We start from the raw sequence: 72,089 nt of genomic DNA, 5'->3' as shown, positions 1-72,089 counted from the left end.
GACAAGGAGGGTTAGCATCAAGAACATAAATTAAATTAGCAAAAAATATATGCCAGAGAAATTCCAAGAATAATCCAAAACCCATAACCTTCTCTCACTTCCCAAAGGGAACTAGGAAGAATCAATAGGGTTGATGGGTAGAATAAGATAGCTAGTCTCCCCCAGTTCCTTGCATTCAAAATCCTATAAAAATGGAAAATTTCCAGTAAAAAAACTGCGGCGACTGATTGAAAATTTACAGATAGGAGCATTGTCGAGACAATAAAAATGAAGAAAGATGAGGCAAAACTCTAAAAAGTGGAGCTTACCCAATTGTTAGATCCTCAAAAAAACAAGCCCTCTCACCATTGCCAACTCTAAGCCTCACTTGATGATAAAATAAATGAGATATGTAAGAAATTAATTTCCAAGGGCTCACATGGCTAAATTTAAAACCCAGCTTTAGCATCCCACCTGTTCTGCTGTAGATGATACTCAGGTTTACAGATCCCTCTCACTTTCATGTTTTCAAATCATATCCCGCACTGACAAGATGATTCCTTGCACTATCACCTGTCCTGGACATCAAAATATCTTTTATCAATGAGATAAAATAAATTTGATATGTAAGAAATTAATTTCCAATGGCTCACATGGCTAAATTTAAAACCCAGCGTTAGCATCCCACCCTCCTTGTTGAAGATGATACTCAGGTTTACAAATCCCTCTCTCTTTATGTTTACAAATCATATCCCTGCTAACAAGATGATCCCTTGCACTATCACCTGCCCTGGACTTCAAAATACCTTTCATCAATTTCTCCAACTTATGAGCAACTTGCATTGGAATATTGAAAAGAGGCGAGTAATATGGGATAGAAGCAAGATGAACATAATAAAAGTAACTGAAATCACCCCACACTTCCACCCCGTTTTCTTCTCTCTTTCTAAAAAAAAAGGTGAAAATGAATCCCTCCTCCCCATCCAAATTCTTTGAGAATTTTTGAACTAGCATGTCCGTAAACAAAAGAAGGGTGGGAGAGCAATAGCTAAATAAATGGCCAACTCTAGATGCCACAACACAAGCACAGCTGCCCTAGCAGTGAGAGAAAGTGTATTGGAATATTAAAAAGAGACAAGGAATACAGGACAGAAGCAAGATGAGCCTAAATGAAAGTAACTCGCCCTCCCCCATCCCAAAAACGAAAGGCTATAAAGTGCATGCCTCCACAGACTTTCCCAACTAGTCTGTCCCAAAACAAAACAATGGTGGGAGAGGAATAGCTGAATAAATGAGGCCAAGTCAGGACACCACACAGAAGCAGAGAGACTTGCTCAAAGTTTGGTTGCACAATCATTGGATAATAAATTTTAGAAAATAAAAAGATGATATGAATGTAAAATATTCGGAGTTCTAATGGTAAAGTTATGAAGATATTAAGCTACACAAAGGCTTATAGTAGAGAGAGAGAGAGAGAAACTCAAGAGACCACAGACAACCACAACTGCCTTATCTTTGTGTTTTTGTGGAGAGAGAGAGATGGGCTTTTCTTATTTCTAGTGACTTGCTCATTGTGTGGTTGCCCAACCATTGGATAATAAATTTAGAAAATAAAAAACAAAAACATGCGAGAGATTTCAGTTTTGTAAATAGTAAAGTTAAAAAGACAATATCAAACTACATCAAGGCTTCCTGTGGTATTTATTCAGCTAAAGTTTGTTAACAGACCTTGCATGCATATACAACGGAGAGAATCATGTATGAAATGAATGCACATCCTAGATTTCTTATTCTTAGCATTCTTCATATGAATGCAATTAACAATACGAAGAAACCTTGTCAATATTACTACTAATATTTTATGTTAAGATTATACAAATATTAATTCGACACATGTTCCAAATTTTGGGCTGATTGTAATTGGAACTCATGAATGATCAAGATTTTTTTTTTAGTTGGAAAAGAAATTTCAGTATTAGGGAAAAATTATGAGGGAGAATAGGAAATCTCTTGAAAAAAATCTGGTTCAAACCAGAAAAAAAAAAAAAAAAACACTTAAACAACAAAAATCAGGCCAACCAGTTCCTCCAACCACTATTTAAATCCTGAAATCTAGCTTCCTTAAAAATTCCAAACCCGACACACCATAAAGAAGCCAAAAGCTGAATCTTTCCCCACATCAATGACAAATTTAACTTCTCTTCGAAAAGTTCCGTTGCGTTACATCAACCATAAACCCAAAATACTGCAAACTTGCTATACTTCCACAGAGCTGCCCTGTCCTTCCTTCCAAGGCGAGATGACAAACAGGTCTTCCACTGAAAGGGGGACAAACCCAATTCTCTTCAATAATACCAAACGATTTGTTCCGTATCTTCCATGCAAAAATCACAATGCAAATAAAAAAAAAAAATGGGAAGCTGTTTCAGAATTTGTATAACAGAGCATGCAAACATCTGGAGAGAGAGCCGTCAAAGGTCCCCTAATCTGCACAAAGTTATTGTTATTAATTTTGTGAAGCACAACCAACCAAGTACACTTTTATTTTTAGGGGAACTTTAACCTTCCAAAAAATATGATAAAGAGGAAAAGAGTTTGACTAGGTCAAGAATTCATATAGAATGATTTACAAGAAAGCACCTTCAATTGATCAAGACACCAAGAACAAACATCCCTTCCCCAAGATAGGTTGCAATTGTTCAATATGGATAACAAGGAGGACAACTCCACCATCTCCCTATCGTTTAGAGGTCTCCTCAGATGGAGATTCCAAGAGACTGGAGGGCTACTCGCATTGTCAACAAAAAAAGAAATAATTCTATTAGCCTTGGAGCATAGTCTAAAAAGACAAGGAAAAGACGTGGAAAAATAAACATTCCTGAGTCATGGGTCTTTCCAAAAATGAATCTAGGAACCTCTCTCCACCTCAAGTTTAGTGAGGGGTGGAATGAGAGTAAATCTGAATGAATGATCAAGAAATTAGTACAGTATTGTATATGTTGATGTGAAATTAGTACAGTATTGTATATGTTCATGTTACATGTATGTATAAAAGGACCCCCATGTTGGAAATAGATAAAAAATATTTTAATTAAGGTAATGATATTGCCACATTAAAATTTGTTACTACAAAAGCATTGTCTTATATAATGTGTTCATTACGGCACGTCCATGTGCCAGTTTGGAGGGAACAATTTGGAAAAAACGCAAAGAATTTCAAATGGTAATATACCTGTACAAAGCAAGAAACACTACTAATGTACCAATTTTTTTATTGAGATAATTTTACAAATAATATGGGCAAAACATCAGCTGCCCTTTTGTATTGTGTAGGGGTAGGAATGCGGACTTCTATATTTTTGATAGAAAAGTATCTATCCAGACCAGAAAAAAGATTTTAAGTGGTGGATGAGACATGCTCCCAAAAAATTCAAATATGAAGTAGACAAAATTAAAAAATTGAAAACTAGTATCAACCCAGGAAAGCAGCCCACTGCTTCCGAATGTCCATAACACCACTCCCTTGAAATTGGAGGACACAGCCGGGTATTGCAACTCCCTGAAGAAGTAAAATCAGAAATATTGGACTCAAATAACTGTTGGTAAACCACTTTTACTCATATAATTTATCAATGCTGTGACCTTATCAAAAGACCTGTCATAGGCCAAAGACAATGCAAATGATGTCCTATTATCAGACCAAAAGGAGGTGAAATGAGCAGATTACAAAATCGGAAATTTTGGACTTGATACTCATATTATTTCTTGATGCCAAGACCCTATCAAAAGACCTGTCATGGGCCAAGGACAATGCAAATGACATCCCATTATCAGACCAAAAGGAGGTGTAATGAGCAGATTACAAATCAGAAGCATCATTGTTTGTACCCCACGGTACCATGCAATACCTCTGATGACATCCCTGTTAACCAATGTACTTGAAACATTCTAGACAAGAATAAATAGAGAAGTAGATAACACTACAGGTCTTCCAACAGCAAGATGAAAACCAAGCTCTAGATTGTCCTGAAAAAAAAAAAAGAAAGAAAGAAATAATGGAAGAGGAACAACCCAACATCTTGTCCTTCTAGAAGCAAGACTTTTCACGACCAAAAGCTTTTGTAGAAAACTCTCAACTCAGTTCATCATAAACTATTTCAATTTCTTACTAGAAGAGAACCCCTTTTCCTAGCATCCTCACACAGCCTCATTGATCACCCAAATGCATCCAAAATTTCCTCCCACTTATTGGCCACCAAAATAGCATTCTAATTCTGTTTGCCTCCAAAACAATGTGCTTTGAGTACTAAAAATAGTATTTTTTCAGTATTACCAAAGCCTGAGTCCCCCCACAAAAAAATAAAGAAAAATCTTGTACCCACTAATGACCAAGTTAATATGCTTGGAATCCTTGTCCTTAATATAAGGATCGTTCTCAGGCACTAAATTAATAGAAGAATTAATTTTTACAAGTCACTCCATTAACTGGGGAAAGAAACCTTGAAGAGCCAACCTTCATTACATCAAGCTTCACTACATCCCAATACATTGAAAGGAGACATGTTACAACCATCAGACCTTGGCAGTGGCGGAGCCTCAACTCTGTCCATCCCAAATGCTTCTATCCTAACGTCTTCCTCCTTAGAAGGCCTCTCTAGCCACAAAATTTTATCTGTTGAAATTTGACAATGAATTCAAACCCTCAATCGTGGGGCTATGAACCTTGTTGTAGAGCAGACCCATTTTATGTATAGGCAATGGATAGGGATGAATTTTCTAGAGTTTTGCATTTTACAAGTTCTCAGCAAGTTTGAATGTGTGTTCATATTCCACAGTTGACTGGCGATATACATGAGGAGGTGGAGACCCATAACCACGTGCTGGACAGAATGGTATGTAGATGACCTCTTCTTCATGATGGTTGTCTTCTTTACTTGAGTTTCATGAATCTTGTTTGTTGTTTAGGGCAATGACATGGATGCATCGAGGGGAATCTTGTCCGGAACAATGGATCGTTTCAAGATGGTACGCAGACCAGATAACTTTATTTTTCCCCTGAACTATCCTTCTTTGTTTACTTCCCCAGCTGTCTGTCTAGTTACTCTCTTCTCTCTTGATTTTTGAGTTTGTTTCACAGCTGGGAATGATAACCTACCTTTTTCTTTGCGTCGCCGTCAGGTATTCGAGACGAAGTCAAGCCAGAAAATGTTTACTCTCGTTGCATCATTTGTTGTCATTTTCCTAGTCATATACTATCTCACTAGGTAATCAATATGTTGTCAATTTCATACAAAACTGCTAGATTTTTGTCAAAACTGGGAAGACACTTCATTTTGGGACTGTAATTTACAATGGTTCCTGACTGGTGCAAGCTGTAAGATAATGGGGCATGTGAGTTGTGTAAAGGTATTTCAGTGTTTGGACGCCTGAAATGGGTAGCAACATGTTTGCGCTCCTCATTTAAAACCAATCAAATATTGAAATGTTTCTTCCTTGTCATTCTCTCTAGTTCCGTTGCTTTATGTTTGCGCACATGCTTAGCAGAGAAGCCAAATCAAGCCATGCTAACATTTTCCAAATGAACTCTCGTTCATTTTGTAGTTAATGTCCGGACTCTGTTTATTTTTATTTTTTTTGCCATGGGAAGGGAGAAATCAAGCCAAATCAAGCGCACACAGTTTCTTTCAAATAAATATTAGCTTAATGTTTGGTACATTGGATTAGAATGAAGTAAAAGTGGTGGAACGAAATGAAAAATTATATGGTGCATCCATTATTGCCCGCTGAACAAATTTGTTGCCATTGAAAAGGAAGAACATTGAGGCTCTGTTCATATCAAGAAATCATTTCTATCTTTTGGTTTCTAGCTTTTCGTTGTCATCTCGTTTTCGAGACTTGTAAAAAGAGGTTGGAACTAGAGGGTGGGGTTTAATTGTACAGAACAACTTCCGTTTTCAGTTCTAAATTTTCAAATATTTATAAAAATGTTATCTTGTTTTTTGAAATTTCAAAATCAACATATGGAATCAAAAATTTAGAGAGCATATTTTAACGTTTTTATACAAATTTAGATAATTAGAAAAGAAGGGGATCTTTTTTTAAGTATTTAAAATTATAAATGAAAATTAATAAATTTATTTTGTTGTTATTATTATTATTATTATTTTACTTTTCGGATTTTTAATACAAAATGAAAAAAAAAAAAATGCACATATTTTTTCGTTATTTTTTACAACCTAAAAATGAAAAATAAAAGTAATTTTTTTTATTGTTAAATGGGTCCTAAATATTATTATAGAGAATATTAAAATGTTTTGAATAAAAAAAAAAGCATTTTAGCATGATATGGCTGCCCCTCTGGCATTCTCGGAGTCAGTAATTTCAGTCAAATTAAGAATATGTTTATTAATTTCTAGATTTGGAATTCCTATACATATATTTTGGAAAATTAGAAATCAATGTATGATCTTGTAATATTTAACAATATAAAAATAAAAATATTTTTTCACAACCAAGCAAATCCTTTTTCTTTTCTTTTTTTTTACCTTTTTAATTCAATTAAAAAAAATTCAAAAATAAACTGGATTTTTATAATTATTTAGAAAATTAAGAATGAAAGTACATTTTTCTCCCCACAGTTAAAGGGGCCTAAAATTTTTCCATAGAAGAATATGATTAATACTTTAAAATATATATATACATGTGCAAAATAGGTCCAATGAAAGAGTTAGAATAAAATTGTAGCAATTCATAACATTATAATATTAATTATAAATCAAACACTTGCTGTCTACCCCTTCTTTATTTTTTTGGTAATATCTCCTTATTTGATCGAACTTATTGCCGAAATTAAATTTTATTTAGTAGATAATATGTTTTGTGTATATGATTTAGTTAACCTAAACAATTGAAATATTGGTATTAATTAATCATTTTCATAATAATCTTTCTTTTGGTTTAAGAGACGTTCTCCTCTTTCTGTTGTTACTAGTCACATTTGTCTCTCAATTTGATAGTAGAGGTGAAAGCCGCATAAGTACGATAACAAATTGCTTTACTTTTTCAAACTTTCTTAATAAAATTAGTATGTTCAACATTTTTTGAAAAAAGTAATCTAATTTATTCATTTTTGACAATGATGTAAAATCTAATCAATAGATAACCCAAAATTCATATTCGTACCAAGCCTATATCGTGTTTATAAAGGAAAACAAGCCTATTAAGTAATTGGTTTAAAGTTGTATGGCTTATAATATGTTCTAATGAAGAAAATTAGTAGGTATTTTCAGTTGTATAGTTTGCATGAAAACCATAACGAGGATTGAATATTTAAATTATTAAAAATAGAATATGAGTAAAACTTTTAAATTATAAATTATAGTAATAACTATAGGATCTTAATGTTGATGTCAATATGGTTGTGTGATATAGCGGAAACTATTTTCAAGAACCTCATTATAAGTACTTTTAACCTCTATAAAATAGAACATCATAAATAGATGCAACGCGTTGATGTATTATATAACATAAAAAAAACACTTAGTAATTACCTCCCCCCCTCCCTCCCTACCTCTCTCTCATCGCTGAAGCATTTTTTTGTTCTTTTTTTTTTTTTTGTTTTTTTTGTTTGTTTGTTTTTTTGTTTTTTTTTTTTTTTTTTATGAAAAAGGGCGACACCTTTATTTATTTATTAATATACTCTCACTTTTGGCGGAAAAATACTGTGGTTATAAGATAAAACAAACAAACCAAACTAGGACAAACAAAACTAAACATAACTAACAAAGGAGATAAAAACAAAAAACAACCAAAATCAAAATAAAATACACCAAACGAAACTTTAAAGTTGAACTAACAACGAACTGAAATGAGATCCCACTTATCCATTTGAAAGATATCTTTCAGATAATGTGGTAGAAGGTGTTGTTCTTTATAGATTAAATTGTTTCACATTTCTCTTTCTTTAGTAAGAAAATTAGGCGCATTATTGTCTTCCCTATATTGATGCATCACCATGACATTCACTCTTTCTAACTCTGCCACGAGCTCCTCCCAAAATTCCCAAAGATACCACAAAGTACATCTAACTTTCTGAAACTAATCAACTACAATTCGCGAGTCACTTTCAATAATCATATTAACATAATGCAAACGTTTGCACAAATGAATTTCTTCCCTGATTGCTTTTAATTCCACACTATTATTCATACCATTGCCAAAATAATTTTAAAAAATCACTTTTACCATGTCATGGAAATCCCGAATAATTCCTCCACCTCCTGAAGTACCCGGATTGCCCCTACAACTCCCATCACAATTAAGTTTTATCCACTCTACTAGAGGTTTAACCCACGAAATGATTTTTCCAGGCCTGTCGCAAACTCCCTGATGCTTAATTTAAAACTCATTCAAAATCTTAATGTCAGACTTCTTCAATTTTTGAAAAGAATTGGTGCTCTCAGCAATAAAACTAACCTAGAATCGAACTCTTCTCCACATCTGATCTACACTTTGATAAATTCCTTCCATTCTCGCTTTACATCTTCGATTCTAGAGGCACCACGTAATCAAACATGAAATCAAGATTCAGCCCGATTAAAATATCTTTAATAGACAATTTTTGAGCATAGTGTAACCAATTTGCCATTTTATTTTTCCAGAAAAGAGATCGTTAGAAAGGAATCCCCAATGCCACACTAGCCCGACACCAAACCTCTGAAGTCACCTCACCTAAAGAAAGAATATGATTAATGTTTTCCTGACTTCTCTGAACGCTTCAATCACAAGACGAAACCATTGATATTCCTTTGACCTGAATTCTATCATCTACAGAAAAACATCTACACCAGACTCTCCATAAATACATTAAGATTCTTGTAGGCAATAAAGAATGCAAAACCAGTCATTCCACAAAAAAAATTATCACTTCTGCTCCTCACTGCCTCCCAAGCCTTTTTTGTAGAAAAATTACCATTCGGAACATGCTTCCAGAAAAAAATATCCTACCTACTTTTACCTGCCGGCACCTGGTGCAAAATTTCCCTTGTTTTATCAGCACCAAGCAATTCTCATACTAAATCAAAGTTTCAATTATTATTTAACCAGCAATCCTTTCATCAATATGTTGAATATCACCATCAATATTTTCCATTGACGAACATCACCAATAAGTTGTACCATTGAATTTCACTAATGATCACCATGGGTGAACACTTTTTTTGAACTTCAACATCAATAACCATCGTTGCACACAAAATACCATATCGATCACGCAAAAATACCATATGAATCATTGTTTTCTTCGACTAAAACCCATTAACCTAATACCCATAATCATATCCGGAGTCCTAACTTCAATCACACCCTAAATAAGATCCTTTAATTATCAGTTGATTCATTGTTGGACTTGCTTATTGAATCTTAGACTTTGCCAACTTAATTACTTGACTTTAGAACAATTTCTATGCAATGCTGAGAAATATGTACTTTCTTGGGAGAAGATGACAACTTTGATTAACTAGTATGACGATCTTTTTATGGTTGATTAAAGCAAATGGGAAAGCATTTCAATTTGAGATCTTTGGAGTCTCAAGTATGCAATGAATTGCAAATAAAACTAGAAGAAGATCGCCTCTCCTACCACTAGAGGTAAACAAACTTAATTGGATTCATGAACAATTTTGTTTGTGCATTTTTTTTGTTCCTCCATAAAATATGAAGTAGAGGGCTTAACAAATGGCCATATAGCATTTGGAAGACCTTGAGAGAATAGACACATTCATTAATACCTTCACCCCATATATGCAAGGTCGTCTAGGCAAAACAAGCCAAACATCACCAAGCAACTAAGAATTTACTTAAGAAACTAAAAATGGTGATTCGTGATCGACCAAGTAACAAGTGGAAATTGAAGAAGAACAAAAGAATAATTGGAACACTAGATACAGACCCTAGAAAAAATGCATGCACAAAAGGGGAGGGATCAAGGAATTTTCACATTAGCCATCATCGTGTGAAAGGCAATACATATCCTAAATTTTAAGAATGTATGATGGATCTGATGAGCAATAGAAGGGTTGACCACTAGCCACACACATACCTATATCACCTATAAGGTTCTTGAAAACTCATAAACATATACTTTTCCCATGATAATGAAGACAAGACTTTGGCAAACTTAATTCCAAATCTAAGGAAAGGAGTAAGTATACTATGAAGTCATTAAGCTGACCTTAGAAAGGAAGGTGAATAAAGTCAATCATAACATACACCAACATTAAAAATAAGGGATTTATTTATGTTAAGGGAGTCTTTCAAGCATTTGATATATTAGACTACTAAATTTTAGGGCAACTATTTTGACATGGAAATGGGTATAAATAACTCGATGAGAATTTTTAAGGACGTTCAACTCAACATTTTAAACAACTTAGTGCTAATACAATCGACCTTAATGCCACTTTATCTCTCTCTCTCTCTCTCTCTCTCTCTCTCTCTCTACTAGTTCTTTGTCTCCTGTAATATAAGTTTGATCAAATCTGTGACGCCCCGAACCCGATAGGGTCTAGGGTGTTATTTTCTATTATTATTATACAGCCGAAGTAAAAAAAAGATCAAATACACTTATACCAGAGTACTAAAAACCTCCTCACAACAATATCTCCAATATCAAAATTCATCCTTAAAAATTCCAAGACATTAAAAACGTAACCAATTTAATATTTACCCTAAATAACTCTTTCTAATCCCACTCGCACTTACACTACGTTACTCTAATTTTCGGTATACTCCTCAAGATATTTGTAATGCATGATAATAATTGGGGTGAGACGACGCTCAGTAAGTAAAAGAAATTAAATCAATGTGTAGCTAAAATAAGCTTTATTGTATCATAAATTTGTAATAAATATTATTTAAAACCGTAGCTTCAAATATGTATTTAAAAATATATATATGCATACTTTTCTTTCAAAATCATCATTTAAGCCTATTAAATGACCCTATTCACATAAATATATAAATATGTATTAAAAAACTTCTTTTGGCCTATTAATTGTAAGCCTTGTTCTCATATATATATATATATATATATACTTTCTCTTATAATTGCTCTGTAAACATCTTTCTTTACTCTGATACCACAATTGAAGCTTTCCCTTCAGGGCTTACGCCCATGGCAACAATGGGTACCTATCAAAGCACTCGCTGCGATTTGGGGGTGACTGTCCCAAACCAACAAGCTCTTGGGCGGAGAGCCCTACTTCGCCACAATTATTCATAAGCGAGAGTTCCCGGAGATTGGGACCTTGCGCCCCTTTGCTCTAATACCAACATATTTTAATTTTAAAAATTTCCCTTAGGTCTATTAACTGTAAGTCATGTTTACCCCATGACTGGATTATGCGGTCTGAAAACTGAACTTAATTGATTAGCTGACCAAACTAAATCAATATCATCATTAAGTGTGATTTTCGCTATCAAGTCTTGGTCCGAACCATATGTGTACTTAGGAGAAATCCACTGTCATATAAAATAACTCTGTAATATCATAAAATTGCTCATTTATTTAATATAAAATAAAATAAGCTCATGTCACACAATTTGTATGCTAAAAATATTTATTTTGAGTATAAAATAATAATGCTGAAAAATTATCCGAGAAATTAGAGCATTTTTTAACCAAAAATAAACTCAAGTATATTTAAAAAAACTGATATAATCAAATACACGTACAAATAAACTCAAGAATAATTTTATAAAAAAAACTAACATAATCAAATTTACTTACCCTGATGCCTCTAATACGATTTAAAGATGAATTCCTAAAATGAGTTGGGAAAGAGTGGAAGAGTGAGAATTTTAAGTTTAAAATTCTCCATCCATCACTAAATCTTTTTCCTCACTTTTATTTCATTTCTTTCTTTGAAATTTTTTATCAAAAATGAACTGAAAACTCTCTTATTTATAGGGAATTGAAGGAAGAGTATTTTTGTAATTTCATAAATTACTTAAGGATTAAGAAAAGAAATAAAATAAAATAAAATAAAAAATAAAAAATAAAGGAGAGAGAGAGAGAGAGAGAGAGAGAGAGAGAGAGAGAGAGAGAGAGAGAGAGAGAGAGACGTATGAAAGGGGAGGGGGATCCTTGCGGTCAATCTGATCTCAATCTCAAATTGACAAGGATGTTTTAAACATCCTTATCATCCAATGTATATACTATATTATATTATATTATTATATGTATACTATTTATGTTTTTATTTATTTAATCAATTAATAATTTTATTTTATTTTAAAATATTATTATTATTATTATTATTATTATTATTATTATTATTATTATATTTGTATATATACTTTTGGGGTCATTACAAAATCCTTTACTCGCCTCTTCTTGTATGATTTTCTTTCTAATCCTATATTCACAAGGTATCAATTGTACAAAAGGACTACTTTCCACACCTTTTGCAAGGGCATAACAACCCCAATATCGCACTAATCTTAACAATTACTTCCATATTCCACATTTGAAAGGCGTTTTCAAGCAAAATAGGTAAACAAAATTCTTGCTAACAAAATCAAAGTATCCATGGGTTGAAAGGTTCATATTTTCAAATAGTTTTGCTAAAGCAAAAGATAAAACCCTGACATTGTAGATCATGACAATCACACCTACAATCAAGAGAAAAAAGAAAAAATTCAGGAAACCCTTAGCGACCTTCAATACCTTCTAAGCATGCACCACTATATGATCCCTTGGTCCTTTTATAGATTTCCACTAAAGGATTAATTAACTCATATTGATGTTGAATGACTCTTGATGTTATTATAGGGTTACCCCTTCACAATGTCCAATCCCCACCATAGTGGCCACTACTAAATGATATTCATTTCTTTGGGCATGTCTTTTAAGATTCCTCTCCAACTCTAGGACAAGGGTTCATTCCCCCACCCCCACCCCCCGGGCGCAAAGATGTCCTCTATTCTAGAGGCTTTAAAGACATTTTCAGGTTTTGGAGTACATTTTTTGAATGTGCATTTCTCTCATAGTATCTCTTTTGTTTCTCAAATGCTTGGAATGAGGTTTCTTTAGGCCGTTTTTCTATGTTTTTCTATACCTTGAATGCTTGGACTGAGGTCGCCTTTAGGCCTTTTAAGGGTATTTCCTGGCGTCATCCCATCATGCATTGACAATAGTGAAGGCTTGCTTATCAAAGGCATTACCCCAAATATTACCATCTTAAAGAGATGACTTTCATTTTTAATCGGCATTTCCCAAGGTTGCCACCTTCTATCTTAATGATAACTTGTCAAGGTTAGTTTTAACATTTAGTGCTTGCCAAATAGATCCATTGGACTTTTTGAACTTCATTTATATATATATCAAATAGGCCTATTTGTCTTTTTGTACTTGGGCATTCTGCTAAGTGGACTTTTTCAACTTTTTGTACTTGATCATTCTGCCAAGTTAGCCATTTGGTCTTTTGTAGCTAACTAGTTAGGTGCATGTGCTATGCATGTGAAGCAAATTTTAGATGTTACAAAAAACTACTTGTTACCACTTATTATGCACTGAACATGTTTCTTAAAATCAATTAATTCTAAAATACATTATTAGCATGAATTATAAAATTTTAAAGTATGTACCATGTATATATTTATAAACTTGTAAAAAGTTCAGAAATTTGTATCTATAATTATAAACAAATTATGTGCTATGTAGAGATGAAAAAGAAATTCATAATTTAAAATGTAATATTCAATTTCATATTTAAATCAATGATTGCAATTTAAAGTAAAAATAAATTTTTTGCGCTTCTACAATGTTTTATTGCCAATAGCCAGATCACTGCCAAGAAAAAGAAAAACCTCTTTTATAACAAATTAATTGAAAAAATATACCACAATATAATGCTCAGACCAATTCATGACAATTATGTGCAAAAAAAGGTGGGGGGGGGGGGGGGTGGGTGCACAAAAAACAAATTGTTGACTTTTTAAGTTTGTCTCCTATTTTGATTATGACAAATCACAGTATCACATCTGTGTGCTAAATGCATGAACATGCTTACTTTTCTAAGCACATATGATATATGAGAAATGGAAGCCGAAAAGTACTCAAATGCGCGCATCATTCAGCACAATCCATAGAATAGTCAATGAGTAGAGCATGAAGCATTTGTTTGTTTTAAGTTGTATTTTTTATATTTATCATTCGGGTCTATAATAATAACTTATATGGTCTGTAATAATCTGCATGTCATGTATAATAGGTATTTATGCTCAAGATACCTTAGTCCGACCATAGACAGACTTCGGTCAACCTTCGGTCAACCAACGCCAAGTTTTTAGGCTTAATTGAAAAACCTAGACCGTAGACTGACCTAGGTCCTTGCACTAGCACTTAGGAAAATCTCCCTAAACTCACATGTCATCACGGGTGTATTTCAATTAAAATTTGGACCTTAACTTAAAATTGTATGGGTTTCGGGTGACCAAACCAGGCAAGGTAAAATGCCTCAATCAACCAAACGTCAGGAAAGTCAAAATTATTGACTTGACTTCAGGTGACCGAACTAAAAAGAACTTAGTGTTCTCGGTCGGCTGAACTCATATTGAGGACTTTTACAACAACCCGGGCGCCTAAACTCCACGATCATTTTGACCTTGGGCGATCAAATTGAGAAGTTCGGCAGATCGAACTTAGGACCGAGTGATCGAACCTCGAGCAGTTTGGAAATCGCCTTGGTTTAGCCACTCAAAGTTCACACTGGGTACCCGAACATGGAAAAATCACTTTTTCTCATGTGTTTGTTCGGGTGACCGAACCTATTGCTCGGTCGACCAAAACTCTTGGGTTGGCCTAATTTTTACTGTTATTAATTGGGGTAAAACAGGATTAATTTTATTAAACACATTTAAAATAAATTTAATAATTCCCCTGGTGTCTCCAACGGTCATAATTTGTGGTATGTCTATAAATATGAGCTCATTTGCAAGATTAAGAGGTGATTAGTGATTTATTAGCAAATATTTTTTTCTAAATTTTTTGAGAGCTTCTCTTCATACCCAAAGCTAAATACTCAATTTTTATCATTCCTTTGCAAAACCTATTTGAGTGAGAGTATTCAGAACCATCCTACATTGCTTACTAAAGCTTAAACTCTCATTACTTTGATTGCTTGATTGATTTTTATTGAGAGTTTAGCCAAAAGTCTTCCCCCGATTTAATTAATAAATCATTGTGTGGGGAAACTTTTTAGCTTGTGAGTCTTTGCATTTGTATTGCAAGACTCTTGAGCTTGTCTTGTACTTTATATAAAATATTTTTTGACAAGCTTGGTTTGCAAATATCTCGTGTGCTTGAGCTTTGAAAATTAATTTTTGAGATATTTGTTTGTGATTTCAAAATCTTTGAAACTATATTTGTGGTATGGGAATTTTGAGCACCACTAGAGCTCTTCTACTTTGATTGCTTGATTTATATAACAAGATAGAGAAATTAAGGGAATTTAATCATACAATAATGGAATAAAGAGGTGCAAAAGATGAAGATAAAGAGGTTGAAGACAATCAAATGACTATTTGCATTTAGGTTTTGGAACATGGAAGGAATTTTTATTTTGAATGAATGAATATGAAAGGTAAATTTGGAATTTTAATTTTTGTCACATTGGAACAACCAAAATTTCTTCTTTATGCTTTTAGAAGTAGTTTAATATGCCAAATGGACCTATTTGGTGCTTTATTTTTATTTTTATTTTTTTTTTCATTTTACTAGGTTTTCTTGACATGGGCCTACTTGAATTTATACCTGGTCATTGTGCTATGATTCTTTAGGTGGGTGTGTTTGGCCTTTGTACTTTTGTACTTCATGCAAAGGCCTAATCTTTGCAACCTTATGCAAAGGCCCTTTAGGACTAGGCCTCCTTCTTAGTATTTAATGCACATGAGTTGCTAAAAGAGAAAAAAAGCATTCTCATGAAGGATACTATATAGGGTGCGTATTTTCTTGTCTGCGACAAGACTTTTACCTTTATATATAGGTGTTTAGCGCTTAAAGGTAATGCAATTAAACTTAAATGCATTAGTCATACCTTAACTTCTTTGCCAAATTGGAAGAGAAACAAAAAATTGTGGTCATAATAGAACAAATGGCGCTAAAAACTTAATTTAAGCATTTCATCAAGCAAATGGTGTACTTACACGTGCAAGTATGATGTGTAAGAGGTATGCTATCAACATAAGGCTTAACAAGCCATGTTGCTCCCTCTCCCTTCATGAATCAAATTTAAAAATTTAGTGGCTTCTCAAAATATGATTTTTTTTTTATTTTTTTATTTTTTTCCTAGGCTCTCGACTTCCTTGGGCATTGGAGTTGAGGTACTCATCATCGTTTCTTTTGGAATCTTGGCTTCTTGGGAATTAGAGACAAAGTGCTCCTCAATTTCTTTTACTTTATTTTATTTTATTTTACTTAGGGTTGTAGTAATAGAGGGTTGACCATGATGCTCCCTACTTCCTTTTTTCTTTCTTCTTCTTTTTTCCCCCTTTAGTTACAAGGATCATCACAAAGAATACTTGCCCTACCTATCACTCCAATTTGTTGATGACAAAAGTCAAACGACAATCTTCAAATCGATAGATTGTAATGATCACCTACAATCAAGAGAAAAAATAGGCATAGGAGATCCCAAGTGGACTCTGAGGCCTTCTTCAACTTTCAAATTAGTATCAAAATATAGAGTATATGAGTAACATAATTATAATCATTTTTATGTATATCTTAGAGTGTGCTACACCATATAGCCCCTTGGTCTTTTTTATAGGCTTCCTAGAAGGGATTAAATATCCCATATTGATACGGAATGACCCTTGATATTGTAAGGGGTTACACATTCATAATGTCCAACATAACCACCCCCCCCCCCCCAAGGGTTAATTTTAGCCCCATCAAATTTGAGGAGTGGGATAAATAAATAAAAAGACCAAGGACCAACTTGGTCCAATAATTGAAGGGATATAAAAAAAAAATGGTACAAATCAATCCAAGCATTTGAAGAAAAAAAAACAACCTTTGAAAAATGTATTCTCAAACTCGAAGTGCCTTTGAAGGTTTGGGAGTTGAGGCATATAATGGGGGCAAAATTAACGCTTATCCTTTAAATTGGAGAGGAATCTCAAGGGCATCCTTAAAGCCCATAAATGTCATTAGTAGCGGTCATTATGGGAGTGACATATCCATGAATGATGAACAATATGAAGGTGTTGCCCCTTTATAATGTCAAAGGTCATTCCAAATCAATTTGGAGTCTTTGAAGAAAAGGTTCCCAAGGGAGCTCATTTTAAGATACTATAAGAAATATTATGATTACATTACATGTAGGGACCCGAACCAAGAAAATAAAAGAAAAAGAAAAAAAAAAGAGAAGAAAATAGAAAACCAAAGAAAAGAAGGAAAATCGGTTTGGCACAGGACCAAACCATCGACGGTTTCAGGGAGCTCAAGAAAACCGTCGATAGTTTCAACCACCGAGAGTTTTTATATAAGAAAGTGGGAAAATTGGTTTGGTATAACACAACCATACCATCAACGTCGCGCCCTGCACCGTCGCGCCTATTGCAACCTCGTCACCGTCATCGCCCTGCGCCGTTGCGCCCAGCGCCATCGCCATTGTCACGCCCATCGCACCGTCGTCGTCAACAGCGTCATTTCCCTCTCCACCGACGATATCCTCCAGTAGTCCCCGCCCCTGCACAGAAGCAGTAATGCTGTGAAAATTCAGCGAATCACCACGGTCGTCGGAGCTAGGATTTGTGCCCCGCCCACGAAGAGCTCGCATCGCCGGTTCCCTCCTTTACACGAAGACCTCGGCCTCCTCTCTGAACTTTCCTTTTTCCCCACCCCCGCCTCTGTCACCGGAGTCGACCCCAACTACGTCCGCCCTCCCTCCCCAACTACCTCTCTCTAACCCGTCCTTTTCCTTACCTACTCCAACTTTTTCACCGGCACCTAATCCACACCTTCGACGACCTTCGCTCTCTAGCTCGGCTAGCCGCTTCCCAGCGCCGTCGTTGTGTTTTCTCCCATCGCCATCACTGCTTTTCCCTGCAAAGCGAACTCCAAGACTCAAGCTTTGTTATTTTCTGAGGAGACACACGAGGGGTAGCACAGAACAACGATTTATGCCAAAAACTGTGAGCCGTAGCCGTCGAGGACAGATCACGAAAACTGCAAGTCGTCGCTGCTCAGGGAGTTGCCAAACAATGCAGGTCAGTCTCTTTTCCATTTAGAAAAGTTTGGCTTTAATCTCAATATATTGCAATACAGTGTCGTCCCCCACCGATGGCTGCACCGTCGGCAGGGAATGCTATCCAGGCTAGTCCCGAGGTGCAATCATATGCGCAAATTGTGAGTAAAAAAAGTGGAGATGCTTGTGTTCAAAATTCCTATGTGATTGCCTATTAATATCAATGGGGAATCGGGATTTATTTTCTCAGAAGCAGAGATGGTTAAGGTTGAGGAAGAATTTCGTTTCGCATTAGTAACGAAATTTTTGAGGAATCGGCCATCTATTAATAAAATTCGGCTTTTAATTGTGAAAACGTGGGGTTTGACGGAAATCCCAACGATCAGTGTTATGGATTATTATCACGTGTTAATTCACATGAAAAACGAACGTGACTTTCTACATGGTTGGGCAAGGGAAGGTAGAACTATGGAAGACAATTCTTTTCGGATGTTCAAGTGGACAAGGGATTTTGATACCAAAAAAGAATCCCCATTGGCTCCTCAATGGGATTTTCTTACCGGGGTTACCAATGCATCTTTACCGAACGAATTTTCTCCAAATAATAGCGACTCGTTTTGGTCGTTATCTTGGAACTGATAATGCAACAATCAATCGTACGAGAGCATTGGGGGCACATATTTGCGTGGAAGTTGACCTAACAATGGAGCTGGTAAAGGGATTTCCTCTTGTTTTATCTTCGAAACAATGTATTTGACAAGAGGCCAAATATGAAAAGATGGGTGTTTTCTGCTCTAAATGTTGCAGGCAAGGACATACCTCGATTGTTTGCAGGGTGGGAGAGAAGCGAAGGGAGGATAAAAAATATAAAGAAAAAAAGATATGGAAACCAAAGACTGATGACAGTCTAATAGAAACCAATACCGACGTGGATAAAGGGGCAAAGAAGGTGGTGCAAGAAGCAGGACCCAGTAATGTGCATATGACGATGCAGATTAATGATAGGGGCCTGCAATAGCAAAAATTCCTATAGTTCAAGAAAAAGGGGATCATGAAAGGTAAAACTCTGATATACCGCAGAGAGCATTAGAAAATAATGGGAATGAAGATCCAATAGAAAGGAATGAAAGGGAGTGTGAAGAAGTCAGATGTGATGATGATCCACGAGTTTCAAATGATGAACCTCTATCTTAAGAGGAAGTGGATCACGTGGATAGTTTAAACTGACTGAAGGTGGGGACCAAGGTTTGCAACAGGAGGAATTGGCTCGAGGTTATTCGTCTGAGAGGTAGGAAGGTGAAATATCAGTTTTAAAGAGCAAAAGAAAAAAAAAAATGTATGAGTCTGATACAGGGCAGGGATGGATTTCCGTAAAAAATTTGGTGAGGAAATCTCAGAGGGTTCTCATCCGACCGTATAAATTAAATTTATGACAGATACAATTTTTTTATGAAATATTAGGGCGTTGGGCAGGTCTAGAGGTAGGTTAAAAAAGCTAATTAAAAAGTTTAATGTTGGGTTGTTTGCTATTTCAGAACCGTTTGTGGCTGAGGAGCGAATGGTAATGCTGGGTAATTTTTTGAATTATCACCATTTTATATCTAATGAAAATTAGGGCGATAAATTGTGGCTATTTTGGAAGGATATAAATGCCTTTGAGATGATTTCAATCACGACACAGAAAATTTCTGGGTGGTTTTTTATGGATGGACAAAGAATTTTGGTGAGTTTTATCTATGCCAAATGTTCTTATGTTGAAAGAAGAGAGTTATGACGGCAACTGGAGGAGTGCCAATCAGATTTTCCTTGGTTGGTCATGGGTGATTTTAATGTGATTCGAACTGATACTGAAAGAATTGGTGGAAATCCAAGACCACTGTTACCTATGATGGAGTTTAATGACTGTTTACATCATTGTGGTCTCTTTGATTTATCAAACACAGGCTCATGAATGTCGTGGTGCAATGGCCATGAAGGGGTGGCTCGTAGTTGGGTTAAACTTGATCGTGTTCTTATTAATAATGGTTTTTCCAACCTATATGGTTCGGTTCAATTCAAATATCTGAGTTGGAAATCATTAGATCATAGCCCTATGGTGGTGTATACAAATACGTCTTTCTCCCGGTATGACCCTACCCTATTTCGGTTCTTGAATATGTGGAGCTCGCATGATATGTTTTTGTGGTATGTTAAAGATGTCTGGATCAGGAATGACTCGGCCTCAAGTCTTCTAAAACTTGCTATTCGTCTTAAGAGAACTAAAGTTGCATTACGTGCATAGAATAAAAATATCTTTGGGAGAGTGGAAGAAAATTTAAAAGCGTTTGAGAAAAAGGATGGAATATCTAGAAAATCAACTACAAGCAGGTTTTTCTGAGGACGTCAAAGCTGATTACTTGACTAACTAAGGTGGAGATTCAGGTGTGGGAGAAGAGGGAAGCATCTCGCCTAGGACAAATTGCGAAAAAAAAAAAATGGTTGATTGAGGGGTATCAAAACTCTAAATTCTTTTATTCAGTTATCAATCAAAAGCAGAATAAGAGTCATATAGACCGTATGGTTTTGAACAATGGGAGAATATTGGAGGGTGCGGAAGCAATTCATACTGAGGCAATTGTTTTTTTTCCAGAATTTTCTTTCAGAGTCTTTAGTGGTTGAACTATGAGATATCTCTGAGTTAATTCAAAGGCAAATTTCAGATTTTGATAATAATTTCCTCTACGCCGAACCGACAAAAGAAGAAGGCTAAAGAGCAGTGTTTTTTATTCCCAAAGAAAGCATTCCGGGACTGGCTGGATTTGGATTTGAATTTTATAAATCTTACTAGGACATTATAAAAAAAGATCTCTTGGAGGCGGCAATGGATTTTTTTCAGGGCACTACTTTTTCTAAGTTTTTTTCCTCTTCATTTATTGTTTTAATTCTGAAGGTGGATAATCCTTCTAACTTTGATAAATTCCGGCCTATTAGTTTATGCTCAGTGGCTTATAAAAATTTTTCCAAGATTATTGTGTTTAGACTAACCGAGGTTGTTGATAAGTTGGTCTCGCATGAACAAGACACTTTTATTCCTAGGCGAAGTATTTTTAAAAATATTACACTGGCTTAAGAAATGGTTTAGTCTTTGCACAAAAAAATAGCTGGCAGCAACGTAATGATAAAACTTGATATGGCTAAGGCTTATGATAGAATGAATTCGAATTTTCTTCTGGAGGTTCTTAAGGCTTTTGGTTTCTCTGAAAGGTTTTACAAGCTTATAAAAAATTGTGTGGAGTCCCCATGGTTTTCTGTTTTGATGAACAGAACCTTTAAAGCGTTTTTTCAATCTACGAGAGGCTTGCGGCAAGGGGATCCACTCTCTCCTTATTTATTCATCATAATGGAGGAGGTTTTGACAAGGTTGCTTAGAAAAAACTATGAGACTGATCGGATTGGTAACTTTAATCATCCGATTGGGACCCCATTGGTTTCGCATTTGTTATATGTGGATGATATTCTTATTTTTGCGAATGGTGGGAAGAAGTCTATTAGAAATTTAGTTTACGCTCTGGAAAGGTATGAGAAGTGGTCAGGTCAAAAATCAGTAAGACAAAGTCAGCGTTATTCCTTTCAAAATACATCAGTCCCGCTCGGAAGTGTGGTTTATTGAGAATCACGGGTTTTATGGAAGGTAAATTTCCTGTTACATATTTGGGTGCACCTTTAGTGTTTGGAAAATTGTCTTCCAGGATATTGGAGCTTCTTGTGGAGAAGATTAGAAAGAAAATTGTAGGGTGAAAATCTAAGTTGCTATCGCAAGGTGGAAGATTGATTTTATTAAGACATGTGTTGTCTAGCATGCCTATTCATTTGATGTCTGTTATTAAAGTTTTGCAGGCCACATATTCTCACATTAACTCTCTTCTTTCTAATTTTTTTATGGGAAAATGTGAAAGATAAAAGGAAGATTCATTGACGCTCTTGAGGGAAAATTTGTAAACCTACCTCAGAAGGGGGTCTCAGCCTGAGAGATCTTAAGAAAGTTCAAAAATCTATTCTCATGAAATTTGCCTTCAGATTGCTCACCTCTAACAATCTGTGGGCAGGTTTTTTTAGAGCTACATATTGTAGAAATGATCATTTATTAATAAGGAAGGGGAGACCAAATGACTCTCGGTTTTAGAAATCAATTATGGCCACAATTCTAGAATTTATGGATAATATTAAAATTTTGGTGAGAGGTGGGAACTCTTCTTTTTAGTTTGACGGGTGGTTGTCATCAGACCCGTTATTTGTGAGCACTGAGGATATTTTGAATAAGAAACTGTGTATTAAGGATTGCTAGCTAAATAATAATTGGAACTCTGATTTAGTACGAGAATTGGTTGGTGCTAATAAAACAAGGGAAATTTTGCATCAGGTGCCGGCGGGTAAAAGTGGGTAGGATACTTTTGTCTAGAAGCCTGCCCCGGACGGTAATTTTTCTACAAAAACGGCTTGGGAGGCCGTGAGGAGCAAAAGTGATAATTTTTTGTGGAATGACTGGTTTTGATATTCTTTATTGCCTAAAAGAATTTCAATGTGTTTATGGAGAGCCTGATTTAGATGCTTGGCTGTAGATGATAAAATTCAGACCAAAGGAATATCGATAGTTTCGGCTTGTGATTGCTGCATTTAGAGAAGCCAAGAAAACATTGATCATATTCTTTCTTTAGGTGAGGTGGCTTCAGAGGTTTGGCGTCGGGCTAGTGTGGTGTTGGGGATTCCTTTCCAATGATCTCTTCCCTAGAAAAACAAAATGGCAAATTAGTTCCACTATACTCAAAAATCGTCTATTAAAGGTATTTTAATCAGGCTGATTCCATGTTTGATTACATGGTACCTCTGGAATCGAAGATGTAAAGCGAGAATGGAAGAAGTTTATCAAAGTGCAGATCAGATGTGGAGAAGTGTTCAATTTTGGGTTAATTTTATTGCTGAGAGCACCAATTCTTTTCAAAAATTGAAGAAGTCGGACATTAAGATTTTGAATGAGTTTCAAATTAAGCATCAGGAAGTTTGCGACAGGCCAGGAAAAATTATTTCGTGAGTTAAACCTCTAGTAGGGTGGATAAAACTTAATTGTGATGGGAGTTGTTGGGGCAATCCGGATACTTAAAGAGGTGGAGGAATTATTCGGGATTGTCATGGCAAGGTAAAAGCGATTTTTTCAAGTTATTTTGGCAATGATACGAATAATAGGGCGGAATTAAAAGCAATCAGGGAAGTAATTCGTTTGTGTAAATGTTTGCATTATGTTAATGTGATTATTGAAAGTGACTCGCGAATTGTAGTTGGTTGGCTTCGGAAAGGTAGATATACTTTGTGGTATCTTTGGGAATTTTGGCAGAAGCTCATGGCAGAGTTAGAAGGAGTGAATGTCATGGTGATGCATCAATATAGGGAAGGCAATAGTGCGATTGATTTTCTTGCTAAAGAAGGAGAAATGGGAAACAATATAAGTTATGAAGAACAACACATTCTACCACGTTATCTGAAAGGTATCCTTCGGATGGATAGGTGGGGTCTTGTTTCCGTTCGTCGTTAGTTCAACTCTAGAGTTCTCGTTTGGTGTATTTTATTTTGATTTTGATTATTTTTATGTTTTTATCTCCTTTGTTAGTTATGCTTAATTTTGTTTGTCCTAGTTTTGGTTGGTTTGTTTTAACTTGTAACCACGGTATTCCTCCGCCAAAAGTAAGGGTATATTAATAAATAAATAGAGGTCCCACCCTCTTTTAGTAAAAAAAAAAAACATTGGCGGTTTCCTATGGGGCTGAGACTTATAATTTAGAATCTTATTATAATTTTTCATTCTAACTCACATTTTCTCTATCCTAGGGTTTTCTCTCTTACTCTCTCTCTCTCTCTCTCTCTCTCTCTCTCTCTCTCTCTTGTGGCTCTCTCTCCCTCTTAAGGTCTCCCAGGTCTTTCATGTGCTCTCCAATCCTCTCTCCCTCCTATTGGCTTGTCGGCCTTCACTGCTCGACCAGGTTTAAGCAGCTAGGGTTTGTTCTCCGAACAATTTAGGTAGTTTTTCAAGAACGGGTAAGGGAAATAGATTATGTCGGCTATTTTTGAAATATGAACCAATTAAATTGAAGTTTATGATTACAGGAACAATATATATGTTTTTCTGAATGAATCAGGCATATGAAAATGATAGTTTTGATTATTATATGTATTTGGGAAAAACTAAAATGAATGGGTTGATCATCTCCTTTTTTCCAGTAAAACATATAGTTTGAGTTAAATTAAACCTTAGAGATGCTCATACCATTTTTTTTAGCAAATTATATGTTCCCCGAGTAGTTTATTATATTATGATTTATCAGTCAAAATTGTGTGGCATGAGAATGAATATTATGGCATAATTAAACATGATGGTTTTATCAGATGGTTTTATTAGTATAGAACATGGCGGCTTATGCCGAGTTATGATATGCTAGTTTTACACCAAGACAGAATATGACAGCTTTATGCTGAGTTATGACATGCTGATTTTATACTGAGACAAAATATGACTGCTTTATGCCGACTTATGAACATGTCAGGTTTTATACAGCTTTATGAAAATGAAATCATGTTACAGTTTTTATTTCGTAAATTGCATTATATGGTTTAAGAACCCTGAGGGATCAGATGTAATGAAAGCACGATACCGCAGTTATAGTCAGGCAAGGAGTGCAACCACACTGAAATGATAGTGTGGTGTAGGATAGTCGATTTGGCACGGGCATAATACTATTCCCAAAGGACATTCCTGGAGACTCCTCCTGAAGGACATTCTAGGAGACCCTACCGAAGGACATTCTGGGATAGGGTAGGCAAATTGTACTTACAGACATACTAGTTTTGACTTAGCATTAGTCGGCCGGCCATATGCTAAGTCCAGTCTTCAGACCGCACACCCCATCATAGAGGGAAACATGTCATTAGCCCAGTTTGCCCAACAACATTGGTTCTTCTACGTATATATTTGTGAATTTACGAGAAATGGGCTATATTGAGTCGAATTATATTATGAAGGAAAGTATATGTATTTTCAGTTATACAAGTAAGTATAGTTTTCAAATGTCATTTTTTGTTTAGTTAAATAAATGGAAATATTATGTTCACACTAAAACTCATGTTAGCCACACACTGATGATAACCTAATCCGTCTTAATGAGAAGTGTCTCACCCTAAAATTCATCTCATATTTTAGGTTCTACAGGGAATCGTGCCTAGCGTGCTATGAGGCTGGGATTAGACTTTGTGGTAGATATTGTAAGTGCTAGTGGGACACTAGCTTATTATGTTTGATTTACTTTGCGATGTAATATATAATATGGAGATCCATAGGTATAACTGGGATGGTTAGAACTCTAGTAAAGTGTTTTGAGGTTGTATGTCTTCCATTGCATGTTTTGTTTTCACTTCTGGACAGGAGCACCCAGGATCCCCTTCTGGGGGCGGGTTGTGTAATTTATGGTATCAAAGACTATTGTAGGGAACTATGCATGTAGAAATAGCATTCCAAGCCCCACCGGGTTAGGAGCACCACATTACATATATTCTATCCAAATACTAACTTAAGCATCCAATAAGGTCTATGGAGATCATCGAGGGTCTCCCAAGATTATTCTTTTTCCTTTGGTTACACGTGTTTGCCACAATCTCCAGACGCAGAGACGAGGTTTTGTTTTTGGCATCAATCATTCTTATATAATTTTAAATAATTAAATTGATAAATCAATATTAATTGATAATTTGTGTATTTAGGAAGGTCATTGTTAACAATTTTTTACTAAGAAGAAGCCAACCCAATTGCTACAAAATAAACCCTTAGGAGGTAATTTGGAGCATGGAGATAAAATAGGATAGATAGGAGAAATTTTGGGATATAAAACCTAAGTCAAACAAGATGAAATTGTAGTTGGGGATGAATAGAAGAAATTTAAGGAGGGAATGGCTTAGGGGACTAATGCAAGCAATGCTGGAGTTGAATGGATGAGGCTAGAGGGGATTATGCATTGAAGGGACTTGAGAAGTTGGACATTAAAGATTTGAAAATGATGGGGAAAGTGAATTGAATTTTAAGGGTGATTCCACAATAGGGAGGCTCAAGGGGAGGATTTGAAGATGTTGAGGGCATCATAAAACTTAAGTGAGTCAATCAAAGAGAGAATTGTTATAATAAGGGAAGTTGTAGGAAAAAAGAAAAATAGGCTTAATTGCGAAAGTGACATTGGGGGACTATGAGATTAATTATGTGTGTTAAAAGAGGATAAAAAGGAATATGATATTATGAGTGAATTAGAGTGAGAGGCCTATTAAGATAAGGTAACTTATGAAGAAGAGACAAACAAGTTGAATAGTAAAGGCAAGGCACTATTGGCGGCAGACTAGGGGATTAACTATCCACATTTTTATATGTTTGGAGAGAAGGGAGAGGAGTATGATATTATGAGTGAATTAGAGAGAGGCTTACTACTTGAACAACTGTTTGAAATTCATGACTTTAGAGAAGAAATTAACTCTCATGAAAATTTTAAAGATTATGTGGCTTTCAATGCAAATATTGTTGATTTAAGGGAGTGCGAAGTATTCAATTAGTAGAATATGGGACCTAGGACTTTGGGAGGAACTCCGAGAATGCTGAGGTTGGTGTTCTCCATTTGAAGGAAGTTATAGACCTGGATTCTAATAGTGAGGAACCGAATTTGGTTATTATCCCATGTAATGCAAGTCTACTTTACTATCTTATGTAAATATCTTTTGGCATTTGTAAATATAGTTGAAGGGGCTTTTAAGCCTTTGAAACACATTCTTCCCATTCTAGGTAGTAGGGTTAGTTTATTGTGCCAAAAGGAGTAAGCTAATGAGGGAGAATGCATTACCATTTGTTCTATGAGGGCTAAGATAGACAATCAAAATCCTTAGCCCTTCTACTGAGGAAGGATATTAAATAAATGAGTGAGTACTTTAGCGAAGACAGTTAGAGTGTTTGTGTCTCCCAAGACCTATAAGAGGAAGAAGAAAAGGGTTCAAAAAGAGTTGAGAAGCTTAGAATCTTGATCAAATTGTATTCCTTAGGAGCTGTACATGCACCTTTTGATGCATACGGGTTAAGGGTTTTTTTTTTTTTTTTGGTTGTGGGGGGGGGGGGGGGGGGGGGGGGAAGGAAAAGGGGAAATTGTTAAAATATAAGGCTAATAAGTTGTAACTTTAAAGGTTCAGGGTATTTTAAGAAGAGGGTTCTAATTTGGGAAAGGTGTCTAAATACTCTCTTAACATTTTGTTCCTAAAAGAAACTAAGTTAGAATGAGTAGATGGGGAATTGTTAGAAATGTTTGGCCGAGTAGAGGGAAGGATTGAGCTACTCTTTTCTCACACAGAACACAGGGGAGGGGGTTTTGATGGTGTGAGACACTAGGATGGCAACTACGATTAATTGCATTAGTTTTTTTTTTTTTTTAAATTTAACTGTGATCCTTGAAGTTAGGGTCAAAAAGAATTAAGAAGCATAGAGTCTTTTTTCTGGGTGGTGCGGGGGGGGGGGGGGAGTTGTTAAAATATAAGGCTAATAAGTTGTAACTTTAAAGGGGTAGGTGGGTTCTAATTTCGGAAAGATGTCTAAATGCTCTCTTGACATTTTTTTTTCCCCCTAAAAGAAACTAAGTTAGAATGAGTATATGAGAAATTGTTAAGGATGTTTGGCCGAGTAAAGGGAAGGATTTAAAATATAAGGCTAATAAGTTGTAACTTTAAAGGTTTAGGTGGGTTCTAATTTGGGAAAGATGTCTAAATACTCTCTTGACATTTTTTTTTTCCTAAAAGAAACTAAGCTAGAATGAGTAGATGGGAAATTGTTAAGGATGTTTGGCCAAGTAAAGGGATGGATTGAGCTACTCTTTTCTCACATAGAGCATCGGGGGAAGGGGTTTTGATGGTGTGAGGCACTAGGATGACAACTATGATTGATTGTATTAGTTTTTTTAATAATAATAATAATTGTGATGCTTGAAGTTAAGGTTAAAAAGAGATGAGAAGCATAGAGTATTTTTGGGGGGAAGGGAAAAGGGGCGATTGTTAAACTATAAGGCTAATATGTTGCAACTTTAAAGGGGTAGGTGATTTTAAGAAGAAGGGTCTAATTTGGGAAAGGTGTCAAAATACTCTCCTCACATTTTGTTCTTAAAAGAAACTAAGTTAGAATGAGTAAATGGGTAAGGGTCTAATTTGGGAAAGGTGTCAAAATACTCTCCTCACATTTTGTTCCTAAAAGAAACTAAGTTAGAATGAGTAAATGGGAAATTATTAGGGATATTCGACCAAGTAGAAGGGAGGATCAGGCTACTCTTTTCTCACAACAAGCTCCGAAGGAGGGGAGTTTTAATGGTGTGAGACACTAGGGTGGCAACTATGATTGATAGTATTAGTTTAAAATATATATATATATATATATATATATATATTTAAATGTGATGCTTGAAGTTAGGGGAGGGGACATTGGTGGTTCACTTTAGTTTATAGTCCTTCTATATCTATGTTTCAAATTTGGTTTTGAGAAGAGTTGTTTGTTGTGTATGGGTTGTGATATCCCAAGTGTGTGGTTGGTGGGGGGGGGGGGGGGGTGATCGATGTTGTTAGGTATTCTTTAAAATAAAAGGTGTAAAAATATTGACTTTTCTCAGAGCCTGCAAAAAAAGACACTAACCTCACATAAGGTTTCAAAATTTTCATGGACCTCTCTTGAAGTTTTCAAAAAAGACACAGACCCCTTCAAAGTTCTAAAATTGCATGGACCTCCCTAAACATCTTATATTTAGGACTTTCAAAAATCAAATGTCCAAAAAGGCACATGGGATTTTTGAAACATCAGGACAAGTTTATGGAATTTTTGAAACTTCAAAAGAGATCTACATCTTTTTACTAAACCTTATGAGAGGTTTGTGAAATTTTTGTCACATCAAGGAAGGACTATAATTTTTTGCCAAATCACAGGGAAGGTTAGTGTCGTTTATAAAAAAAAAAGGTGTGAAATTTTCTTTGCACTTGCAATTTTTGATAGATTCATTTGGAATCTAAGCTATGAGATATTCATTCGCAAAATATTTTGTTCACGTGGCCAATCAGATATTTTTTAGTGAGAAGTGTGCAGATCAGCTTCCTAATCTCATCTAGGAAGTTCTAGCTAGACCAATCATAAATGATTTTCCCATTGGTTGGAGTCTAGAAAGACTAACTTAGGCTTATTCCTTTTAGGTTTGAGAACATATGATGGAGCTCATACTATTTTAAGTTCTTTAGTGAAGGAGATATGGGGTGGTTATGATGTGGTAGGTTGGAAGGGTTTAAGGTTTAAAAAGATGCTTAAGGAAAGAAGTTTAAAAAGCCAAGTACTTTAAGTGAATTTAATGTTTTAGATAGAGGATAAGGAAGGGCTTTTAGTAGAGGAGGAAGCTTAGTTTGTAAAACTGAATTAAAGAGTGTAGTTCTAAAGGAAGTTAGAAGTTGGAGGTAGAAAACTAACTTTAAGTTATTGACAGAGAGGGATATTAATTCAAAACAAAAAAAATTATCAGGGTGGCTAATTGGTAAATGAGACATAATTGTATTATAAAGATGGTGTTACAAAATGGAGAGGTAGTGAGTTATGAAGAGGTTGCAGTAAAATACACACACATATATGTACATTGAGGAAGATTTATATAGGCCGATGACTCAAGGTTGGATTGGAGTCTTATTCTAGGTCAATTGGAGAGACCTTTTGAGGTGGAGATAAAGGCAATGACATTTGATTTAGGGAGGGAAAAGGCTCTAGGCTCTAGGACTTAATGAAGATCTTTCATGAGTTTCACAAAACTAGAACATTAGGATATAGTGTTAATTCAACCTTTATAACCTAGGAGCCAAAGAAAAAATATGTCAACTAAGGTGGGTTTACAGGCTATCAACTTAATATCCAGAGCGTATAAAATCATTGTTAAGGTTCTTGTTAATAGGTTCAATTTCATATTTGGTGACATTTGCTCTTTGTGAGAGTGCTTGGGGGGTGGGGGGGATTGTGCATGCAATATTAGTTTCTCATGAGGTGGTGGAGGAGGTTCATTATAGTGAAAACAAGGGTATTGTGTTCAAGATAGACTTTGATAAGGCATGTATGAAATTATTGCTAAGGTTCTTGCTAATATGTTGAGTTTCATATTTAGTGACATTTTCTTTTGCTCAGAGCACTCTTGGGTTGGGAAAAGGGGGGGGGGGGGGGGGTGGGGGTGGGAGGAGGAGATTCATAATACTAAAAAAATAGAGTTCTTGATCAATATGTTAATGGGGAAGGGTTTGGAGATAGATGGAGGAATTGGGTGCTAGATGCAAGTGGTTTGTCTAATCTTATTTTTAGTGACTACTATGGAGGATAAGGCAAGGGATCCTCTGTCCTCGTTTTTATTTGTCCTTGAGGTGGATGTGTTGAGGAGGGCATAAAATAGGGAGTGGCGAGGGGAAGTAAGGTGGGGAGAGAGGAGGTGATTATTATTTGCAATCTACGAATGACACCAATGTTTTTATATGACCATGTTAAGTCTTTTATACATATTGTCATTATCTTTAAACTTACATATTTTTTGAGAGGGTCATTGCTCTTAGAATTAATTTTCAGAAGAGTTACATGGGGGCTACTTATCTTAGTTTTGATTAGATTTTGGAGCAAACCTCCTTAGTTGAGTGTGGTATCTTAAATTGGTCTCGAATTATTTGTAAGTCCTTTTGGGAGGGAAGCATCACTATTTAGCTTTTTGGGATCCTTTGATAACTAAGGTAACTAAGGTTGGACGGGTGGAAATGTACTCTAGTCTTTTTAGGGGCTGTAACACCATCATATTAGCTAGTTTATCCACCATGCCTTTATAATTTAGTTTTTTTTTTTTTTTTTTTTCTGATCTTTAGTGAGGATTCCAGGAGGGGTAATAAAAATGTTTATTGAGAGGATTTTGAAGGATTTTCTTTGGTTAAATGTAAGAGGGGAAAGATAATTTGGTTAGTGGGAGGTCATGTGTAGATCTAAAGAGGGGAGAGACTTGGGTCTTGGTAATTTTGTGCCTAAAAACAATGCTCTTTTAGGTAAATGGTTACAGATGTTTCCCTTAGAAGCAAATTATTTATGGCATAGAATTATAAAAAGTAACTTTAGCTTGCAAATGGGTGGATGATAATCTGGGACACAAATGCTCATATGAGAGTTCTTGGAGTCTAGTTTGCAAGTTTACCATCAGGACAAGGAAACAATATTTGCTTGATGTTTGGGTGGGGTTGCTACCTTTTGTTGTTCCTTTGCTTGTATGTATAATGTTTCTTCCTATCATAATGTCGTCAGTTCCTCCTTTCTTATTCATAATAGTAACACCTTTTTTTTTTTTTTTTTTCCGGATTTTTCATTCTAGTAGTGATTTGAATGATAGGGGATGGAGGAGCTTTCTTCTTTGCTTATAGTGTTGGAGAATAGCCATATCTCTAGAAAGGCTAATGGGAGGAAGTGGTGTTTGGATTCGAATGGGAATTGTTTTTGTAAGTCATTTTTTTCTCATCTAGTTAAGGATTATGTCTTTTTCCTCTTTGTTGGTGCATTTGGGAGGTTAATATCCCTTCTAAAACAAAAGCCTTTGTTTGGTTGGTGGTCCTAAATAAGAGTTAACACTAACAGTTTGCTGTACCATAAGAGGCTCCTAAGGCTTTGTTTAGGTGTGTGTTTCTTGTATGGGAGGAGTCCAATTAATGTTCTCCATTTATTTCTACATTGTTCATTTTCTTGGTATCTAGAATATATTATTTGGAGTTTTTGGTGAAATGTTGGTGTGCCCTAAGTCATGGAGGAGCACTTGAATATTTCTTTTGTTGGTTTTGGGAAGAAAAGAAGCTAGGAGGCTCAGATTGTGTGCTTTTTGTGTTGTTCTATAGGGAAAATGGTTGGAGCACAATGCTAGAATAATTTTGGAAAAAGACTGCCTTTTAGAGTTACATTTGGACAAGGGGCAGTAGGGGACTTGTGCAGGCTGTTCTAAGAATTGCTACTTTTGAGGATGTTAACCATGATCATGATCTTAAATTTTCACAAATCCGTCAATTTTTTTCTGCTTTCCATTACACATTTGGACTGCAAAACAAAATCATTTTTTAATTAAGAACAAACCACAGCCAGATAACGAAAACAAATTTAAGGACAAAAGAACATGGTAACGCAACCAGAATAGCTCTTCTTTCAACAAAATTATGAGTACATTGAATCGTAAATAATGGACAAGAATTTTTAGAACTGGTGAACAGAAAAACAAGAAAGAAACAGGGAAATGATCAAATTCACCTGATCCAGTCAGATTCATCTTGCGCTGTTAGCTATAGAAGGAATGCCACCTTTCTCATAATCTCTTCAGCTTTTTACCTCGCAATCCATTCCAAAAGGCAGCTGCATTTACCACTTTCTTACCAGGAAGCTGAACTTCCAATACCTAAAATAGTTTGTGTACTAACATCAGCATCATAAACAGGTAATCAATTGCAAATTTATTTAAACAAGCTACACAAGTAAAATGCATACTCACTAAACATGTTAGCTTTTAAAACGTAATACTGTTTAATTTCACAAATTAACAATAATGTTTAAAAACAAGGAAAAAAAAAAAACATGTTTTTCATATAATGGTTCCTCTAGAGTTCATTAAATCTCAATCATCGAACTGTTCTATCAACAATTACAATAATGCCACATCACCTATGCATCTGCAAGGCATTGAGTGGGGGACATTTTTTTTAATTCCATGTAGAGCATCTCTAATGCTGCGTTTGGGAGTATGGCTTTGGACCTTAAATTTAGACAAATTTTAATATAATTTTATATTACATGTGATCCACATCCAATATAAATCCAAATCCAAAGCCTCTCCAAACATAGGGTAAAGAATCTTAATACCATTTCCAAATGGTTCAACTGCCAAAAAAAATAGATTCAAGGAGGACTAACATCATGTTTGGTTTGTGGAATGGAATGGAGTACGAAAATAATTTAATAAAAATTTGAATAGAGATGATAATGAAATCAAGTGATAAATTTGATTCCATTTCCCTCGATTACATTCCATTCTTATGTACCAAATGTGCAATACGATTGTTTCTATCCATTCATAAAGTTTAATCACTAGACACAATAAATGATAATTAATAATTATAATAATATTATTATTATTAATAATATCAGGCACTTTTAACAAAACATCCACACAACAATCAAAAACAAGAATACGTCACCAGACATCAATCACACGCCATTTTACTAGAACCCAGTAATAAATGCAACCAAACCACAAACACACTCCACTAATCATCTTACTATGGCAGGGAAAAAAGGCTGTTTTCCCACCTCAAGTGCCGTACATCGACCACATGGGAAGACCAATGCAACTTTGTTGAAAGTGACATCATCTACTTCATTACCCCGCGCATTTTTATCATTGCAAACTCTGGTAGTGATAATCTTAAGCTCTAGGACATTGGGCTGACCATTTTTCCCATCAAAGACTTGAACTCTAGCTCGAGTGCCTGGCCACCCAGCAAATGCCCGAACCTAGAAAAGTTAAATGTTGTGAGTGCATGGTCAAATCGAGGCAAGAGAGGCATGAGATTACCTTATTATGTAGGACTAGAGCATCATCATCAAAGGACAGCCATGACTCCTCGGGAGTTATCTGTACAAGGCAATCAAGAATAAAGTTGAGTTTTGGGACCCACTAATCAAGCCGGATTAAAAGAAATTTAACCAACTCAAAAAATTACAACAGGCCATAGAACAGGATAATAGGCCTGCAACTCAAGTGCACTCAAGTGGGTTGGGCCAGATTAGCAGTTAACCATGCCCAAGCTGACAATAGAGTCTTCGGCCTTGGCAGAACACAGCTGCACATTCAATAAAAGGTATCCAACACAAGCTCAGTGAAAAAAAAAAACCCTCAAGCTATGTCAGGTTAGGTTTGTCCGTAAAAAACAAACATACATGTTGCATGCTCCTCTTCAACTCCAACATTTGCAAATATAAGAACATAGGATTTAGCTGCATATATATAAAGTTGCTGACTGCGTATATTAAAGTTGCCTTCACAAGCTACAGCCCTAATAAAACATAGAGTGGTTTAAAATTTACCAACAACAAGAACTAGAGCAAAACCGAACAGCTTTTCACTTCTTGGTTTTTCAATTAAATAATTCTTTTGATAGCATTTTCATTGAAAGAAGTAGATTTTAGGAGAAATGAGGTTTCCCTAACTTTTCCTAGGACATCATTTTTTTCAACTTATAGGGATTCATTCTTGCTTAAGCTGCCTCTTTTGAGGTTTTCAGCATAGCCCTCGTTCCTCTTTTTTATTGAATTCTTCAAGCATAATACTTCTTGACCTGATCCAAGTTAGTAATGGGCTCAACATCTTTTCCATCCAAGTCCTGCAACTTGGGTTTGAATTTTCCCCTAATTCCATCAAGCAGTGGGCTCATGCTTCTTTCAATACCAGAAAGCCTATCTCTATTCCCCTTCAACACTTTCATTTAAGGCTCTGGCAGTCTTTCTATGATGCCCTTGCATATGATGAAAGGCATGCGATCTTTCCTCATCTATGGCAGTCAACTAGTCATACTGACTTTGTACCCATTCTTCCCCAGTGATTTGACATAGAATTACCATTAAGGATGGGACTTTGATCTGAGCTGGTTGCACTGCCCTAATCACATACACTAGAAGAGTAAAGTGTCTGCCCTATTGAAGACCTAATAGAGACCTGATATTCCTATAAAGCAAAAGGCAATTTATCCAGCAAATTCAAGTTTCTTTCAGTAATATTTTTCACCTTGCTTTTGAAGTGAGACCCACTAGTTGAGATCATTACCATTGGCACATCATATCAACAAATCAAGTTGTTTTGTATAAGTTACACCATCTTCTTTGCATTTAGGGCAGAAAATGAGTCTGCTAATGTGCATTTGGTAATGTAATCTATACTCGCTAGGATAAACTCATGTCCACTCAAATCTTTGGTTACTTTTTTCATAATGTCAACAACCAACACCCCCCCCCCCCCCCCCCCCCCCGGCACGGGGGTGTGGAGAAGGGCTAGGGTGAAGTGAAATGTTGCACCTAGACTGGTAAGAGATGTTGCAATAAGAAAATATGACATTTTGACACCTTCAGGAGAAATCTATGAAAGATTTCTCCATGGTGTTCTGATAGTATCACATTTTTGTGATTTTTTAACTAGCATATGCTCATTAACATGAGGCCCATGAATCCCTACATGCACTTCTATCAACCTTTTTGACTGCTGTTTCTCCACACGTAATAAGTGAATGTCACAACCATGCTTGTAGAAATTTCCATCACAAACGACATATTGCATGGCCATGCACCTCAAAGCTTTCCAATCTGTTTTACCTGCTCCTTTAAGATATTTCTATTAGATTTTCAATGTCCTTATTCCATTTAGATGTTAGGATGGGGGGAGTTCTTATGGGCAAGCTTGATATACATGGGTGAGCACCAACAAGGGTCAAAATCTTGAGTCTACTGGGTACCATGTACAGAAGCACCTATCCTCCAATCTATTGTTCCAATGTGGGGCAAACTTACAAGTAGAGTTCTCAACAATCTCCCTCTCACTTGTGTGTTCCAACCATTTCCCCTTGAACGGAAGCCATTATTGATCATTTAGTCTTATGCAAGCTAATTAAGAGTCATTACTCAACCATGGGAAAGGGCACAAGACATAGGAGTCCACTCATCACCACTCCTTTTCCACGTGTCTACATTTAAAGGAACACATGCATGAACACTCGCACCCAATTTGAACTCTCACCCTTAAGTGGAAACCATCTTACTAATGGGAGCAGGCCCAAGTCTCCAACAGTTGCATAAGTGGGTCTTACCTCTGCACCTTAGGTGTCTCAAATTGCATTCCACGTGCTTTCAAACCAATACTACCTCCCACATTTTCACCCTATTTGGATCCATTTGCTAGGCCTAAATGATCCTTATTGGCTTCAGTCACACACTTTGTCCTCTAACTATTAGCACATCAAAAGAATTAGCTTTTCACCTCGACTTTATCTACTCACCCAGAGTTACGAATCATGAGCTCTGATACATTTGTTAGGACTGGTGGAGTCCTCGTAGGTGAACTTGATATACATGGGTGAACACTAACTTGACCCAAAATCTTAAGCCTATTGAGTCTTGGGCTCGTCCATGTATATAAGCAACCATCCTCCAGTCTATATTTCCAATGTGGGACAAACTCACAAGCAGAATTCTTAACACTTATTCTACTACAGTTGAAAGTCTTATATATGCTATGATTTGTACCCATCTAGGCATCTCACTTGCAATTAGTGTTGTAAGTAGGTACACGGCTAATTCAGGTAAAGAGCATTGGCAAGCGGTAAAATGGATACTTTGAGATCTAAAAGATAATTCTGATACTTGTTTAGAATTTGGGAGAAATAGGTATGATGCTATTGGTTATGTTGATTCAGATCTTGCTAGTGATCTTGACAAGAGAAGATCCATTAGTGATTATGTTTTCACTCTCGGAGAATGTGTTGTAAGTTGGACGGCAAGCCTACAGAATGTTGTTGTATTATCCACTATCGAGGCATAATACATGGCAATAACAGAGACCGTCAAAGAAGCTATTTGGTTAAGGAGTTTGATTGGTGAGCTTACAGCGAACAAGACTATAGTTTATTAGGACATTCTAAGTGTTATTCATTTGACCAAAGATTATATGTTTCATGAAAAAACAAAACATATTGAGATTGGATATCAATTTGTTTGTGATATTATTTCACAAGGGAAAATTATTGAAAAGAAAATTGGCACTATTCATAATCCTGCAGATATGTTGACAAAGTCTCAAGCATCAACTAAGTTCAAGCATTGCAAGGAGTTGATAGGAATTTGCAATTCCTGAAATATACCCCGTGGGGCATAAGATGGAGAAGATAGAAGAAGAAAAACATCATCCATACGTGCCTAGAGGGGGAGATTTGTTATAATGGGCTAGCCCCTATATGAATGCTACACAATAAACCTCTCATTCAAGATCCCTTTCAAGAGAGAAGTTACTTGTCTTGGTTAACACCTTTATGCTTCACAATAAATCTCTCATTCAAGAGCGGAGTTATTTGTAATAAATTGGAGATTTTTTTTTTTTTTTGTATTGTAAGAAAGAAAATGTTGACCCCAAGGGGAGTTAATTTGCATCCGTGATTTGAGGGAGAGTTAAGTTGATTCATTTATGAGGGGATGCACATATAGGTTCCTTTCTAGGTCTTTGTGAAGTGTGTCAAAGAGCATAATATCTTAGATGCTATTGTATTCTATCTATTCCGAATAGTGAAGTTGTCTTGCCATCTTTGTGATAAGACCCTAGGGTTTTATCATAGAGAAATTGGGGAAATTGAAAAAATGCAAATAGTAAGACAAAATCTTCCAAGAGATCTACCTCCAAATTAACCAAAGGCTATGAATTATTTTATTTCTTGGATGAAAAAGCCCCATAGGGTTAATATATATAGGGTAGGGAACCTTACTCCTATTGAGAATGTAAATTATCCCAATCCAAGTCCATAATGAACTCAATCCAAACTGATAGGGAATCCTAACACATTAAATACAAATCCTAGCATAAAATAATCTTAACATTAAATAGAATCCCAACTGATTTGGAATCATAACAAATTAATTAGAAATCTCAATTGATTTGGGAATCCTAACACATTATTTAGAAATCCCAATTGATTTGGGAATTCTAACACATTAATTAGACCCTAGGACTTTTTCATAGAGAAATTAGGGAAATTGAAAGTGTCAACACATGCGGATCGGGACTCGACACCTCAACGGGAACGACTATCCAAAAATGTTGTGAATGTTTTTTATCTTAAACTTTATAGGTTCATGGAGTCGCCGTTAACCTTTTTTGTCTATGTATGGTTAAGTTCACCTAATTAAGTACCGATTAATTGGTCTTTATCTAAGGAACCAATAGTCTATGGTCTACATTCCAAAGCCATGTTTGGGAGTTCAATTACGTGAGGGGAAGGTACTAGCACCCCCTACACAACCATCCTTTTGGATGGTTCCATGATGAATTCAAGATGTTCAAACATTAATTTAAAATCGCCTTTGAATCTTTAGTAAATTAAGTTACATTTCCTTTAACTATTGTTCTACCTTACAACCATCAGGTAACCTATCAGAGTTGTAAGGCATCCCTCACCTCAAGAACCATATGAAGAACAATAACACATACTTCAAGAATCCATCTTTGGATTCATTAATCAAGGTTAATGACGTCAATCAAAGTGATTCCATCAGATGTATTATGCAACACATTCTATTATGGTTAATTTCAAATTATGCCAAAGATACAATTGCTTTTCTTCTTGAACATACATACAATTACAAACATATTCATGTTTCATTTAATACAATATGGTTTAAAGGTTGAGGAAGAGGGTTTAGTGGACTTTATTTACCATGCCTTTATATATTGTTCCACCTTACAACCATTGCGTAACCCATTACAGTTATAAGATTTCCCTCACCTCAAGAACCACACGAAGAACAATAACAAGTACTTTGGGGATTCATCATCGGATTCACTAATTAATATTTATGGTTTACAAATGTCAAAACATTCAAACCATTCCAAATTCAGATAAAGACTCAAGCATTATTTCATAACAAGTCTCAATCATATCATAGCAAAATGGCATCATATATCGTAGAGGCACATATACAATTCGAATTGACACAAGCCCCATTAAACAAACCTCACAAGAGTGCCTTTCAACTGTATTTTAACATAATTTAATCATTTCAACATTCATAAATAGATAAATGCACGCAAAATAAGGTACCAGGTGTCACCAGGGCTTGTGTTTGATCTCTGAAAATTTTTTGTATCTTCCAAGAATTTTCTGCAATTTTTTTGATTTTTTAACAATTTTTAAAGGTTGAAAATAAAGGAAAATACAAGAGAACTTGAAAAAAAAAAAATCTAAAAAGGACAAAAATTATTTTAAAATCCCTAAATATTGAAAAAGGGTCATCTAAAATTACCAAGTAGTAAGGTAAGCGAAAATTAAAAAAATATATATTTTTTTGAACTAGGAATAGCCAAAATAAATAAAAATAAATAATAAACAAATGAAATAAATCAAGAAAATAGTTTTAAAATAAAAAAGAACTTTTTTGGATGCCTCCTATATTTTCATAATTTTTTTGCAATTTAAAATCATTTTTTTTAATGATTTATTAAACTTGAAGCAACAAAACCAAAACCAAACCTTAGACCCACTAGGGGGGGTAGCTGGCTTAAGTTGCTATTCCATCATGTTCTTTGGCGAATCATGGGCCAAGATGTTGGAACCCTAAAACTTCTCCCACTCATTTTGGCCTCCACCATCGCCCAAATTTGACGCCATCACCACCATTTGAGTCCTCGACCCCAAGATTAATTTCCAACCCAAAAACAACCTAAGTCATACAAAAAATGTCCTGTAGCCATCTTGGTCAGTTGTCACCAGCGATAACGACGACGATCGAATTTCTCTTATTCTAAGGCATTTTCCAAGCATTTTTGAATTCATTTTGGACTTTTCTCCCTCCCTCCCTCTCTCTCTCTCTCTCTCCCTCTCTCTCTCTAGCTTGAACATATGCCTTATCCTTTGTGTGTCTCCCTAGTGCTCTTAAGATCTTCAAATAGAGCAAGAGTTAAGGTTTCTTGCCCTTCTTTTCCTTTTTCCAAAAATGCCCCTAAACTTGAAAAAAAGCTCCCTTACACATCCTGAAAGGGTGTTTGGGCCTTCTTTTTAACCTATTCTTGTCCAACTTTAAATTAAAATGAGGATAAGCCTCTATTCTTAATTACATGGACACCAAAACATGAAATTAATGCACCATAATACTCCGAATGCAAGATTTGCACACTGAAATGCAAGGAGAGTGAGATGGACTTTAGTTACAGTTCTTGAACTCAAATTGACTCCTTAATTGCTCCTCTAACTCCCAATTAGTCCAAATTTTGGCTGAATTGGCCTTGGACAAAATAGGGTCTCAATAGAAGAAAGGAAAATAGTAAGAAGAGAAAATAGGGTTGATCACTTCAAGGGAATCTACCTGCAAATTAGCCAAAGGCTATGAATTATGTTATTTCTTGGATGAAAAAAGCCTCATAAGTTACATATATATAGGGTAGGGAACCTTACTTCTATTAGGAATGTAAAATATCTCAATCCAAGTCCTTAATGGACTCAATACCAATTGATTTGGGGATCCTAACACATTAAATAAAAATCCCAATTGATCTGAGAATCCCAATTGAATAGAATCCCAATTGATAACACATTAATTAGAATCTCAATTGATCTGAGAATCATAACACATTAATTAGAAATCTCAATTGATTTGGGAATTCTATTATTAAATAGAAAACCCCAATTGATCTAGGAATCCTAACACATTAATTAGAAATCCCAATTGATTTGGTAATCCTAACACATTAGTTAGACCCTAGGATTTTGTCGTAGAGAAATTGTCGAAATTGGAAGATAAGAAAATAGTAATAGAAGATAGGGTTGATCACTTTAAGGGCATCTGCCTCCAAATTAGCCAAAGGCTATGAATTATGTTATTCCTTGGATGAAAAAGGCCCGTAGGGTTAGGGTAGGGAACCTTACTCCTATTAGGAATATAAAATGTCCCAATCCAAGTTTTAATGGACTTAATCCTAATTGATTTGGGAATCCTAACACATTAACTAAAAATCCCAATATTAAATAATCCTAACATTAAATAGAATCCCAATTGATTTTGAAATCATAACACATTAATTAGAAATCCCAATTAATTTGGCGATCCTGTCATTAAATAGAAAAACCCAATTGATTTGGGAATCCTAACACATTAATTAGAAATCCCAATTGATTTGGGAATCCTAATACTTGGCCCAAGGATGTAGGCTATAAGCCAAACCACGTAAATCTTGTGTTTATTTTCTTACATTTCTTTTGTATTATTCACTTATTTCAATTGTTGTACTCATCAATCCTAACTTCATCATCATTAGTACTAACAAAATAAGAAGGTTTACACCTCTATTCAATTTCTAATGGGAGCATCACATTTTCTCGAGGTGCTGTCAATAGTCATTAAAGCTAGTGTCAACCAGTATATCAACAATAGAATCCAAAGTAGCTAAGGCATCAGCAAACCAATTCTTGTTCCTAGGTAGATAAAAGAAGGTGAACTCCTCAAGCATCTTCTTGAGGGTGCTAACGTAGTCAAAATATGGCATCAACTTTTCATCCCTAATCTTCCATTTTTCTTGAATCCCCAACACCTCCAAATCCTTCAATGCCAAGTTCAATGGCAGCTTCTAGCTATGCAAGTTTCATATTCAGTAGAATTGTTGGTAGCCTTGAAATTCAACTTAATCGCAAAGGACATTGTGAAACCTTCAAGGAATCAATAGAAATTTGACACTAGGATCATTTTGTTTGATGCCCTATCAAAATACATTTTCATCCTTCATCCTCCACCATCAATATTTCTTCATCGGGAAAGGACTGCTAAATGTCTAATCCCTCAAGAGGAGTTGGAAGATCAGCCAAATGATTAGTAATGGATTGCCCCTTGATGGACTATTTTATCCCAAACCATATTTCAAATATTGAGAAGATAATCATCCACCTTATTGCCCTTGACTAATAAGGGTCCACCAAAGACTTTAATAATCCATTTATGATATCATCTAAAGGGTTTTAACTTTTAAGCCATGAAATACCATCTTATCTCCAATGCCACCCATACTATTGCTGGCAAGTTTTCTCAATGACTGGATATGCTGCATCTCTGCTGCTCACCTTCTTACTCAAACTAATATATTGCATACTCACCATCTCCCTTTTCCATTCTTTGTGCTACCAAGGGCCCAACAAAAACTTTAGATATGGTGAGGTACGAAAGCAATAGTTTGTCGAGTTAGGTCGTGTTAGGATTGTGGGGTTATCTAGATACTACTTGATGCAATCAAAAGGCCTCTGGCATTCTCCATTCCACCGACATGATACATCTTTCATACAGAGTTTGAAGATGGGGCTGCAAATGTTGATTAGGCATGCAATGAACCCGCTAATGTACCATATAATTAGGAAACCTCTAATCTCCTTCCCAATCTTGGGGGCTGGCATATCAATTATAGCTTTTGCCTTGCTCAAATTCACTCATCCAACTTGAGGTTGGATTTGCTTTCACTCACCATGTAACCTAGAAGCCTACCAGCCTACACACCAAATGAGCTTTTCTTTAGGTTCAATCTCAATGGGCATGTACTTGTCCTTTTGAAAGATATCCAAAGTACTTCCACATGCCCACTCCTACAACACGAGATTTCTCTATCAAATCATCTACATACTTTGTGATCTTGACATGGAGAAAAGTGGTGGCAGCCCTTTGGTAGGTCACGCCGGTATTCTTTAGCCTAAATAGCATGACTTAATGACAATAGGCTCCCTGAAAATGACAAATGAAGTGTTTTCCATGTCCTCAAGTGCCATTTTTTCATACGATTTTAACCCAAAAAAAATCGTCTGTGAAAAATAGTAATGCATTGCCATCTATGTTGTCCACAAGTACAAGAATGTTGGGGAGGGAGAAATCATCCTTAGGTGTCATGGGCCGAAATCTTCACTTTGTCAAGGGCTATGCGGCACTACAAATTCACAACCATCGAATGCAAATGAAGCGGAAGTTGTAAGCAAAAAAGAAAGTAAACAAGATTCAAGCAAAGAACTGTAAAGCAACGCAAGTCATTACTCACCCCTCCATAGGCAACATATGTTTAGTAAAGGAGGCAAATAGGAAAGAAACATTTACAATAGCTAGTGAGTTTTACACCGATTGATGAACATTCACCTTTCCTAAAGAGCTTTCTATGTTATTCTAACTCTAACACTAGGAAATATGATTGAGCAGTTATGCTCCCTTTTTTGACGAAGGTATTATCCTACTCAAAGAATAAAACATACAATACTATGTACATGATGATTAAGCATCCCATGCATACAAGACAAATGGTCAAAGGCAAGCATAATGCCCTAAACAAGCTTAGCTCATGAAGCTCTCCCCCACTTATATTGTCAACAACCTCATAGACTTTGACGCTACGTACTCTTCAATTTTGTCCAAAAGCACCTCCACGTCTTCCACTAGAATCGAGCTGATTTCTTCATCTATGAGGCTCTTCCACTTCTCTAAGAACTTATGTCGCTTCTTCCTTGATGATGTGAACTCTCAGTCTACAAGGATGTTTTCAACTTCTTGTCTGTAAGGTTGCAAGGAGGTGCTTTGGTTGACTGATTTTGGGTTAAATCTTCAATGTCAACGATGAATGGCTTGAGGCATGAAACATAGGATACACCTTCATCCAAGCCAAAGAATCATCCAGGTAAGAGGCCTACCAAACTTTGGTCAAGATGGAGACTGGTCCTTTATATTTTCAAAGTAATCTCCTATTTTGACCTTGTTGTGCCTTGATTTATTCTGGATGTAGCTTAACTAGCACCAAATCACCCACATTGAAGTGCAATAAACCACTTCTTCATTTTTCTTCGAAGCTTTCATCATGTAGGCTTGGGCGATCTCCTTTCTTCTATCTTCATTGTTCGATGAAAATGTATGCCCTTGGACTCTCTATACAACTCATCCACTATGTAACAACAATTGCTCGCCTGTTACAAGCTAAAACAAAAAAAACCTCTTGTTGGTTGTTGACATCTTTTAGGCATTGAAACAGAACTAACCCACATCAATAAGTGCACTCAATTCTTTTGGTTGGTGGTGATGAAATGGCACAAGTACTCCTTTAGTAGCCCATTGAATCTCTTTGTCCATCCATCTATTGGCAGGCAGTAGCTCGAAAAGATGTCAAGCTACAACTCAAAAATTCTAAGAAATTACGTCCAGAAGTTTCTAGTGAATCTCATGTCTTGACCATTGTTGAAATCTTAGGGAACACCCAAAAACTTAACTACATATTTGAAAAACAAGGTGTGTGTTCATCATATAGTATTTCAATGCTGGTACAGAAGTAACATACTTAGAAATCCTATCTATAACCACAAGTATAGACCCTACGCCTCCAACTCTAAGCAATCTATTATAAAGTCAAGTGAGTCACTCTCCCACAATCTCTTTGGTACTTGAGGTGGAGTGTTAGAAGAGAATAGGTGTGGGAAAAGATTCAGTTTTTGACTTCTTTACAGCGTGTCAGGTTTGGGAATTTCAGGAAAGCTAGCTTTCAAGATTTACATAGGGATTAGAAGAACTGGCTGGCTTGATTTTGGATTTTTGTTTTATTTTTTTTCTAGTTTATTCCAATTTTTTTTGGAAGATGTCTTGTTCTTCCTCCTCGTAAATTCTTTCCCTTAATGAAATTTCTTTTGCTATTAAAAAAAAGGGTTATTCCAGAATTTAGGTAGTGTGAGTGGGGGTATTTTTGTCCTTAAGAATTTTATTATTAATATATAAAAGGGCAGACCTGGAGCCGTGCGTAACTCTCCAGGATACTGCGCCCTTGCCCTTTCTCTTAATTTCTTCTTCTTTTCTTCTTCTCTCCATCGCTAACTTTATGACAATTGGAAAAAAAGTTCAAGAAGCTGAAAGAAGCAAGGTATCTTCATCACTAAAAAGCTTTCTCATCAAAAGCTAAAAGTTGGTTGTTATGCTCTTGAAGAATCTTTTGCTATAATGGAGAGAAATGCGGTGGACTGTTGTGCAAGCATTGTGTGCAAATAGGATTCCATTCAATGTTCTTAGAAATCCACAATTTCACGAAATGGCAGCTGACATCAACAAATCCCCAAAGATATCTAAAGCCCCATCTTTTGAGAAAGCAAGGACTTCATTACTCAATGAGGTGAAGTGTAATGTTGAGAAGGATTAGATTCCAGCTGAAGATACCAATGGTGTTTCAATTATTTTTGATTGATGGCGTAATATAAAGTACAATCCTTTTATTAATGTACTTGCTACAGAAGTCGTGCTGCAATGTTCTTATATGTTGAAGACTATTCTAGAATTGAAAAAGTTGAAAACTATAGATGAGGTGGGGACTTCCAATGTGATCCAAGTGGTTATTGACAATGCTCCGAGCAGTAAAGTTGCTGGCAAAGAGATAGAAAAGTTACATCCTCACATCTTTTGGTCCCTAAGTGTAGTTCATAAATTGAATTTGATTTTTAAGGACTTGACCTCTGATTTTATTGGTTAGAAGAAACATATTCAATAGATAATAAAATTTTCAAGCATATTAAAAACCACCAGACATTGGCACTTTTTTTTTTAACCCAAGCCAGATTAGAACCACTTAAAGTGGCTAAAACAAGATTTGCCTCACACTGTATACTACTTAAACAACTTTTAGACGTGTGGGATGCTTCAGCAACAACTGTAGCTTTAAAATCCTGGAAAAAGATTAGTTGAAAGGTGGTGATGAGAAAACAAAAGAAAATGTAGCCTTTATTACTGAGTGCATAGGCAGCGAGGATTTTTTAGATGAGTTGCAGAATATATGGGCCATCATAAAACCATGTTATAAATTGATTAGATTTTGAAGAAATAGTGTGCTTAGAAGATGAGGAAAAAAGAATATTCCCATGCATCGTGTTGCATTTGCTTTATCTGCCAGATTTTATGATGCTACCTATGTAAGTACTCCTGACCCTGGAGGAACACTTAGAAAGAAGCCTAATGAAGATAAAAAAGTGATTACTGGAGTATTGAAGGCATTTGAAAAATGATCAAGCAATCCTAGCAAAGCAAGATTATTACACAAGCAATTTTTGGATTTTCGCATGTGTAAAGGACTTTTTTCTACTTCAGTTGCTTGTATGGATGCTGTGCCCATGGACCGTATAGAGTGGTGGACTACTTAAGGTTCAGAAACACCACAGTTGGCAAAACGTAGCTCAAAAAATATTGACTCGACCAATTACAACTACATCTACATTTATGGAGAAAATTGGGTACTTATTCTTATATATACAACATCAAAAGAAAGCAGTAAATTATTTAAATTTAAATCCGTTTTTGCTTTAGAGTTTTTGAATTAAAATAAGGTCTTACTTACATATGATTTTTCATTTCTGTACAAATAGGTTGAATTCTTCAAGGGCAGACAAACTACCATTTATTCACACAAACACTTGCTTGATATCCCAGTTCAAGAACATTACAAAGAAGGGCCCATCCAAAAAATGGGACGCTGATCCCAAGGATACCATGGTAGATGATTCTTTGTAAGACTAGAATAACTGCGTTGGAAATTTTTGGACGATGAGGATTTTGGCATCCCTCAAGACCTTCAAGAGCGCAAGGAGGATGGAGCAAATCATCAAAGCACTTTAGGTCCAAAATTTTAAGGATAGAGTAGCAGTTCTTAAATTACTACTAATCCAAAGCCAAGACTTGGGGAGTTGGATCTCAAGTTCGAATTTCAAATTTTTTTCAAGGTAGATAAAATTCATCACATAAAGATAAAGGGAAGATAGAAGCATAGGAAATTTTTATTTTCATTATTTACCTATCACCCCATTAGCATTTAATTTAGTTGGACAGGGCCACTGAACTGTTGGAGTTGTTCTGTGTTTGACAATTACTTCTTTACATTTTTTTTTTAGGGAATTTAGACTTTATTGAGGATAATATTTATTTAAGTCATTGATTATTTTATAGTTATATATTTGAAAGATTCGTATATGTATGCGCATATGTTTATGTGTGTGTGTGTATATGTTTTTGTACATACATATACAAATACATATGTGTGTGCATGTGTATGTCGATCCAAGGAATCGTTCTATTTATTGGAACACCGCCTTTTGTTCCGCTTGAACAATCCGAAGGAACCTGCCCCATCATACCACATTCCATGACAAGTAACATACCTCATTCTATGTACTATAATGAATCAATGATCAATGTTCCAAGCATCATTGGCTTAATGTCTACTCAAGTACATGATCGTCATGGATACATTGGCCTCCTCCAAGTCGGTCTTCACCACATGAAAGTATTGCTCTAGCATCATGGGCACCTATATACTCTGGTTTTGGCACCCCTGTTCTTTCATGTTGAACCCCTATAGAAATAGAATTCCTAATAGCACAAACCATTAAGTTCATCTTAGCAGTAAGCTCATCAATTGGTTTTGTAGCACTCCTACTGTACAACAAAAGTCTTCTAACAATTCATCATTGGAACCCTGCTGCTGTTTATGGAATCTTTCCAGTACATCAACATGTTCCTCAAGTCAGGCCATCTCTACTGCCACATTGTTAGTTGTATCATCCTACCACTCTACCACATCAATTCTCTCTGTACCAGAACACGACATGGTTCTCTCACCAGTGCCTCACACAATCTCACAATCCAAAGGCAACTAAATCAAAAAGAAATCAACTAAGCTCTGAAGCTCTGATACCAACTGTCATAGGGCAAACTCTTCACAGCCTGTGAAAAGTCATGTAGCACTAGTCATAGCACACTAGTTTAACTAGCCAGCCAAAAGTATATCGCAATTTCACCACGCAAGCAAATTTACAACCATCAAATGCAAATGAAGCGAATGCAGTAAGCAAACATGAAAGCAAACAAGTGTTGCACGGTAAACTATAAAGCAACACAATTCACTATTCACACCTCCAAAAGAAAAATGTGTTTAACTAAGGAGGTGCGAAGGCTAAACACGTTTACAATAACTAGGGAGTTTTACAATGATTGATGAACCCTCGCCCTCTCCTAAAGAGTTTTCCATGCTAGTCTAGCTCTAGCACTAGGAAACATCAATTTGAGGAGTCAGACTTCCTTTTCTGACAAAGGCAACATCCTACTCAAAGAATAAAACCGACACTATTATTTATAAAATGGTTACCCATCCCCTAGACACAAGGGGAGCATTAACAAGCAAACAATGCCTTAAACAAGCTTGGCTCATGACATTAGGGCAAGCCTTGTCCAAATCCCTATAGTTAACAAATGTCCTCACCTTGCTATCTTTTTTTTAGGCCAGTACAATGTTAGCCAACCATCCGGGATAAGGTACCATCTTTAGAAACTCAGCTTCCAACTATGTCATTACTTCCTCTTTGATCTTTCCTACCATTCTGGTTTCATTTTTCTCAATTTTCGTTCATTTTTTCTCAATTTTTGTTTCACTAGCTTAATATTAGGGAAAGTTGGAATCTTATGTTTTGCTATTTAAAGATTGATAGGACCATGCAAATACTTCTTGAAATTCCTTAAAGAAGCAAAAATCAAGCTTCTTTTTTCCTTTATCTCTTTAGCTTCATCATTTGTGCCAAGATTTATGATTTTGAGGAGGATGATGATCGAGTAAGTTGAAGCTTCCTTGATAATATATTTTTTAAAAGGGGTTTGGTCAAAGAGGGCAATCTTGGATGAGGGGGTTGTGGTTTCTCATCTTCAGTTTGCTAATGACACTATTTTCTTTTTAGAAGACCATAGGGAGTCTCTTTTAAATGTGCTTACTATTTGCAATTGTTTAAGAGGGTTTATGGTTTAAAATTAGCTCAGGGAAGAGTAGGTTAGCTCATTGATTTGGATATTTCTAGATTTTTGGAATTGTTCTCTATACTTGGGTGTGGCATTCTTGATCGACCTCTAATTTATTAAGGTGTGCCTTTAGATGGCAATCCAAGATCAATTGGGTTATCCAATATCACGGCCTAATCCACAACCATGGTTATCAAAATCCCAATCTAGATCCTACAATCCTACAATCCAAACTCGCATAATCAATCCGGATAATGTGTAGAATTAGAATCAAGTAGGATCACAATAGGATCGTATGATCCTAATTCCTAATAGGATTGTAGGATCACACCTACTTGGGATCCTATTGATCATAATTGCACAACAGAATATGGAATTTTTCTGATTAGAATTTCAAAGAAAAAAGGCCCAATTTATATTTTTACTGGCCCAAACACTTTACTTTTGAAAGAGAAACAAAATTTGGTCCAGTTTTCAAAATTAGGGCAAAATTTTCATTCCAAGTCAAGAGAGCAGCTGAGCATCTCCTGAAAGCTCTCTTCCTTCAAAACCGAAAGCTCTCTAAGAGCTTAGGGTTCTTGATAGGCAGGTTCCAAGTTATCTATCAGCAAGCTGGGACTGCTCCTTCTTCCAGCAGCAGGAGAGGCCAGCTGAGAGCTTTGAGATCAGAAGAGAGCTTCAACAACCTGGGAGTTGTACAGTCAGGCTAACAGCTTAAAGTTTCTCGCTCGTAGCAGCTATGCATTATCTTTATGGTTCTTTACTTTCTTCCTCTTCTTTCCTCTCATCATCGACAAGCCAGAGACCTCACCCCCCCCCCCCCCCAACCAAAAATACAGAGAGCAGACAGCTTTCTTTTCTTCTTCTTTTCGTTTCAACTAACAAAAAGTCATCATTCCTTCAATAAAATGTTTTTTTTTTCTTCTTTGCTTCCTTTCCCTCCTGTCTTTCCATCTTCTTTTTCTTCTCATGGTTCGACAACAAACACAGAAGCTGAGATGTTTACAGCAGTTTGAATTAAGATTAGCATTTTCTTGTTCCTTTTTTCTTCATTCTTTTTGCTTTTATTTTTAAGTTCAATTATTGAATAAACAAACTAGCAACAGTCTACCCTTTGCAGAGCACTTTGCAATTCAGACCATTTACATTTTTTTCCTAGGGTCAAAATTTTTTAAGGAAAAACCTGCTAGGGGCTAGCTAGCTACATTCTACCAAGTTTCTAGGTTTATTTTATTGTTAGTTGCCGTAAAATTCCAAATACATAAATTCTTAATATTTTACATTCTAAGAAGAACCTTACAATCCACGATCTGCTCCTGCTATCCAATCCTGTGAACTCCCCCAACAATCCTATGTAGGATCCAGATTCCAACAACCTTGTCCAGAAAATAGTATTCTTTAATGCCCAAAAGAAAATATCTACAAGTAGGCTGTCAAATACACAATGAAGATAAAAGGATTCTCAAAGAAATGAAGAGAATTTTACTAATTAACTGGATTAATAATGATCCCATTCTTACACTTGAATTCCAATTTATAGCCTTCGTCAAAAATTAAAAAAAGAAATTACTTTCAGAACATTTTGAATGCACTCCGAGTAGAACTCAATGCATGCATGCCATCTCATAAAATACAAACATGCACCCAAAAAAATAAATAAAATCACCATAGATTCATCAGATATGATTTTATGTCAACTCAACAGCTAGTATTTGAACAATTCCTGTTCTAAGATGAATTAGAACAAGTTGTACCTTCGGAGCTAAAGTAGCTTTAGAATCATCTTGGTGTTGTGCTTTCATCCTTGCCGATCCATCAAATATTGAAGGAATCTCCTGGATAAGAAGTTTAGACCCTACATAAACAAGGTAGATTGCTTGTCAATACAGAAAACCTAAGCAAAGAATCTATTCAAGAGGTTGATATGCCTTTATGACACATATCGAACTCAAACTAAGTGGCATGTAATATGGTGTGGTCATTGATGCCTGTTTCTAAGCTAAATAAATGAACATAAGTAAGTATCTAGGAATAACCAGATATTAATACAATTCAGTAATCATGAATAATAGAATTATGAATCTATGTCCCTTGATGAAGACTACAGACTATCGAATCAAATAAACAGGAACTCATGGTTTTCTAAGTTTGCCTTAAAATAAGAACATGACATTGTGAAGAATTATGACAAAAGGAAGTCAGGGAACAACAAGAATATTAATGGCCCGCTAGAAGAGTACATGCACATGATTCATATTTTAACCATAAGGATATGCATTGATCAATTTTAAAATATGAAAACTGAGACCAGATAATTAATGAATTGTTTGGCAGTGCTTACATAATCAGAAAATAACAATTCCCAGAGGAGTATGCACTAGTAACAAATGCATAAAAGGCACACGTGCACTCCCCACGTGTGCATACACGATGCAAGTTATTCTTTTTAGTTTTTGTGAAAATGCTATGCAGGTTATTTACAAAAGCACAGCAATAGAGATTGTGAGGGAAATTCACATAATCAAGTGAGGAGAAGAAACAAATGCAAAAATTACATCAAGAAACAGAAAACAAAATGTGCATTACACAGAATAAAACATAAATAATTATAATAATAATAATAATAATAATAATAAAAAAGTAGAGAACAGGTGCACACCTTGAGCAAATAGAAGCGCAAGTAAATCCGGTGCCTGTGTGTAGACCAGTCAAAAACATCAGAGAAAATGCTCAAAACGCATTCAGTAACCAATTTAGAAAATTCTGACACTTATTGGGCTGCTTTGTTCATAGGGCAGATGCAGCATTCATAAGGCGTATTTGAAACATATGATTGAAACCAAATTTGACCACATAGCATGTCACTAACTAATTAACCCACACCGACCGGTCCCAGACATCTCTTGGAAGGGCCCCTGCACAGAAATGGGCTTGCAGGCTCATAGCTTTTCATCCTATTGTAAGATTGGATATCCAATTAAGGAATATTTTAGAAATGCATCATGCTTGCCTTAATATGATCGTCAACCTCCAATCTCTCACAAGCAATGACAGGCCCAGCATCCAATGCACGGATAGTGAACACTAATGATACTCCCGTTTCTTTAACACCATCCTGTTATAAAGACCAATAATAGATCTATGAGTGGTACAACTTATAGAATGAAACATCCAAAAGAAAAGAACTGAAACTTGGGATGAGCATATAGAACCTGTAATGCTCTTTGAACAGGCGCAGCACCACGGTAAAGAGGCAGCAGACTTGGGTGTATATTGACAGTCCCTAATAAATATGAAGTATTAAATCTAGCAGAAGACTTACTTGGGTGTATGAAGTTGCCAAAAGCTTAGCATCTATAGCCAAAACCATGCATGGAGAAGAACAAATTAAACCTGCATATATGCATTGAATCTATCTCCTTCTATCCACCCTGAAAGCGCACTTCTTAAGTATGAAAATCCACACGTTACAATCCATAATATCAGACACTTAAGCACCAAAAGAAGTAACATCCTCCATTTTCTAACCAAAAATCCGCCCCATCATTTTCCACTTCAAATGCAAGTATTCAAAGGGGCGGAAATCATCAGATCAGTATCCCCTCTCACATAATAGTTAAGCCACCTAGCATGCTAACAACTATCCTATGAGACATCATGAAAACATGAACTTGGTAAAAAATAAAAATAAAAAAATAAAAGAAGAATAAGTTTCATATTTACATTGTTTTGTCATGAAAAGTTTGAATCATGAAGCTTTAAGTCTCATACTAAAATGCTTGCCCTTCAGGCACTTCCAAAACTTCAGCTTTATCTCAGAAAACATTAGCAGGACAGATCATTTAAATTTTGTGGGAGTGGAATAAAATAGAATGAGTTTGTGATAACAATGCTGCAGAGTTTATAATGAAGTCTCCAATTCACGAGAAACATAAAAATTTCTTGATCGCACTTTCTTAGAGAATGAAATAATCTAAAGCTTGTATCTTCCAAGAGTCAAAAACAATTAAAAGTACAGAACCAAAGGCTAAAGTTGAGTCTGAAAGGCGAAACATGCAGTATTTGAGTCCTACATTCAACTTAAATCAGGAATCACAGAAAAAAATAAGCTTCAATTTGCTTAAAAAATTTAAAGGAGAGCAAAAAAAAACACTAACCCAATTGTGGAATTTTGAGAAACTTGTTAGGTAAAATATTTCCATATGCTGCTGTAACGCAAAGTTCTGGCTGCAAAGCACTTAACTTAGACAAGAATGTCTCCTGCACAACAGTAAAATGAAAAAAATAACCAGATATTGATTTCTAAAAGATTTTTTAAAAAGTAATATAAGTTCAAATCAAATCAAATAATTTCACTAACCTCAATGTAAACAAAGCATAACAGAGAAAAATGTTTCAAAATTTTTCTAGTTAATGCTTAATTATGGAAGAACTCACAGAGAATGTCTCAAAGAAAAAAAAAAATGACTTCATGGAGAATGAGGAGCCAGAGGAAAAACAATTAAAATGGACTGGAAAGAAAACTTATCATCTAATAAGCACCACTTAAGAACATCAATTCAAGCAATGGAAAATATATCTACAATAACATGTTATTTAAAACCAAGAAAAAGGGAACGTGTGACTAGGTGGCAAATAACAACACAACTGCACGACATGTCACTAGGCCAGGCCACATCAAGAGCCAAGAAGGAAAGTGTATTATGATATTATGATATTACTGGAAGCGTATTTACCTCTCTAGCCTTTTCGGGTGTGAAAATGAGATCAGAAGGGAAGCCTCTGTCCAGGGCATGCTGTGCAACAGGGGAAGGCGTCACCTTTCTTCCCCTATCTCTTGCAGAAGGTGGCTGCGTAACAATCGCTGCAACCTAAAATCAGATTAAAGTAGCAATTCTATCACATTCTCCGGCAATCTATGATAATTTAAAATTCATGAATTCATTAAACTGTATATCAAGCATTCCCAGTAACTGCCATTGCAAAATAATGTTATGTCCAAGAAAAATGACATTGGGAATGCTAAAATGAAGAAAATCAATCTCAAAAAGATTATAGGTTTTATGTGTAATTGTCCAAAGTTTAACAAGATTGCAACTGCACAATTCCCCAAATCCCACACATTGTTACCGTGTAGAATAAGAATATACAACACATATGATTTGGTGAGTTTTAACCATCCAAACTGAAATCTTCTCAAACATTCTATGAGCACCTTCCACACCTCTATTAAAAAAAAATGGTAGGATTGAACTAAATTAGACTAAAATCATCCATTAAGCTTGATTTTGTAGTACAAATTATCAATAAAATTGGAAGCATCACCCCCAACCTGAACAAAATGACACAATTCAAAAGGGAAACTAACAACCTGAATGCGTGAAACTGTACGGAACTCATTTCCTTCAACAAAAACCCACCAAAATCTTGAAACTGATAAGACGAAATGATAAATACTAATGAAGGGCATAAAAAGAGAAAGTAAATTGTAAGAACTAAAGATGATAAACAATGTCTAGAAATGGCAAATTATATATGAAATTACAAATAGCATCAAAATCGTACCTCATAGAGGGAGTCTGAAGCCGCAGACGCATTGAAAAGAGCATCAAGCACTGTGACAGATACCTGCAAGGCATTCTTACACAGCTTTAGAGAGAAAGTTGAAAGCGAGAGAGAGAGAGAGAGAGAGAGAGAGAGAGAGAGAGAGAGAGAGAGAGAGAGTGAGAGAGAGACCTGAGGAGAGCCCAAGAAGACGAGTGGCTTCTTTCTAAAAGATGGGCTGACAGCAGAAGACGAAATCGATGCATTGAAACAGCAGAAGCGTCGAAGCATAAATGAGGAATGCATTCTCTTCTCAACGGCTATTGTTGTATTGTCTCCAGTTGCTTTCTTCTTGTGACCAAGTGTTGTCTGCTCTCTCGTGTACAGATGTCGTAGGCCTGCAGCCGCTTCAGTGCGCTTTGCATTTGCAAGTTATCTCCATACGTAACTACATAATATATTCACTCTCAAAAAAAAAAAAAATTAGGTGTTATAAAATATGCAGAAAAGTAAATAAAGAAGGAATAAAAATTTTATGTGGTTCGGCTATGCATACTCCACAAAGAGATAAATAAAAAATTTTACTATTTCGGAAGGAATTACAAGATTTGGAAGCATCCTTACACAAAATATCTCTCTTTCTTTTTATCTCTCCTCTTCTCTTGTCCTTTCTATTTGTATGTCTACTCCAAACCTTATGTGTTGTGATATTAATTGAGTATATGATACACACACACACTCAGCGGAAGATATAAACTTGCAACAAATCATCAAGTCTCAACAACACACAACCAATATGGATGAAAAACAACAATTTATCACATAAGAATAAAGCAAATAACACTCAATATTCACTATAATGTGAAGAACAAGAACACACTAGTCTCACAAAGTTCTTTATAAACAAAATACATTTAGAAGTACATAAATAGAAGTTTTTCGGAGGTTTCCCTCCAAATACCCAACTACCATAACGTCCAAACTCAAATTTTGAATTTCTCTTTGCGGCCCAGGCGACACTCATCGACGAGTACAAGGATTCGTTGACGATATGAAAAGACCACTCGTCGACATGTCCATACTCTCGTCGACAAGTCTTCAATTCTGAGAAATTCTAACTCTCGGTGTCTACTCGTCGACGAGCTCAGTGCACTCGTCGACAAGTGCCTGCTTTGCAGCCCCTCCATGTTCTTCCTTCCCTTGTTTATAAAACTCCAAGTATAAGCGTCATACCATAAACAACAATCTCCACCTTGGTGATTATACGCCTCCTTAGAAGAATACTGAAAAACATATGAACTGCTCCACCCTTGAACTTGAATCGCCCGGTTGGTTATGTCTCCCTTCTAACACTTGGAGACAAATACCAAGTCCAAGCAATACCGCTTGAACTTACCGATGGCAGTTTCAGCTTCTACCATCAACCCTGATGCAGTTATAGATTCATCACCCGAAGACTTCACCCTAGGCTTCCAGCAAAGCCTTCCAACAATAGTAAACAAACACTACTACAAGCCTTATATCACCAAAGCCCTCTGCATAGTCTTCAACAAATCTCACAATTGACGGTCCACTATGTTGCCTGTTGAAACACCTCATTTACACAAACATGGAGGACCTTTGACATATCCCAGATATCACAGCCCATCCTTGGGTACCGAGCGATGGACATTTCATAATGATTCTCCATAGAACCCCCCTTGAGACGGCAAACGAAGTCTCCTTACGGTTTCGTCCACAAAGCTACCATGAGATAATACCAATCTCCCTACAGCTTTGTCCATGTGAATCAACAAACCAAGACCCATCTTGGGCATACCCAAACACATTCATGTCAAAACCTTCCAATAGAGTTTCCAACTAATTAAAGCCCCAGTTAAAGCATTTCCAGCCAATAACATGTCATTCATACACAACAGACATATCACTCTACTGCATCTTATCACCCTCTTCCATATTGGAAGCCTCACCACTTCACACACTTGAGTGGTGGTCTGAAAGTACACATGAGCTTACCGTTATTCTACGGGTCTCCCAAGCTGAAACTCCCTGCAATATCACCAATGTCATCTCTGCCCTGAGTCTGTTGCTCCACCTACATCACAAGCCCATTTAATCTGTGATATTGTTAACCTAAGTTAGAACTCCCCGCATTTTTTCCTTGAGTCCCTAACTCCACTTGAATAACATGATTGTTGCTGTAGCAGTTTTTTGGCATTTCTGTTTCTTTTCCTTTACTTGAGTACGCCGCCCTATGACTTTATCAACAAAAAGTTATGTCCTCGATCACCCCTTTGTTTGCCACAGGATCACCCATCTTGCACCCTCCTTTCTTAGTAAATAAAGAAAGAGGTACTATCCGGACAAAACACCAAGCCTAGATCCTCCACCACTAGAATAGTGCACTAGTGGACATCCACTCCCAACCGAGTAGTCTACTGCAAAAACATGCTCACAATTCACTTGCAACTTTCCCATTTAGCGATACTTTTGGTGATTGATCACACAAAAAATGCACCATATTCACTGACTTCATCAAGAAGTACCCTACAAGCTATGCGTATAGCCTGCCCTACTCACAAAACTTCTTGAACAAAACCAACGTACTCAAACCCCAGTGTCTAACATAAGGATTTCTCTCTCGGTCGGGTTCTCCACCTCAGCCACTGCATGAAGTACACCAAGACCCTTTGTGATAAACTCACAAAATACATATGTCTCTCCTTTGATGCTATCATCATCGATTCCCAAACATCTGAATATATGTAGTCACCCATATTCTTCAACTGCATATACCACGAAGTAACTGATTCTGATTCAATGGTTGAATCTCCACCTACAACCGTAACACCCTGGAGTACATAGATATTTCCCTCTATCTTTTCTCCTTTCATCACTATCGAATCGCCTACACACACCTTCATTTCTCCTTTTTCAAACTCGTAACTATACTCGTTATAGTCTAAAATACCCAATGAAATAATACTCTTTCCTAGACCCTCCACATGCCTTACATCATATATAGATCTTACAACACCATCATACATTTTTATTTTTACGTCTCCAATACCAAGTATCTTGCATGAAATATTATCTCCCATTAGAACACAACCTGTATTGACTGACCTGTAGGTGTCAAACCATTTTCTGTTTGCCGTCATATGATAAAAGCATCTGGTATCTAGAATCCAAAAGTCTTCTGTGAGGCACTCCAAACCCAATGAAATACACAACATATCTCCATCACTGCATTCTGAATTTCTTTCCACTATACACGCATATTTTGACGAACCTTGCTGATTTTCAAAATTCCCTTTCTTCCAATCTGGACATTTCAGCATTATGTACCCGATTTCACTGCACTTAAAGCATTTCACGTCCTTCTTCTTCTTCTCGGACTGCAACCGAGATTTTCCTTGGGACTTACGTCTCCCATGTTCTTGATTACCTTTTACGACAAGTCCTTCAACATGTGAAGCTTCATTGCTAATCACCATTCTTTGATTAAAACCAAGCAATGCACTTGTCACTTCTTCCAAATTTAGATTATCTTTGCCTCGTCTAAGAGTTATAACCAAATTTTCATAAGTTTGAGATGTAGGAAAGGGATTTAATAGGATCAATATTTTATCTTCCTCCTCGAATGTTACATCAACACGTGTCAAATCACTCACAATTTGATTAAAAATGTTGATATGTTGGTTCAAATCTGAACCCTCAACTATCTTAAGCCAATACAATCTTTGCTTAAGAAAAAGTTTGTTCGACAAGGATTTAGATATATACCGACTTTCAAGCTTTCTCCACATAGCCGCTGGACAATCATCCTCCATCACATGATAGAGAACTTCATCAGCCAAACACAAGCGTATTGTAGAAACGGCCTTTGCTTCCAATTCTCTCCATATTGCCTCATCCATTCCAATCGGTTGAACACCAAGTAGAGCCTTAGTCATTCCTTGTTGCACTAGAATATCCTTTGCTCTCCTCTGTCGCAAACGAAAGTTTCTGATTCCATCAAATTTAACAATGTCAAATCTTGCAGAAGACGATCCCGATGCCATAACAACAATCGTTTCGATACCAATTTGTTGTGATATTAATTGAGTATAGGATATACACACACACTTAGCGGAAGATGTAAACTTGCAACAAATCACCAAGCTTCAACAACACACAACCAATATGGATGAGAAACAACAATTTATCACATAAGAATAAAGTAAATGGCACTTAATATTCACTATAATGTGAAGAACAAGAATACACTAGTCTTGCAAAGTTCTCTATAAACAAAATACATTAAGAAGTACATAAATAGAAGTTTCTCGGAGGTTTCCCTCCAAATACCCAACTACCATAACATCCAAATTCAAAATTTGAATTTCTCTTCGTGGCCCAGGCGACACTCGTCGAAGAGTACAAGGATTTGTCGATGATACAAAGAAAACCACTCGTCGACATGTCCATACTCTCATCAACGAGTCTTCAATTCTAAGAAATTATAACTCTTGGTATCTACTCGTTGACGAGCTCAGGGCACTTGTCGACAAGTGCCTGCTGTGCAGCCCCTCCATGTTCTTCTTCCTTCTCTTATTTAGAAAACTCCAAGTATAAGAGTCACACCATAAACAACATTATGTGTGTATGTAAAAATGAGAGGGAGAGAAGGCCTTTTTATAGGTCAATAAGGATAATACATTACTTATGGTGGTGGAAGATAAAGGGGTGGAAGATGAAGAAGTGGAAGATAAAAGGGGTGACAATCATTTATATTTTTTATAACACTCCCCCTTGGATGTCACTCATATATTAACTTCTTTTGATAAGATCTTTAAGATGTCTTATTCCGATGAGATGAACTCATTTCTTGAATGTTGTAGTAGGCAAATATTTAGTGAACAAATCTACTAGATTATCACTTGATCGGGTCTGCTGAACATTTAAATCACCATTCTTCTATAGTTCATGTGAATAGAAGAATTTTGGAGAGATATGTTTCGTTTTGTCGCCCTTTATGTATCCTCCTCTTAGCTAAGCTATACATGCATCGTTGTCTTCATATAAAACTATTGAAATACCCTTGATTGATTGAAGACCACAATTTTTTTGGATATAAGAAATTATTTTTCTAAATCACACGCATTCTCTACTGGCTTCATGGATAGCTAGTATTTCAGAATTATTAGAGGATGTTGTTGTAACCGTCTGCTTTATTGATTTCCAAGATATAGCAGTTTTTTTGTAAAAAAATACATATCCAAATTGAAATTTAGCATTGTGGGGATCAGATAGATATTCAGCATCTGCATATCCTACTAGTTAAGACTTGGAATCAAATGAGTAGAATAGACTCAAATCATATGTACCTCTCAAATAGCGTAGAATGTGCTTAATTTCATTCCAAAGTCGCCAAGTAGGAGCAGAGTTATATCTTGCTAGTAGATTTACAACAAACGCAATGTTGGGTCTTGTACAATTGGTCAGATACATCAAAGAGCCGATAACACTTAAATATGGTACTTTAGGATCAAGTAATTAATCCCCCTCATCATGAGGCTGAAATGGATCTTTCTTAACATCAAGTGATCGCACCATCATTGGAGATCCCAAAGGATGAATTTTGTTCATATAGAATTCCCTTAATATATTTCTGATGTATATTATATTGATGAACAAGAATTTCACTATTTACATGTTCAATTTGTAGGCCAAGACAATATTTTGTCTTTCCTAAATCTTTCATTAAATAATTAGCAGGTTTAGTGAGCTCTTCAAGAGTCCCAACTAAATTTAAATCATCAACATAAATAGCAATTAAGCAAATCTGGATTTTGATATTTTAATAAAAATGCATGGACAAATTGGATCATTTATTAATCCTTCTTTCAAAAGGTACTCACTTAATTGATTGTACCACATGTGTCCAGATTGATTTAACCCATATAAATAACATTGGAGTTTAATAATAATATAAATTTCTGGTTTTGCTTCAAGCAATTTAAATCCTTCAAGGATTTTCATATAAATGTCACTATCCAACGATCCATATAGGTATGTTCTTGCTACGCTTATAAGATGCATGCTCCATCGTTCAACGACTGCTGGCTCAATTAATAATCTAAAAGTAATTCCATACAGTACGAGAGAATATGTCTCCTCATAATCAATTCCGGGTTTCTACGAGAAACCTTGTGTCACAAGCCTTGCTTTATATCGAGTAATTTCGTTATTTTCATTTTTCTTATGCACAAATACCCATCTGTATCCAATGGATTGGACATCTTCTGGTGTCTGGATTATAGGTCCAAAAACTTCTCTTTTTAATAAAGAGTTTAATTCTGATGTGATAGCCTCTTTCCATTTTGGCCAATCACTTATATATCGACATTCATTAACAGATTTAGGTTCAGGATCCTCATTAATTCTGGTAAAATCAATAACTACTGCATATGCAAATATGTTATTGACAACAACTTTATATCTATCCCACATTTTTCCTGTGTAATGAATTGAGATCTCATTATTATTTATAGGTACCTGTCTCTTTTCGAGGGATGTCTCTTCAGAAGTTTTCTCTTCAAGAGATTCCTCTTCAGAAGGTTCCATGATAGGGATTTCATTTTTAGGAAAAATGGATCTGTGAATGTCGAATGGATTATCCATCTCTATAACCTCTTCTGGAGTGTTTACAGATTTCAATTTTCTCCTTCTAGAAGTTTTATCTTTTGCACCAATAGAACTTCCACATTTAACTTGCGGTTTAGGTTTATTAACCGGCTATTGTCCTTTAAGGACATCAATACGTGCTAGAATATTTGCAGCAGGCGTATGAGATTTTAATATGGCCTTGGTATCTGCAAAAGAATCTAGTTACTGATTTGCTATCCCTTGCAAATGTATGATCTTTTGAATTTCAAGTTCACTTTGATTTGTGCGAGAATCTAAATGAGATAAACTTATAGCATTCCATGTGATTTCATATTGTGCTTCAAACACTGATTTTGCTCCCTCTAATGTAAGGAATACTACTTCATCAAAATGACAATCTTGAAACTGTGCTTTAAATAAATCACCTATTAAAGGTTCAAGATATCTAATAATAGAAGGGGAATCAAAACCAACATAGATACCAATCTTACATTAAGGACCCATTTTAGTTCTTTGATGAGGGACAATAGGAAGATATATTGCACAACCAAAAGTTCTTAAATAAGAAATTTTAGGTTGTTGCCTAGAAACTAATTGCATAGGTAAAAGTTTATTATAAGCAGTTGGCCTTATATGAACTAAACATGCAGCATGAAGAATAGCATGTCTCCAAATAGATAAAGGCAATTTGGTTATCATAATCATAGGTCTAGCAAAAGATTCAAATAAACCATTTTGTGTGTGGATATGAGAAACAAGATGTTCAACATCTATTCCAAAGTTATCAAAAGTTCGGAAAGTAAATTCACCACCAATATCCAAACGAATTGATTTAATTGAATAATAAAAAAATATGAGCTCGTAATCTAATCGGTTGAGAAAGAAGTCTAGCAAATTCAATATTACAAGTAGAAAGTAAAAAAAACATGTGACCATCTAGTAGATGCATCAATTAAGACCATAAAATATCTAAATGGTCAAGATGGTGGATGTATTGGTCTGCATATATCACCATGAATTCTTTGTAAGAAACTAGGAGATTCAAGACTTACATTTGAAATATATGGTTTGACAATTAATTTCTTTTGAGAGAAAGTAGTACACATGAAATCACTTGATAAAAGAATCTTATGGTTCTTTAGTGGATGACCATGTGAATTCTCAATGATTCTTCGCATCATTACATCTCCAAGATGTTCAAGACGATCATACCAAAGTGTAAATAACTTTAAGTTATTACACTTCTAGTACAAGCCATTATATGATTCAATTGCTTTAATCTTTGTATAATAAAATCCAGAAGATAACGTTGGGAGTTTTTTTATAATTTGTTTCTTCTCAGAAACAATAGAAGTAATATAAAGGAATTCTTTACTGCCTTCATTTATAGTTTCAATATGATATCCATTGAATTATAAATCTTTAAAGCTTAACAGATTTCTTCTGGATCTGCTAGAATACAAAACTTCATTAATTTGTAATAAAGTGACATTGGGTAACTTTATGTTAGCTCTTCCAGGGCCTTCAATCAAATTCATAGAAACAGATATTTTATTAACATTTGTTGAAGATATATTCAAGTAATGAAAATATTTCCTATCTCGAAGAATTATAAGTATTGTAGCACTGTTAGTTAAACAAACTTCTTCCATAGACATCTTAGAAACGGTCAAAGTTTTAGGACAATCCACGCTACAATACATATTTTAAAAACTCATTATTATAATTTATCATAGCAACAATAAATTCGATAATTTATTTATTGAAATCCAAATACAATTTTGCTTACTATTTCTTAAAATATTACATCATTATTCTTGTCTTGATTTACAAGGAAATCAACAACAACAAGATAAACATAGTTGAACAGTTCAACAACAAGGTCTATTGGAATAACATTATCAACAAAATTTGTTTCAACTTCTTTACTCTTTTTTATTTTCTTTTATAGAGGCTGCCAAAAGTCTAGGCATACAACAGGTGCACGACCAATGGCCTTTTCCTCTGCATTTTTAGTATTTATTTTCATAATGCCTAAGTCGTTGATTATGATCATTATCCCACTTCTGAGGGTCATCCCTCTTTTGAGGGATTGCAGCCTTACGTCGATGCTAGTGATTATTTCAACCACGACCATGGTGGGATGGAAAATAGTAAATGTCTTTTCAAGCATGTCTTCATCAATAATCTTTTCACCACATAATTTTAACTTCTAACTAATTTTATGCAAAGTTGAGTTATGTTCACTGACTGTTTTAAAATCTTGCAACCTTAGGTGTAACCATTCATGTCTAGCATTTGGCAAAATCATAGTCTTTTAATGGTCAAATCTATCCTTTAAATTTTTCCACAAGATAAGTGGGTCTTTAATAGTAAGGTATTTAGTCTTTAATTCTTCATATAAATGATGATGGAGGAAGATCATAGCCTTTGCGTGATCCTATAGGGATGCGGTATTTTCATATAAAATAGTGTTTCTCAAGTTCATTGCATTTAGATGTATATCAACACCAAGAACCCATGATAAATAATTGTTGTCTTTGATATTAAGGGGAACAAATTCAACTTTACTTAGGTTGAACATATGAATAAATTAACAATAACAAGACAATTTAGAAAAACAAAATGTAAGAATTGAAATAAAATTGAGATAATTATAGATATAATATTACTTCCACCCTTCCGATGGTACTTAAATATGTTTCTTCAGGAACATTATTTTTTTCTCAATTTGTACTCATCATGAGTATGATTTCAATTATAATATGAGAATGGGTAATAATTTACCATCTCTTCCGAAGGTTAAATGTACTACCTTATTTGGAGGATAAACATCTCACCTCTTCAGGAGGTCGACTTTAACATCTCTTCGGGAGGTTGAAAATATACCCTCTTTAGGAGGTAAATATTTACCATCTCTTCTGGAGACTAGATACATAGCCTCTTCAAGAGGTCTATCTCTTTGGGAGATTAAATATATAGGCGGGAGATTTAAATATATAGCCTCTTCAAGAGGACTATCTTACCATCTCTTTTAGAGATTGGTACTCTTTAAACTTTAAAAGACATATTCTCTTCTGGAGAATATTATACTCTTGTAGAGTAAAACTTATAAGAAATAAATTAAATGGGATTTAAAGAAATATCTCAAATAGTTAGAGTCTTGTGCTGATAATGAGTTGTAAAAGATGCAGAAAAATAAATAGAGACGAGACATAAATTTTACAATGCAGAAAAATAAATAAAGATGAAACAGAAATTTTACGTGGTTCGACTATGCTTACTCCACAGGCGGATGGGATAAAAAATTTCACTATCTCGAAAGGAATTACAAGATGATTTGAAACCAATCTTGTACAAATATGCCTCTTCTCTTATCCTTTATATTTGTATGCCTACTCCAAGCCTTACATGTGCATGTAAAAATGAGAGGGAGAGAGGGCCCTTGTATAGGGCTATAAGGGTAATACTATCTATGGTGGTGGAAGATGAAGGGGTGGAAGTTGAAGGAGTGGTAAATGAAGGAGTGACAACCATTTATATTTTTCATAACACATATTATATTTATTATTCAATATTTATTTATCTCTTATTATCATTATTATTAAATTTGTAAACCATATTCTTGAATTTTGATCATCTTTTCAGCAATCATTTAGAACTACTTAAAAATTAATATTCATTTTTAAAAGTATTACATTCGAAAAATATGTTGGTCTAACTCATTAAGAAAGACAACTAAAGAGGAAGAAGGGTCAAGGGAGAGAGGCAGCACAACTTTTAGAGATAAGTGGGTTTAAAATCTATTGATGTAAAAAACAACACCTTAATTCTCACGCCCGCAATGTGTGGGCTCACATGCAAACAAGGGGAAAAAATGTTGGGGAGACCCCAAATGGCATCTAGGAGTCTTCTCTATTGCTTAAGTTAAATTAAGAGTAGGGAATGAGAAAATAGAATGAGTATGACAATAGTAGATGTCTCACCTTTCTCCTCTCCCTTGGTTGCCACTGATAGACCTTCTCATCCCATGTATTAGAGAGATCTCTCCTCACCAACTCTCTAGTATAATCTCTAAAATACTACAAATTTGATCCTTAGCTTACCTTTCCTCTAGGATAGATTTATATCAACTTGACTGGAGGATCTTAGGAGATCATATGTTTATTATTAGTCACATGGCTTCAAAGTAATGGGTTAGTTTTACCATCATGCCCTCCCCTCTAAAGCATAAAAGGGAACTTACAACCCTATGACTAATTTGTGCATCATTTTGATTAATTATATTAGGTACGTTCTCTATGCTATGTCACATCGTTCTTTTGGTCATTTTACTAATGTTGGCAAGTTGATCATCCTTTGACCAAGCTACTCTATATGCTTTAGTCATTTTACCAATGTTTGCAAGTTGATCTTTAAACTTGACCTATTCATTATAATTTGACCACTCTGCAATGTTGATAGGTTGGTGTACTAATGTTAGCAAGCCAATACTTAGACACAAAAACTTTTAACTATTTGATCATTCTATCTATGTTAGCAAGTCAATACTTGGACTGAGATGTGAGTTGTTTTGGTCTCTTATCTTCTAAAAAAAGTTGACATAGTAGTTTGCTCTTTCTATATTAAGTCTCTATTGGAGTCTAGGCCAGTCTTGTAGCCTTTAGGCTCTTCTTCTACCTTTGGTTTATTCTCTAATTAATTTCTTCATCCATGTAGATCACTAAATAAGCAATACATGTTATATTATTAGCACATTATTTGATGTGTGGCAACAATTTTCCCTCAATTGTTGATAACTTTTTGTTTGCCTTGTTATTTTAGTAGGAAATAGTTGCAATATGTAATTTTTATGATTATTTATCAATGCCTCATATTAAGGTGTTGGTCTCATATACCAATTAATCTATTATTTGGTTAAATGTGAAGTAGTCTATGTGGGAGGACTAAATAAATATTTTGATCATAGTTCTGGTATGTGCTCTAATGAATGATATTGTGATAACCTTCACTTGTTGGATATATGTGCTTATACAAATTCAAGCACTTTCTCACAAGTATGTTGAAATTGGATAGATTCTGAGGTGGTTGAAAGGTCATACTCAAATGCAACTATATTTATTATAATGTCTCATTATAATATGATGTTATGCGCATTATTTCCATTTATCAAATGACAAACCTCATGTGTCTACCTTCATATGCAAGCTGCAATGAATTTTACTATTGTATGTTTCATCTATTCATAGTGTGTCAAGCCCAAAACATTATTTTATAGTAATATATTAATAGATTTACATTGACCAATCTATCCATGAAAATATTAATGGACTTTTGATAACAAAATCTAAATTTAGTGTCTTGAGCACCATCAATTCATGGTAGAGTGTTAATAACCCTCAATAATATAATGAAAATAATGTTGCGGTTAAAATGGTACCGGTTAGTGCAATTGTATCACACCAAAGGCATGTAGGTTTAGTATAACCATTACCAATAGGTTTATTACAAGCATTGTTGGTAGGAAATTAAAATGGGACAAGGTAAGAATGGAATTTGTTCAAGGTTGCCAAGGACTACCCTAGGCCATTACACTATATGGTTTATTGTGGATAAATTGACAAAATTAGCTCACTTTTTACCCAGTATGATTTCAAAATTACTTGCAAGGATGAGTTGTTAGTGTATAAAAAGAAATTCTACGATTATATGGATTCCATTATTTATTATCTCTAATAGGGACCCAAAATTTGCAGCTCAATTTTGGCTGAGTTCCCAAAAGGCTATAGTACACAAATGAAATTTGGCACTACATATTATCCATAAAACAAATGGTCAATGTGAAAGGGTAATTCAAATCTTAGAAGATAATTTAAAAGTTAAAAGCTTGCACTCTAGACTTTAAAGGGAGTTGGAGTAAGCATCTATCCTCAGTAGAATTTGCTTCTAACAATAGTTTTCAATCCAATATAAATATGGCACTATATCCTTAGTATAATTTGTTTATAACAATATTTTTCAATCCAATATAATTATGGCACTACATAAATCTTTATATGGGAGACCTTATAGATCACTAATGTGTTGAGAAAAAAGTAGGAGAAAATCAAATGCTTTATCCAAATTTGATTCAAGAAACTATTGAGAAGATTAAGCGAATAAGATATTGTCTTCTAGCATCTCAACGCTAACACAAGAGATATGACAATAAAAGAACAAGGTTGCTAGAATTTGGAATTGAAGACTTTATTTCCAAGGGTTTGTGAAGAAGGGTAAGCTACAACCTTGTTATAATGTCAAGCTATTTCAAATTATGAAATGAGTTGGAGAAGTAGCATATAAGTTGATGTTGCCATTTGAGTTAGCTCATATTCATGATGTTTTCCGTGTCTTAAAGCTTCAAAAGCATAAGCTAGATTTGAGTCATGTTCTCGAATGTCCAATATTTCATTTAGAAAGGATATCAAAGGTGAAGAAAATCCTATTCAAATTCTTGAGAGGAAGGAAAGGTTTTTAAAGGAAAATGTTACTCCTTTAGTCAAGGTATGATGACAACACCATATATGAGAAGAAGCAACATGAGAATCAGACATAGATATGGCTAAAAGATATCTTCATTTGTTTACAACCCAAAGTTGGATGAAATTTCAAGAATAGAAATTTTAGGGGGGGGGGGTGTTATGATAATCGTAAGTTTTAAGAAATGGTAAACTAAAATTGATTTCATTAATTACGTGGCTATTGCACTCTCCTTCTTGTGTTGAGTGAATATATTGCTAAGTATCTTGTGCATTAACTAAGTTTGAGTTAAAATATATTGAAATTTTATTTAATTTATTTGTGGTAGGAAGGGATTATACAAAAGTAAATTAATAAAGCACTTTAAAAACATAAATAACTTAGGCTACTATAGTCTTGCAATGTTTCTAGCCCAATAGTGGACACTTGGCAAACGCATTATAGGGCCATTTATTGCAAGTTGTTGCTCTTCTAATCATTTCTAGCCATGTATACCAACAAGAAGAAAATTATGAAATATAAACAAGTGGGGGGGGGGGGGAGATATAGAAAAATTAGAGGAACCTCAAAATAAATTGGATAGTTGATAATCAAAGGTAGTTGTTTATAATTTTCATTTATTCATCTAGGAATTTGGATAAGTTTTCAAGAAGAAGGGTAGAAACATGTATATATGTGAAACCTAATATGAAAATATTTGTAAGTTTTTTATTGGTTATTTTGTACATATAACAATGCATGTGTTTTCCTTGGTTTCATAACAATGAATTACATTTTTAGTGTATGGTAAATTTATTTTTGTGGCTATTGGCCTTGCAATGATGGCCATTTATTTACGAGCAAAATAACATAATAGTGCATATATTTAATTTCTATTATGCAAAATGACTAGATATGTTGTGGCATTGTGTGTTGTTTATGCCTATGGTGCTATGACATCTAAGCAAGCAGGCATTGTGTCTCCCTTAGGTGAAAGCCCTAAACCTCTAAAGGACATTTTTGCAAGATTTTTGCATTAAGCAATAGTTGGCTAAGCTAGAAATTGGTATTTGTTTGAGATGAAAATTGACACTTTTTATAGATAGCACTACTATGTTGAAATGTGTATAATTTGAATGTCTTGTCATGGTAACTCTAGATAAAGAAGTTTCTATTTTAGAAAGAGTATGTTCATTATGTCTGAATATTAAGATATCATATCTTAAAATGCTCAAACTCTTAAATGAATAAGGGATTAAGGATGCCTACTGAGCTCATGATTACTCATCCTACTTCTACAATTGTTTCAAATTAAGCCTCATTTGTTAAGTTTTCCAAGGGATTACAACTTCCTAACATTAACTACTAGTTTGCAAGAAGTCACAAAGCTTGTGCTTTCTTGAAGAATATAGTTAGTTCAAGAACTGTGAAAAATATTGTATATAAAGCAAAGCCAAATGTAAAGAGTCCGTTGGTGAGATATGTTTAGTTATGTTATTAAATATATGTATATATCTTGTGTTTAGACAAACACTTCTTTAATTGGCTTACTACTTGTATTCTAATGATGATTTTTTTTTAAAAAAAATTAGTTCCTCCCTAGGCCCAGTGCCTTCATGGGATTTTAGATGGCATCATGACTAGTTACATGCCAAAAATAGGAATGTGACTCTCTCTCTCTCTCTCTCTCTCTCTCTCTCTCGCACATATATATGCACATACATGCACACACACACACAAAATTAGTTCCCCACTTGAAGGTATTAAAACATGAAGCCCAAATATCATGTGCATTAAGGCCAATAGCATTTTTCAACACCCTATTCTCACACTTATCAAATTCTCACTATGTGTCATTTTTTTATTTTCATTGTATTTATTATTTTATTATTATTACTATTATTATTGTTGTTGTTGCTAAAAAACCGATGGAGTTAACATGTCCAAAACATCAAATGTAGTAATTTTTATTTTTATTTTTATGGATGAACCCATGCCTCCCATTTGTGATAAGAACAACTTCCAAAACATGAGATATATTTTATCTTAGATATGAAGTTCTATCTTTGTTTTATTAGTGGCTCCCTATTTGTGGTGGGTGACATCAATGTCGATGGAGGATGAGAGCTGCAGGTGACCGGGATGTTTAATGTCCCATTCAATATTATGACACTTTCAAGATAGATTTGTAACTAGTGATTTTGATGATGAATGACTTGGTGTGCTCAAGAAGCCATTAAATGGTTTTAATTTTGGATTTTCCTCCAAATTCTTAGGTTAGAAAGAATACATGAATTGCATACCCTGAAAGGGGGGGGGGGGGGGGTTTGTTCAAATTCTCTAACCACTTCCGGCGACCTTTGTGTAAGGGTCCTTCATTAGTGTTTTTTTCAGTTGTGCTTATATTTGTATTGGTTCCTATATCTACTCTAGTCTTTAAATTCCTTTTGGTATTGATTTTTAAATCTATATTCCCTCTACCATTGTCTTCTTCCTTGTCTTGTTTTTGAACCAAATTCACTTTCCTTCATAATCACAATAAAAGGCAATTATGGGGTAGTGATGCAGTGGAGTAGTGACTGCCATTTTTTTCCTTGATTCTCATGTCCACACTTGTTAGTGATTACCTAAGAAAAAAAAAGGAAAATGTATCTTGGGTGACTCTAGTAATTTCAGGAGGCTTTTCAAATGCTTAAGTTAGATTAAGCATAGGGAATGAGGAATAAAATGAGTGGTGGCTGCAATGGATGTCTTAACTTTCTCTTGTTCCCTAACTTCCTTTTATATACTTTCCTTAAGAATTGAGATCCCTATACTTCATCATGTGACGCCCTGTGAAATTCTACTATAAGTATGCTCAGATACCATATCTGTAACGCCCCAGACCTAGTGAGGCTTGAAGTGCAATATTCCATACATAATCTCTGATACCCTACAATATAGTATCCTGATACCCCAAAATGGGGCACCAAGTACACCTGTTCATAACCCATATAATACAACACAGCAGAACAAACATATACACTCCAAATACAATACTAGAATACTACCGTCTTCCAAAAATACATACACGAATCCCCAAAAATCCATAATACATTCTGAATATACAAAAAGTATATTCATATACATCACTGTGTCTCACCAGAACTCACCCTGAACAATGCTAACTAGCCTTGCCCTAGAGCACTCTAGGCTTGGTTTCCTGGATTCCCTAAAATGTTAAAGATTATAGGAGCGAGACACATCTCAGTAAGACATAATAGATTATTATCAGTGTGTGGCAACATGAGTTTTACTATAGTAAAAATACATCCATTAATTAACTTAACTTTAATTGAGAAAATCATGTAAAATTGTACTCATACCTTTATATATATATATATATATATATATATATATATATATATATATATTTCAAAATATTTACTTTCTTTCCAAAACATACTTTGGCATATAAATTTCTCTGTTTACATACACATATATGCAAAAGAACTTCCTTGGATGGATAAACATATACCATCATGAATTAACCCCGCATGACCAGGTTGTACGATTCGAAGACTGGACTTAGCCATGACTGGCCTACCACCAGGCTAAGTCAAACTATATTTGTATCTCTATCTGTAACTATAAGTACAATTTGCCAACCCAATTGGTCCAGACTCCAGGGGGTAACTCTACTCTTCACTGGCTAAATCGACTATATACCACCAACACTCTCACAACAGTGTGGCCGTACTGGTATCTATGAAGATATGGTACCGTGCTTAGCTCTGGTCCATCGGGATTCTTAATCCATATAATACGAGTTATAAATCAATGCAATAACATGATTTCATTTTCACAATTTGGTATAAAACTATCATACTATAATTCTGTATATAAAATATTGTAATACTGTAACTCTATATAAGACACTATTACACTGTAGTTTTGTATAGAACACTGTCATTCTATAACTCTATATAAAAAGCTGTCATGTTGTAGTTCTATATAGAACACTATCATTTTGTAAATCTATATAAAATGCTCTATCATATCATAGCTCTGTATAAAATATTGTCATACTATAACTCTGTATAAATCTATTTTATCATAATTCTGTATAAAAATACTGTCATGCTATTATTTTGTATTAATCTCATGCCACACAATTTGAGTTATAATTCATAATATAAAAATCTACCTTGGATAATTATTTTTTTCTGTTGAAAAAACCGGTATAATCAACTTTAGGGTTTTACTCAAACTCATAAACCCAAATTTTCTCAAAACATACATATATTAATTTAAAGTTTCCATTTCCATAAGCATGTATACTCAGGAAAACATACATTTTATTTCTCTAATCACATATAATAATTTAATCGGTTAAATTTCTAAAAATTCCTAACATAATCTATTCCCTTTACCTTAACCTTGGAGTGGTGCCTAGAATCCCCAAATAACCAATCTGCTCCTTTTAAACTACAGAGAATTGACGTCCGGATCCT

The 72,089-nt window shown here is 35.2% G+C and overlaps 2 protein-coding genes across 5 annotated transcripts in view; one reads left to right on the top strand and one right to left on the bottom strand.

Moving 5' to 3' along the window:
• Positions 1–5,478, top strand: part of LOC131160542 (bet1-like SNARE 1-1) — a 15,349-nt gene extending 9,871 nt beyond the window's left edge. For 2 of the 4 annotated variants that reach the window (XM_058116341.1, XM_058116340.1), the window contains exons 4-6: positions 4,815–4,871; positions 4,945–5,004; positions 5,158–5,478. In XM_058116341.1, coding sequence (XP_057972324.1) covers positions 4,815–4,871; positions 4,945–5,004; positions 5,158–5,247 — 207 coding nt within the window. In that variant the 3' untranslated portion in view covers positions 5,248–5,478. Of the gene's footprint in view, positions 1–4,814; positions 4,872–4,944; positions 5,005–5,116 lie in introns of all 4 variants that reach the window. The other 2 variants (XM_058116338.1, XM_058116339.1) reach the window with 1 other exon arrangement.
• A 26,984-nt stretch (positions 5,479–32,462) lies between these two features.
• Positions 32,463–54,870, bottom strand: LOC131160541 (uncharacterized). Its single transcript, XM_058116337.1, has 11 exons — positions 54,640–54,870; positions 54,469–54,531; positions 53,640–53,774; positions 53,061–53,163; positions 52,116–52,186; positions 51,914–52,018; positions 51,563–51,596; positions 50,658–50,758; positions 33,911–33,970; positions 33,646–33,849; positions 32,463–32,737 (listed from the first exon to the last, which is right to left on the bottom strand). Exons 1-11 carry the CDS (start codon positions 54,751–54,753, stop codon positions 32,648–32,650), a joined length of 1,080 nt encoding a protein of 359 aa, XP_057972320.1. The 5' UTR covers positions 54,754–54,870; the 3' UTR covers positions 32,463–32,647.
• Between the last annotated feature and the right edge of the window lie 17,219 nt (positions 54,871–72,089).

This window comes from Malania oleifera, chromosome 7, assembly GCF_029873635.1.
Source record: "Malania oleifera isolate guangnan ecotype guangnan chromosome 7, ASM2987363v1, whole genome shotgun sequence".
Taxonomy (NCBI): Eukaryota; Viridiplantae; Streptophyta; class Magnoliopsida; order Santalales; family Ximeniaceae; genus Malania; species Malania oleifera.
Note: the sequence above shows the minus strand (reverse complement) of the source record. Positions and strands in the feature narration are given on the sequence as shown.

Coding starts and splice junctions, on each gene's coding strand:
- LOC131160541 (XM_058116337.1), bottom strand. CDS start 54,753: ATGCATTCCTCATTTATGCTTCGACGCTTCTGCTGTTTCAATGCATCG. Junction 52,019..52,115: donor CTGTTCAAAGAGCATTACAG/GTTCTATATGCT, acceptor TCTTTATAACAG/GATGGTGTTAAAGAAACGGG. Junction 51,597..51,913: donor AGGTTGACGATCATATTAAG/GCAAGCATGATG, acceptor GTCTACACACAG/GCACCGGATTTACTTGCGCT.